The 72,089-nt window shown below is 34.4% G+C and overlaps 1 pseudogene; it reads left to right on the forward strand.

Moving 5' to 3' along the window:
* Nucleotides 1–71,693: 71,693 nt before the first annotated feature.
* The window catches only part of LOC149543897 (serine/threonine-protein kinase PEPKR2 pseudogene), a 1,351-nt pseudogene continuing 955 nt past the window's right edge, over nucleotides 71,694–72,089 (forward strand).

The following is a 72,089-nucleotide window of genomic DNA, read 5'->3' on the forward strand; positions in this document are numbered from 1 at the left end:
TGGCCCAAATACATGCTCCTATTTTTTCAGGATTTTCAAACGCATTGATAGTTGAACTATGAGAGTTGGAACCTTTATTTGAGCCAAATGGGTATCCAAAAATGTAAAGACATGAAATAGAAACTAAGTCTAAGTACATTTTTTTGGGTGACACAGGATTGCCCTTATACCTCTGGATGCTCCTGCATCACTTTCCCTATGAATCAAATTGTGACAAAAAAGTTAGTAAAATAATCAAAACAAGTCCAAAACCTTCACAAAAGTAAGATAATAATATGACATTTTGTAAAATTACAATTGCATTAATTTTTATATAGAAGGTTTACCTGCACTAGAGAAGTGGTGTGAGAAACATCCCTACCTCTATCATCCAATGGATCGGCCATGTCGCCCTATGACAAAGAATATATATAAAAACATCGGCCTAATGAAAGGAATGGTCCACTTAGCAAAAAAACTTATTATTAAAATGGTATATTGTATATTAGAGTTCTAATTGGAAGTAATTAGTTTAAATTTTACATATATAGTACTTACAAGTCCCATGATAGTAACTATCTTTGTATCTATGTGATTCAAATTGTAATCTATTAGCAACTCTTCCCCTAAACTTATTGATTTTATTATAGATACAAAAACATGATTTCCCTCATGCACCTCAAAAATTCAATTGGGTTGCTTATTAGTTGACCTAGGATGCGTACTATTTATAAAACTTGTAATGTTCCCTATTGTTTTTGGCCTTCCATCAATGTACACAGCAAGTCTTTTACTTTGATCATTTTCTTTCCATTATAGATAATGTTGGAATTACTTTAAAATAATTGAGAGAGGGGGTGAATCCATTATCCAAGGTCCAAATGTATAAATAAATTTTTTTCACAATTTATTGAACCCATAAAATATTTATACCCATGCATGCATTCATTGTGTATTTAGTAATACTTGTATGTTACTATCAAATCAATTTGCAAAAGTGTAAATCATGAAACACAACACATTCATCAACACCGATGCGGACACAACCCAAGAATAGAATGGAACCAATAGAAAGGGAAAATTATATTAACTGAGAAAATAAGCTAGTACAAATAGTATAGAGAAAATAAACTTCAAAACATGCCCTAAGGGCTTACAATAGCATAAATCTGGAGAATATTTCTCCTTTCAGCACCTCCTCTCAAACTCCACTCCGAATTTCCTTTTACAATGCCGAAAATCTCCTTAAATAGACCCCGGAGGGTTAAGGACTAGGAGTACATTCTAGAAAGTGCTAGTAGGCATCCACCAACGAAATAGAAGGTTTCGGAAGCTGCGTTAGAAGTCGGTGCAAATCTAGAAGAATCCAAAAATGGTAACCGAACTTCTGGGAGGCATAACTTTTGAACTGTAGCTCTGATTGACGAACCGTTTACATTTTCGAAAAGCTCTTGAAGAGCTCTATTGCCCTATGGACCAGCTTTGCTCGTCCCCCATTTTTCAAGCCTTTTTGAGGTCATTTAATGCCCCAAACCTGACTTTGAAGCATTCTTAGGAGGTCTCCAAAACTCAAAAAACTGCAGTAAATTTCAAACCGTGAGGCCTATTGACCTGATTCTTTTTTTGGAATGCTCTAAATCATGATTACATTCATCTGGCCAATTCACACCTTCTAGTTTACCAAAATGATGGCCCAAATACATGCTCCTATTTTTTTGGGATTTTCAAACGCACTAATAGTTGAACTATGAGAGTTGGAACCTTTATTTGAGCCAAATGGGTATCAAAAAATGTAAAGACATGAAACAGAAACTAAGTCTAAGTACATTTTTTTTTGGGTGACACAGGATTGCCCTTATACCTCTAGATGCTCCTGCATCAGACACCCAGGGTAGATTGAAAAGTGACCCTGTCACTTTATGGATTGTAGAGAAAATCCCAAATGGGAAACCTCAGCTGCTAAAATCCAAGTTGAGTCTTCAATCGGCCTTCCTTTCCATTTGACCAAATACTCTTCATACTGCTTGTTTCTGGTATTCCTACCCACACGATGATCTAGAATGTCTTCTATCTCCTCCTTCTTAGAAGCAGGAATTGGACATGGCTCTAAAACCAGCTCCTTATCTGCACCATCATCATGATACTCTGTTAAATCTGCAATGTTGAAAATGGGAGAAATGTGAATACCATCTCGTAGCTCCACCTCATATGCATTTCCTGAGTTATGTTTCTTCACAACTTTGTAGGGGCCAAATTTCTTCATTTTCAGCTTTTTGTAAGTACCAATTGGAAATCTTTCTTTTCGTAAGTGCACCATGACTAGATCCCCTACTTGGAATTCCTTATGTCTTCTCCTTTGATCAGCCCTAGCTTTATACTCTTGATTCATCTTGATAATGTGTGCTTGAACCTCCTCATGTAGATGCTTGATGTGTTCAGCAAATTCCTCAGCTTCAGCACTTGTCCTCTCCCCTTGTTCTATCTTCCTCAATTCTAGTGCAGTCCTTGGGCTATTCCCATATACAATTTGAAATGGTGATTTTCTAGTACTCCTATTTATAGAGTTATTATAAGAAAACTCTGCTTGTGGTAGAATCAAATCCCATCCCTTGGGCTTATCTCCAACTAAACATCTCAGCAAATTGCCCAGACTTCTATTTACCACTTCTGTTTGGCCATCAGTCTGTGGGTGATGCGTGGAACTAAATTTCAAGTCTGTTCTCAACTTCTTCCACAATGTCCTCTAGAAATACCCCACAAATTTAGTATCTCTGTCAGAAACTATACTCCTTGGAAGACCATGTAGTCTTACCACCTCTTTGAAAAACAAGTCTGCAATATGGACAACATCATGAGTTTTGTGGCATGGAATGAAATGTGCCATTTTGGAGAACCTATCAACCACCACGAATACTGAGTCGTTACCCCTTTGTGTCCTTGGCAATCCAAGAACAAAATCCATACTTATGTCCTCCCATGGCCTTGATGGAATAGGCAATGGCTGATATAGGCCAGTATTTTGACTAAACTCCTTGGCAACTTGACAAACCTGACAACTCTGTACAAACTTCTTCACATCCTGTGTAATTTGAGGCCAAAAATAATGTTCTCTAAGAATGGCAATGGTCTTATCCTGACCAAAATGTCCTGCCATCCCTCTACTATGTTTCTCCTTAATCAGATTTTCCCTCATGGAACTCCTTGGAATGCACAATTGACTACCTTTGAACAACATTCCATCCTGAATCAAATAGTCTAACCACTTGGTTCTATCTACAGCATGCTTCAGCAAAATCAGGATCCTCGGGGTACAAATTCTTGAGTTCATCAAACCCAACTACTTCAACTTGCATTGTTGTAAGCAACAACTGTCTCCTACTTAGTGCATCTGCAACCCTGTTAGATTTTCCACTTCTATGCTTCAACACAAATGTATAACTCTGCAAGAATTATACCCTCTTCATATGCCTCTGATTCAATTTACCTTGGCTATTTAGGTACTGTAATGCCTGATGATTAGTATACAAAACAAATTCCTTTGGCAATAAATAATACCTCCATTTCTTTAAGGCCTGAACTATTGCATAGAACTCTTGATCATAAACAGAATACTTCTTCTTTGCATCATTGAATTTTTCACTAAAATATGCAATAGGCTGACCTTATTGGCTTAATACATCCCCAATAGCACTAGCACTAGCATCACAATCCACATGGAATACTTTTCTAAAATTTGGAAGTGCCAACACAGGCTATTCAGTAACCTTCTTCTTTAGCAATTCAAAACTTCTCGCAGCTGCTGCAGTCCATTTGAACTCTTTTCTATCCCCTCTTATTGTATCAGTTAGGGGTGCACATATGCCACTGAAATTCTTAATAAACTTCCTGTAAAAACAAACCAGAGCATGAAATGATCTTACCTTAGTAGCAGACCTTGGAGTAGGCCATTCGAAGATGGCTTTTACCTTCTCTGGATCCATTTTGAGACCTTCAGGTGATATAACAAATCCCAAATAGACTAACTCCCTTTTTGCAAAGACACACTTCTTTAGATTAATTAACAATTTCTCTTCCCTTAGCCTTTCAAGGACACTACAAATATGCAGTAAATGTTCTTCCAAAGGCTTGCTAAAAATTAAAATATCATCCAAATAGATAATAACAAATTTTCCCAAGAACTTCTTAAGTACCTCATTCATGAGCCGCATGAAGGTGCTTGGGGTGTTCGTCAATCCAAAGGGCATGACCACCCACTCATAAAGACCCTCCTTGGTCTTGAAGGCTCTTTTCCACTCATCTCCTTCTCAAATCCATATCTGATGATAGCCACTCTTCAGATCTATCTTTGTGAAGTACTGAGCTCCACTCAAGCAGTCCATAAGATCATCGATCCTTGGTAAAGGAAATCGGTACTTGATGGTTATCCTATTTATAGCTCGAGAATCTGTACACATCCTCCACTTTCTATCCTTCTTTGGTGCAAGTACTGTAGGTACTGCAGATGGACTCAGGCTCTCTCAAATCAAGCCCTTCCTCAGCAACTCCTGAACCTGTCTATTTAGCTCCTCTATTTCAGTAGGAGTCATCCTGTGAGCAGCCTTGTTAGGAAAACTAGCTCCTGGAATCAGATCTATCTGATGACTGATTTGCCTTACTGGTGGCAATCCATCTGGAACATTAGCAGAGATAATATCTCCAAATTCCCCTAGTAAATCTAAAACTTCAAATGGTATTTCACTAGTACCTTCTTTATCTTTCCTAGGAATCAAAGCATAGCTCATATGCTTATGTTTCATGCCATCTAAAAACTTCCTTCCATCAACAAGACAAATCCTAGCACTGCTACATACCTTTTCACCTTCCTTTTTCATGGGCTTCAATTTGTGGCAAACTTCATCCTTTGTCAGAGAGTATGTGTTTGCATGTCCATCATGTACTGCATGTCTATCAAACTGCCATGGTCTACCCAATAATAGATGGGAAACATCCATCGAAATAACATCACAGAGAACTTTATCATAGTAACTCCCAATTTTGAATTTTACTAAACATTGTTCACTTACTAGGACCTTATGATCATCTTTTACCCAAGAAATCCGATAGGGCTGGGGATGTTTCTCCCTCTTGAGCTTCAGCTTAGAGACCATCTCTTCTGATACCAAGTTGTCAGTGCTACCACCATCAATGATCACATCACAACATTTATCCTCACACTTGCATCTGGTACAGAACAAACTCCTCCGCTGTCCTTGTTCATTTTCATCGCTTAGTAGGACTCTTTCATTTACCAAGGTCTCTCCTCTTTCTGCATCCTCTGAATGTGATGATTGTGCATCCTCATCCACATGAGCAACCCTAGCTTGGCCATCAGTTCTCCTATCTGTCCTTCCTTGTCATTGAGGGCATTCAAAGGCACGATGACCTTCTTCATTGCAATGGATATAGGTACCACGGAAGCCTCCTCTTCCTTGTCCACGTCCTCTACCTCTTCCTGTTTGATTTCCAAAGTCTTGATCATGGGAGCAGTTGAAACCCTCATTCCTCTGGTTTCTGCTAGTACCCACATCTTCATTTTTCTTTTGGGTTTCATTGCGGCCTCCAGATGATCTACCACTTCCCCTTCCTCCTTGACCGCGCCCTCTTTGTCTTCCTTCAAACCTTTTATTTAGCTTCTCTTCAACTTGCAAGGCAAACTGGTATGCCTCTTCAACGCTGGTCATTCTTACCAGACTTAATTCCTCTTTGATGCTAGGTCGCAACCCACTAATATAACGAGCAACCTTCTCCTTATTTGCTTCTGCATGCCCCACTCTAATCAAGAGTCAGTGAAACTCCTCTGTATATTCTTGGACTAATCTTCCTGCTTGCTTTAACCCATGCATCTTCTTAAACAGATCAAGCTCATAGTCCACAAGAATGAACTGCTTCTTCAATTTGTCCACCATACGATCCCATCTTGTGATCTTCTCCTTTCCTCTTCTAAGTCTTTCCAGTTGAACCTCTTGCCACCAAATTTTGGCATGGCTTTTCAGTTTGGCCTTTGTAAACTTAACCCTATCTGGGTCCCTTATATCCTCATACTCAAAGTATTCTTCCAGTTCATTGATCCAATCGATCAACTCATCTGGTTTTAGATTTCTTGAAAATATACCCACTTCAATTGTAGGTCTTTTCCCAAACTTAGTAATGGCCCTAAAAAGCCTTTCCTCTACAGGCTTTAGAACTTCCCTATCAACTTCCTCTTCTGGTCCCATTACTTCGTCTTCATTGTCATCCTCACTATTGTCACCTGCGGCAACATTTGCTCCTCTACGAAGCTCCTCTTGCAATGCTTGTACCTACCTCTGAAGGGCTCTAACCTCCCCAGGATCAATAGCTCTGGCCCTTCCACCACGCTCTCTTCATGGAGGCATCTTCTAACTCAAACCCACAACCACACAGTCCTGGTGCAAACTGCCTCATAGTCGGCGCTCTGTCTACACACTCAGGAAAACCCCACTCTGATACCACTTGATGGGGACACAACCCAAGAACAGAATGGAACCAACAAAAAGGGAACATTATATTAATTGAGAAAATAAGCTAGTACAAATAGTACAGAGAAAATAGACTTCAAAACATGCCCTAAGGGCTTACAATAGCATAAATCTGGAGAATATTTCTCCTTTTAGCACCTCCTCTCAAACTCCACTCCGAACTGCCTTTTACAATGCCGAAAATCTCCTTAAATAGACCTCGGAGGGTTAAGGACTAGGAGTACATTCTAGAAAGTGCTAGTAGGCATCCATCGACGAAATAGAAGGTTCTGGAAGTTGCGTTAGAAGTCGGTGCAAATCTAGAAGAATGCAAAAACGGTAACCAAACTTTCGGGAGGCATAACTTTTGGACCGTAGCTCCGATTGACGAACCGTTTACATTTTTGGAAAGCTCATTTAATGCCTTTTTGACCCATTTTTTGACCCTTTTTGAGGTCATTTAATGCCCCAAACCTGACTTTGAAGCATTCTTAGGAGGTCTCCAAAACCTAAAAAACTGCAATAACTTTCAAACCGTGGGGCCTATTGACCTAATTATTTTTCTAGAATGCTCTAAATCATGATTACATTCATCTGGCCAATTCACACCTTCTAGTTTACCGAAATAATGGCCCAAATAGATGCTCCTATTTTTTTGAGATTTTCAAACACATTGATAGTTGAACTATGAGAGTTGGAACCTTTATTTGAGCCAAATGGGTATCCAAAAATGTGAACACATGAAATAGAAACTAAGTCTAAGTACATTTTTTTTTTGGGTGACATAGGATTGCCCTTATACCTCTGGATGCTCTTGCATCAGACACACTTGAGACAATGATTTAGATGGACAGCCAATTTTGGAAAAAGCACTAGTAATATGCTACTCTTTTTCACTCTTTTGAAGTGATTCCCTATGAAAGGCCAACCCTATTAAAGTTTACAATACACACTATTAAATGTGAACCTGTTAAGAGATTTCAATCATCTTGTTAAAAGTGATTCTTGTTAGAGGACTTTAGGCCATTCAGTTGAAATGCCACCCTATTAAAAGATTTTTCAATGATTGTTAGGTCAAGCTTAATCCAAAGGATTTACCTTAGAATGGTACAATTTTTAGAGAGTAACAGTAGAGCTTTGATCTAATACAACTTACAACTTCACTTGCAAATTATAGATCTCTATCCAGTCCTCAATTCTACTTGGCTTTCATACTTTGCAACTTTGACAGCTTGTTCACCCTTCAAGCATTCATCTCCTTAAGCCTTCTTGCTTAACATGCCATTGTAGACTCTTCTCTTGGGTCACGTGATAAAGTAAAACTCTTAATTCCTTCTCCTTCTTAGGTTCTTACACATGACACCAACCTTTCTCTTTCTTTATGAATAGACATTCCTATAAATAGAAAATTAGAATACTTTCTTGCTCATTATCCATCATCCAAATTAGGGTTTTTGGATGAATTAGGTAGGATACAATGTATCTACCCCATATCTTGCCTTTTCTAGAAAATTCTCCTAGAATCCATTTGAATTTTCCTAAAAAATGATTTACATCATATTTTTTACCACTAGCTCATCAACCTTATCTTCCTCCTAGTTCACAATTTTCAAGAAAAAAAAGTTGTCAACTTAGATTCAATGAATTTTTGATCTTTATCATAATGTAGTAGCTCAACATTATCAATCATCTAATGCTCAATACATACTACATTGCTCAACATCAACTATAAAATCAATCGACATTAACTAAAGTTTACTAGTTCCTGACATCAACTAAACTTTACTCAGCATCAACTAACTTACTTGACATCCACTAGATTCTACTTTTACTCAGCTCCAACTGACTTTCTTCTTGGCTTGCACTAACTTTTCTTGGCACCTACTATCTGCTTAGTCAATCTTGGCAAACAAACTTTGTTTAACTTATTCTTCTAAAATTTCTAAGTGAAGCTAGCCATTTTCTAACCTTAAGTAGATAATCAATACATCATGTCATCATTGTGTTAACTGATCCTTGTACTTCATTTCATAATCATAACTCAACCTTTCCTCTAGGTTCTTTTGTTACATCTTATTGATCAAATCCTCTTCATCAATCAACTAAGTGATAGTACTTGAATCTTATAAGCAATTGTCTTACTAGAAAATAGTAGGTTTGACATCAATGATAAAAAAATGATTGAAATGCATAATCTTCTTCAGCAATATCCTTCTTAACAATCCCTTTTTCAATGATCTTTTCAATCAGATTTCAACAATCTCCCTCTTTGGCATTCATGAAAAACCAAACTGATCAACCAAGTCAATCAAATGATGAACATCATGGAAAACCAAACTAACTAGACTAGAATACTAAGGCAATACCAAAAAGAGAACTTGTATTGCTCCCTCTATAAACAAATTCCATCTTCTAATTAGGTTACAAAACTCGTTCTTAAAACTCCCTCTGAGTTCCTTCTTATATCTCCCTTTGGTGTGATCTTCTTGGCTCTCTATCAATGTCTACCTCTCTATTTTGACTTGATTCTTGATATCTTTCTCCCTCTCTGATCAGTAGATCAATTTAGGACTTTCTCCCACTTATCTCTTGCACTTGATTAGTAAAACTCTTCTTCTAATGATGATCAGTTTAAAATACTTTCTCCATCTTTGACAACAATGCCAAATACCTATACCAAAAACTTGTCATCCTTAAAATATGTAGATATAGGCTTTGTAGTTTCCTCTGTTTCTCCCTCTGTCACCTTGGTTGTGACTAATTTGAATTTTTTTAGCTCTGTGATTACTTTAGACAATTCCTAAAGTAAGATCCATTGCATCAATTTGTATTATATAAACATCAACTTGTTTGATGTAGGGCACTCCTTCTATTTCTTAAATAGCTTTTGATAGGGGTATCACCCCTAGTTTACCTCTTAGATACTCATGAGAATTGTTAGGTAATAGTTTTGTGAAGATATCAACAAATTTCTCTTTTGAGTTAACATATTCCATCTTCACCTCTTTGTCTTGAACTAATTCTCTTACGTAATGATACTTGATTGCAATGTTTTTTGTCTTTTTGTCCATCACTAGATTCTTTGATATATTGCTAGCACTTGTATTATCACAATATAGTATCACTAATTTTGTGATTTCTTCCTTCATTCCTTTGAGTAGCTTTTTGATCCATACAATGTTTATATAGTTTATAGCAGCAACAACGTATTCTTCTTCAGTAGTAGATTATGAAGTACAACTCTATTTCTTTCTTGTCCATCTAACTAGTCTTTTGCCTAACAAAAATACTCCTCCACTAGTTCTCTTTCTGTCATCAATGTTTCTAGCCCAATCAGCATCAATGTAGGCTCTTAATTCAAACCTTTCATTCTTCTTATAGTATAGACCAAACTCTTCTGTTCCATTCAAGTATCTCATTATCCTCTTCATAGCCATTAAGTGATTCTCCCTGGGATTTGCAGAGAATCTTGCTACTATCCCTATAGATAATGCAATATTAGATCTACTATGTACTACATATTGCAATTTTCCAATCATAGACATGTACAATGTTTGATTAACCTCAGTTGAATCATCGTTCTTTGACAACTTGTGTCCTGTCACCATAGGTGTACTTATTGGTTTGGAATCCTCTAGTCCAAATGTATTCAATATCTCTTTGACATATTTTGACTAAGTAATGTATATACCATACTTCATTTGATATTCTTGCATCCCACATAAAAAATAATTTCTCTAAACATAGATATTTCAAATTCTTGCTTCACCTAATTTGAAAAGTCCTTACATAAAGCATCTTGTCCTCCAAATATGATATCATTAATAAATATTTAGATAGAAAAATACCTATTCCTTTTTTTGTCTTTATGTATAGATTATTATTATCATCATTCCTTTCAAATCCAATCTTCACAAGAAAAGTATGAAGTCTCTCATACCATGCTCTTGGTGCTTGCTTCAATCCATATAAGGCTCTGTGCAGTCTACATACCATTTTCTTATTGTTATCATGAACAAATCCTTTTGGGTGTTCTATGTAGACTTAACTCTTCTAGTATGCCATTCAGAAATGTAGATTTAATATCCATCTAATAAACTTTGAAACCTTTGTATGTAGCATAAGCAAGTAGAGTTCTTACTCCTTCCATTCTTACAATAGAAGAAAATGCCTCTCCATGGTCAATTCCTTCTTCTTGTGCATAACCCTTGCAAACTAATCTTTCTTTGTTACTTGTGACTTCACCATTCTCATCTAACTTGGTGCCAATAACATTTTTGTGTTTTGGTCTAGGAACTAGACTCCATGTTTTGTTCTCTATCTATTCAATCTCTTCTTCCATGGCCTTGTACCAATCATCATCCTCTAATGCATCTTTTACTATTTTGGGCTCCTTGATGCTTAACAAACATGATTCACCTCTCAATATATTTCTCGTCATTGGCCTAGCATCTTTGTTTCCAATTATTTGATCAGTAGGATGATGCCTTTTGACATATTTAGATAATCTTGGCTCATCTCTTATTTCTACATTTTATCTTTCAGCTTTAGAGTCACTATATACATCTCTATTAGGTATCTTAGTATCTCTTTCATGTATACTAACCTTAGAATCAGAATGTTTATCTTCTTCACTTTGCAACTTGGAATCTGAATGTAGCTTAGTTCCTGAGCACAACTCAACATTCACAGGATGTGACTCGACAATCACTAATACTTGTTGTTGATTTGTAACTTGATTTACAAGATCCTCTTCAGCATGATTCCTTCATAAAAGTATAAAAAATACTTTTTATTCTTCTAGTTCTTACATAGGTTCAACCTCGTGTACTTCTGTAAATTCATCAAAGTTCACATTTGCACTTTCGACAATTATTTTAGTGTTAGTATTTAAACACTTATAAGCTTTGCTTCTTGTGGAGTATCCAAGGAATATACCTTCTTCACATTTTGCATCAAACTTTCCATTCTTCACATCTTTAAGAATGTAACACTTACTTCAAAACATGTTAAAGTATTTTACATTGGGTGCATATCCATACCATAGTTCAAAAGATGTTGAATGAGTATCTTTCTCGATTTGCACATGGTTCAAGGTATATACAATAGTACTTACAACTTCTCTCTTGTATTTCAAAGCAACATTCTTCTCCATCATAAGTGTTTTGGCATAGTCCATTATAGACATGTTTCTCCTTTTATCAATTCCATTTTGTGGAGGGGTCCTAGGTGCAGATGTTTGTCTTTTGATTCCTCTGTCATTATAGAACATCTCAAACTCATTTGAAGTGAATTATCCTCCTCTATCTGATCTTAGGCATTTTAGACTCTTACATATTTCTTTCCCAACTCTTTCCAAATACCACTCAAACATTTGAAAAACATTATATTTCTATTTTAGAACTATGACCGTCATCATTCTAGAGTAATCATCAACAAATAACATTATGTACTTATCTCCTCTATAGCTTTGCACTTCAATTGGTCCACATAAGTTAGTATGAACAATCTCAAGTATTTCTTTAAAGGTATAAGCTTTACTCTTAAAGCTTGAATTTGACATTTTTCCTAGTTGACATTGTTTACACATCATATTATTAGGTTTTTTCAACTTAGGCAATCAACTAACTCTCTTCATGTTGCTGATACTAACCAAGTTATCAAAATTAGCATGACATAATCTCTTGTGCCAATGCCATACATCATCAAATTTTGCAACAAGACAAGTAGAATCCTTTATATTTAGATAGAATAGATTACTTCTAAATTGATGACCTTTTCCAATCAGTTTTCCATTTGTGTCATATATCTTAGTAGTTTTGTTTTCAAATTTAACCTTACATCCCATATTATTCAATTGTGACAAACTTAACAAGTTATAATTTAGTCCTTCAACATTGTAAGCATTGTCACATGAAATCTTGTCTCTGAGTTTGATAGATCCATTTACTTTTATCAATCATGGTGCATCATTACTAAATCTTACACTATTTCCATCATAACAAGTTAAGGTAATGAACTTACTTAACTTACTTTTGTCTCTAGTCATGTGATGTGAGCATCCACTATCAATGATCCATCTATCATTCTTTTTCACACAAGTCACAAGTGCAGTTGCCTCATCTTCATCAGATTTATCTTTCATTGCAACATATACCACTTCATCATCATGTTCATCAGCAATGTAGCATGACTTCTTGTCTTTGTCTTTGTAATCTCTGTTGTCATCTTCTCTTATATTTTTATACTTGTTTCCTTCTCTTTATTTCTTCTTTTGTGTAAATATTGAAGCAATATGAACAACTTCATTGCAATTGAAACAAATGATAGGTAACTTACCTTTGAACTTGCCTTTACCTATATGAAATCTTTTTGCCAGTAGTGCTTCCAGTTGTTCAACATCTTCCTCATTTGTGTCATTGTCACTGGATGCATATTTTATATTTCTTTTCTTCTTCTTCTACTTCACCTCATCAGAATCCTTCAATAACAACTTAGCTTTGAAAGAAGACTCAAAACTCTTTGGTTTGTAATTGTCAAAGTTAGATAGCTCAAAAGCAATGAGTCTACCTACCAAACCTTCAAGAGTTAGATCATTTCCTGGAATACATCTCAACTCTTGGATTGCAAAAACTCTAATAACATAAATACAAAAATAATGTTCTCAAGACTTAACACAGTATTATTATTTATATGGCTAGTAGCTCCTCTTATTGCACTAACAACTTCTATAATCCTAGCAACATATTGAGCAATATTTTCACCTTCTTCCATTCTCATATCATCAAACTTACCTCTGAGGCTCTCAGATTTGGCTCTTTGAACATTTTTTTCTCCTCCATAGATGGTGTTCAAGGCATCCCACATTTTATTTACACTATCACAACCTTTGATATCATCAAATTAGGCATAGCTTAGGGTAGAGGTAATCTCCAATATCGCTTGATTGTGTTCCTTCTTCTTCTTTATATCTTCATTGATTAGGGCTTCAATTGGATCAACATGTTCCACTATAATGGTAGATTGTGCATGATCTCCAAGTCCTCCAAGGTGTAGCTTCATCAAAATTTTCCATGTAGGAAAGTTATCTCTGTTGAGCTTGGGTACTTCTCTTTTAGATATCTTGATCTTTGTGCTCCTAGTACCTTAAAACTAGTCCTCTTAAGTAGATGGCTCTAATACCAATTTTTGGAATTACTTCAGAATAACTAGAGGGGTGAATCAATTATCCAATGTCTAGATGTATAAATAAAACTTTTTGCACTTCAGTAAACCTATAAAATATTGATAATCATACATGCATTCATTGTGTATTTACTAAAACTTGTATGTTACTGTCAAATCAATTTGTAGAAGTGTAAAGCATGAAACACAACACATTCATCAACATACTTGATACAATGATTTATGTGGAAACTCAATTTGGAAAAAACCACTAGTAACATGCTACTCCTTTTCACTCTTCTGAAGTGATACCCTATGAAAGGCCAACCTTGTTAAAGGTTACAATACACACTATTAAATGTGACCCAATAAAGGGATTTCAATCACCCTATTAAAAGTGATCTTTGTTAAATGACTTTAGGCCATTCACTTGGAATTCCACCCTCTTAAAAGATTTTCTAATGACTGTTAGGTCAACCTTAATCCAAAGTATTTACCCTAGATTGATACAATTGTTAGAGAGTAACAATAGAGCTTTGATCTGATACAACTTATAATCTCACTTGCAGATTGTAGATGTCTATTTAGTCCTCATTTATTCTTGGCTTTCATGCTTTGTAGCTCTGACATCTTATTCACCCTTCAAGCATTCATCTCCTTAAGCCTTCTTGCTTAACATGTCATTGCAGACTCTTCTCTTAGGTCACCTGATGAAGCAAAACCCTTAATTCCTTCTCCTTCTTAGGTTCTCACACATGACACCAACCTCTCTCTTGCTTCATGACCAAACATTCCTATAAATAGGAAATTAGAATATTTTCTCACTCATCCATTGTCCAAATTAGGGTTTTTGGATGGATTAGGTAGGATACTATGTATCTACCCTATATCTTTCCTTTTCTAGAAACTTCTCCTAGAATCCATTTGAATTCACCTAAAAATGGTTTACATCAAATTTTGTGCCACTAGCTCATCAATCTTATCTTCCTCCTGGTTTACAAGTTTCAAGAAAATAAACTTTTCAGCCTAGATTTGGTGAATCTTTGATCTTTATCATAATGCAGCAGCTTGGCATTATCAACCTTCTCATACTTGGCACATACTCCATTGCTCGACATCAACTGTAAAATCACTCAGCATCAACTAAAGTTTACTAGTGCTTAGCATCAACTAAACTTTACTCAATATAAACTGACTTGCTCAACATCCACTAGATTCTACTTTTACTTGGCTCCAACTAACTTTCTACTCAGCTTGCACTAACTTTGCTCGACACCTACTATCTACTTGGTCAAGCTTGGTAGAAAAACTTTATTTAACTTATTCTTCTAAGCTTGCTAAGTAGCCAACCATTTTCTAACCTTAAGCAGATCATCAATACTTCATGTCATCATCATCTTAACTAATCCTTGTACTTCATTTCATAATCATAACTCAACCTTTCCTCTAGGTACTTTTGTTACATCTTATTGATCAAATCCTCCTCATCAATCAACTAAGTGATAGTACTTGAATCTTATAAGCAGTTGTCTTACTAGCAAATAGCGAGTTTGACATCAATGAAAAAACAATGATTGAAACACATAATCTTCTTCAACAATCTCTTTTTCAATGATCTTTTCAATCAGATTTCAATAGATAATTTGCTAACAGTGCATACCTATGCATACTTTTTTTTATTGAACTATTTGCATCCAATTTTTGTAATTGTAACAAGGTCCTATAGACTCCATCAGTCCAACAACTTTTTTATAACTAACATTTATGTTATTCATGGAAAATAGGCCCAAACCATGTAATGATGATGGAGCTATGTGACATATCCTCTTGTTAATGCAAAAATTAGTGTTATTTGGAGGCAATTCCTTGGGTACCCATTCTTTCTGAAGATGTGTGTACCTTAAAGGAATCTTGATGTCGCCCTTTGTGCCATCATCATAAGAACATGACCCCCTTGAGCAAGGAAAATTGCATGTATTTATTAAATTTTCTTCTAATCTTTTGCCCTCTAGGTTGTCTCTCTTTTGTAGATCTACTAAATGTCTCACTATCCTCTTCTATTCTAGCATTTACCTCACTTGAGGAAGACAAATCTAACATATCCCTATTTGGTGGTAGTTGGAGCCCATCAAATGAGAGATATAGTTGAAGGAGAAAAATGTTTTTCTATAAAGTGAGGCTAATATTCATGAAGTTTTCCTAAAGTTAATGTTGAAGGTAAAGAGAAAGCAAGCATGTAATAAATTAATACCTCTCAATCTATGTCACTGTGTACAATCCTTGTTAAAGGGGTATAGTTTCCTACATATGTAAATAATTTTTCTTAATTTAGTTATATATTACATGATACTTATGCTACAAATTACATAGAGCATAACATGAATAATATGCATACATCACAAAAAGCATAACATTGTATATTTTTTAATTGGTTAGCTCTACAAAAAAACATATTATAAGTAATTAGAACCCAATACATTTCCATTGATCATGTCATTGATAATCTTCTTCATCCATCTCATCATCATGAACACTGTCATTATTGCCATCATCATCCAAATCATCAAAATGACCATCATCAACATCATGATCATCATTATGACCATCATCATCATCATCATCATCATCATCATCATCATCATCATCATCAATGCCATCACCATCATCATGAACATCTTCACCACCACCATCATCACGATCTCCTTCATCTTCACCATGATCAGTATCATCATCTCCTCCATCTTCCTCGTCATCATCATCTACTTCATCTTCCAGTTCTTCGATATCTTCTTTAGTGGTCTTCCTCTTGGATCTTATCTAACAAAAAATGACCAACCCAATTTATGTGGAATGCCAAAGTAAAATACTTTCTCATATTGGCTTGGAAGAACATAAGGCTCATTTCCAGCTAGCTAAAATGACCTTGTATTAATCATTGTAAATCCATTATCATGTTCAATAATAGTTCTATTAGGATCATTTTGATTTAGTAGTAGCCTGTACCATTTGACACCAAGTAGAACTTGTTTGAAGGAATTAAAGTTGCACTCAATTATATCATCCAAAATGACATAGTATTTGTTTTCAAATTTTTGAGGATGCATGTCGTTTCTAGACAAAATATTGGTGGCCTCAAACACTATCGTTATCCCAGAATCACAAGTTTTCTTAGTCTCGTCCATCTTTTTATGCAAAATTTATAGCCATTGTAGTACATAGCTCTATGGTACTTGACCTATTATTTTTCAAACATGAAAAATTATGCATCTATACTTGAGTTGATATTAAACAAATGGATCATGATAGATTAACTTATACGTACCTTTCCACCTCTTAAACCATTTTTTAGATCAATTACCATTGGCATAACATTGGAATCTTGATTACGATGAGCTTCATTAACCAATGAAGCAACATCATCCCATGCTAATTAGAGACCATTTTTTTGAGATCATTCAATCCATACCATCATCCAATTAAGATTTTTTGCAATATACAAATGAAGTGCATCCCACTCATGAGCAACTATATAAAATAAATAGACCAATTAGAAACAAATTCTATTGATGATGGATAAGAATTAATTAACTACAATAAAATCTTATAATTACCTCTCACTTTCCTCAATCTACCTTTCCCCATCAAGTACTCCCCTTCAAATCTATTCATGAAGTTGGGATCCCAAATGTGATCTACCTGAATTTTGATGCAAACTTGGGAAGATATTCACTACTGTAAACCATGGTCTAGTAGACCATATATCCCTCAACCATGGAACCTTCAAGATGTGCTCTCTATCAAACCAAGCCCTTCAAAAATTTCAAGTGCCTCTCAATCATCCACATTGACCTAGTTGGTATAGGTCCACACAATTCAATCTCCTAAACTAGATGTATGAGGCAGTGTTCTTGTGCACTGAAAAAAGTTGAACGTAGACACTTTTGCATCTTACACAAAAGTTAAGAAATTTTTTTCTTCCATTTTTTTATATCTCTTTTATCAATTTATTTAGATGAAAACCACCTAGAATATATTCATCATGTAAAAATATATTAATGAGACTAAGAACACTTCTAACCTCGTGTATTTCCCAAGATCATATATAATGTGTTTGACACTCATGTTTTTTAAGATGTGTGGAAGAGATAGAGGTAAAACATACTAGAATAATGATAAAATGATCTTTTCAATATATTATAAAATAAAAAAATCAAAAGTACATGATATTTTACAATTTTTTTGTAAATAGAGACGAACATGACTTACCTTGACGAAGGTATGCCAATCATGCATTTTCAACCCTGACCCAAAATCATATTTCTTTAATATGAGACTACTTATGTTTACAACAAATCCTATGGGAAATCTAGTTTTTTTTATGGCTTCATATATGGCATCACTTTGTTGTTGCAGTAATAACCAAGGAATGATGCTTGTATTAATCTAGTTTCCATTACTATTTGATTCAACAAAAAAATTCAATACATGATTGGATTCATCAATATGATTGTAAATTTTGACTAATTTTTATTTGTCACACCTTCCATTCAATATTTTCCGTAGTGTCTCTTTACTTTCTTTCCAATATTCATTTCATGAAACAAATGCATGATTAGGAGGTGCTCATAGTATGACAACCTACTAAATTTTCTAGGATATCTTTTAAGTCCTTTTGGAAGTTTCTCATAGATGCCTTGACAACCTTCACAAACATCAATTATATCTTTAGTAAACAAAAGACAATATCCAAATTTAAATTTCATATGAAAACCTGCATCAGATTGAATGATAGTACCTTGACAATTCATTCTATTGTATTCCAACATCCACATATGAGGTGTCATTTTTCATGGCTTTGATGTTGTCTCTTCTTTCCCATTGAAAAGATGTTTTTTGGTAATTTGATACTTATGATTTTTGTGGAGAAAGTGTCTATGCTCATTGAACACCTATTTTCCTAAACCTTTTGAATGGCAAGATTTCATCCTTGGACCACAAATTAGACATGAAAATTTTCCCTTTGTTTGAAGACCTACAAGATTGTGTATAATTGGATGACATGTGTACTATAAGATTCATATTTACAATTATCACATGCAATGTAAACATAAAACGTAAAATATGTGCTAACAGTTTTACATACCACAAAAATGTGTTAGTCCAGGGGCATCATGTATTGTCCATACAAGCATTGCATGGAATTGAATTTTATTTTCACCAATTGGTCTAGAGATGTTGTACATAGTGTACCCATTCCATAACTCTAGCAACTCATCAATCAAGGGCTCAATATATACATTCAAATCCTTCACTTGGTACTTACCTACTTGAATGAACATAAACAAAACATAATTATTACAACCATTTTGATACTATGTTTATAAATTGATTTAGATTACTATTAAATGGAAAAATACCTGGTACAATCATTGCCAATATTATGTGCTCCCTCTTTACAGACATCCAAGGAGGAATGTTATTGTTAATAACAAAAACAAGCTAAACCGAGTAAACATATCTCATCTCTCCAAATGGATTGACATTGTCTGCTACCAATGAAAGCTTCAAATTATAAAGTTCTTCTTTAAATACTAGCCTCCTATCTTCTATGTCCTTAAATGTAGAACCATCCACAGGCATTCACATAATGTCATCTTGACTTCTATTGCGTGCATGGTAATCCATAAATTGTGCCAAGCCAGTACACCTAAATAATTATTGAAAACATGGAATAATGGAAATGTACTAAAGAACCTTGTGAGGCACCATTTTCATTATTTGATCTAATTGATATCTACTAATGTGACAATCAAGGCATTATGTTGCAAATTCATGTTATTTATGATATATAATATGATAATTGGGACATGCATGTGGGCGAATGCACCTAGTTGAGGTGCCAAAAAGTGGACACTTTTTTTCTTCAAAATTTCCAATAGCACGCACGCATTATGGCCTGAGCATAGGCTTGTTGAGCCTGGGTCATAGCATGTGTGTGCTATGGAAAAATGGAATTATCATTAGTGTGTGTGCACTAAAGTGCGTATGCACTATGGATAAATGGAATTCTCAATATAGCACTTGCGCACTATAGTGTGTGCGCACTATTGGAAATCATACCATTCTCTCCCTCCCCCCTCTCTCTCCATTTCTCCCTCCCTCTCTCCCTACCCCATCTTGTCTCTCTATCTATATATCTCTTTGCATCCTATCCCATACTCTTTCCCTCTCTCTCTCTCTCTCTCTCTCTCTCTCTCTCTCTCTCTCTCTCTCTCTCTCCCTCCCTCCTTCTTCCTCTATCATCCAGTACTATATGTCCCTCTCTCTCTCTCTCTCTCTCTCTTTATATACATCCTATCCCACATACTCTTTGAACCCCCATCTCTCTCTACCTCATCTCCTCTCTCTTTCTTTGCATCCTATATTGTACTCTTTTTCTCATCCCCCCTTCTCTCTCTCTACCGTATCCTCTTTATCTTTCATTGCATCCTATCTCATACTCTTTCCCTCATCCACCCTTCTCTCTCTCTCTCTCTCTCTCTCTCTCTCTCTCTCTCTCTCTCTCTCTCTCCCTCTCTCTCTCTCTCTCTCCCTCTCCCTCTCTCTCTCTCCCTTCCTCTCTCACCCCCTAATCTATGTCCCTTTCTCTCTTTCTATACATCTTATCCCCTATATGCTTTGAACCCCCATCCTCTATTCCCTATCAGTATCTCCCTCTGTCTCTCCTATCTGCTACTCCCTCTCTCTCCCTCCCTGTATTATTTCCCTCCTCTCTCTCTCTCTACCCCCCTCTCCCTCTCTCTCCCTCCCTCCCTCCCTCCCTCCCTCCCTCTCCCTCTCCCTTTCTCTCCCCCCTCTCCCTCTCTCTCTCCCCTCCCTCCTTCTCCCTCTGTCTATCATCCAGTACTTTATGCCATTCTCTCTCTTTATATGCATCCTATTTCATGTGCACTTTGGACCACCATTCCTCTCTCTCTCTCTCTCTCTCCCCCCTTCTCTCTCTCACCTCTCTATCTCTATATCCCAATTCCAATCCCACCCTCTCACATCCTCTATTGTGTGTCCCTCTCTCTCTTTCTATGCATTGTATACCATGTACCCTTTGATCCCCCATCATATTCTCTCTCTCTCTCTCTATCTCTCTCTCTCTCTCTCTCTCCCATCCCCTACTCTATGTCCCTCTCTCTTTCTATGCATCCTATCTCACGTACGCTTTGAACTCCAATCCCCTACTCTCTCTCTCTCTCTCCCTCTCTCCATTTCTCTCTCCCTCTCTCCCTACCTCATCCTCTATCCCTTTCTCCCATCCTCTCTCTTTCTTTGCATCCTATCTCATACTCTCTCTCTCTCTCTATGTCCCTCTCTCTCTTTCTATGCATCCTATCCCATGTACTCTTTGAACCCCCATCCTCTACTCCCTATCAATATCCCCCCCCCTCTCTCCTTGCCTCTCCTACCTCTCTATCTCTCTATACCAATCCCAATCCCACCCTCTCAAATCCCCTTTTCTCTCTCTCTCTCTCTCTCTCTCTCTCTCTCCGTCCCTCCGTCCCTCCCTGCCCTCTCTATCTCCCCCTCCCTCTCCCTCTCTCCCCCTCCCTCTGCCATCTCTCTATCTCCCTATTCCAATCCAAATCCCACCCTCTCACATCCCCTACTGTCTGTCCCTCTCTCTCTTTCTATGCATCATATCCCATGTACCCTTCGATCCCTCATCCTCTACTCCCTATCAATCCCTCTCTCTCTCACTCTCATCCCCTACTTTGTGTCCCTCTCTCTCTTTCTATGCATCCTATTACATGTTCTCTTTGAACCCCCATCCTCTACTGCCTATCAATATCTCTCTCTCTCTCTCTCTCTCTCTCTCTCTCTCTCTCTCTCTCTCTCCTCCTTCCCTCCCTCCCTTTCCATACTCCTCTCTCCATTTCTCCCTCCATCTCTCCCTACCCCATCCTCTCTCTCTCTCTCTCTCTCTCTCTCTCGCTCTCTCTTTCTCTCTCTCTCTCTCTCTCTCTGCCCCCTACTCTCTCTATCTGTATTTATCTTTTTCTCTCTACTCTCTCTCTATCTATATTTATCTCTCTCTCTCTCTATATATATATATATATATCCTATTCTATGATCTTTCCCCATTCCCTTATCTCTTTTTATTCTTCTATTCACTCTACATCATATCCCCTACTCTCTCTTGATCTTCTACTCTCTTTCTCACTCTTTACCCTCTCTCCCTCTCTACCTCTCTCCTTATCCATCCTCTCTATTAAAATTGAAGGCTTAAATAGTGTGTACACATGATAGCATGCATGCGCTATAGTGTGTATGCACTATTTAAGCCTTCAATTTAATTAAGGTTTAAATAGAACACACACACTATAGCTTGTACATGTTATTTAAGCCTTGAATTTAAAAATTCTTTAAATAGTGCACATGCACTATAGCATTTACACACTATTGCATGCACACACTATCTAAAGCATTGGATACCACCAAGCCTAAGGCTTGCATTTTCCTTGGGGATCCAACCCAAAGGTTTGGAGGCTCTAAACTAGTTTGAGATGTGTTTTGCAGCAAGCATACAAAAAGTGCTTGTTTTTTCTTTTGTTCTCTCCTTCAAGTTTCCCTGTGGTTGAGAATTGATAAAATCAAGTTACATGGTATTATAGATCTCTATGTTAGCTATATAACCATATAATTTATTCCAAGCCTTTAAATTATAATTTCTTTTGAATGTATGTCCATTTTCTCTCAAAAACCAACATGTACTAATTGGGGTGTATATTTTAGCTCGTTCATCATATTTTGCAAAAAATTAGTTTTTTAGAAACTAGACTCCATTATACACACTTGGAACAAAAAAAAGTTTTTATTTTGGATTTTTTAAAATAATTTCTAGGGGGAGCACATAGATATTTCACACTTTTGGGATGTTTCCACTTACAAAATTCATTAAAAATAAAATACACATTATAGAATTACCCAAAAATTTTGGGATAAACTACACAGTATTAGGTTACTTTTGACTAAAGCGATTACAAAATTTAAAAATAAAATTTTAAAATTTAGGGGGGCCACACTTTGCACTATGTTATGTTTTTTCTAAAAAATACTACCTCTTTCGATGGCCCCCTTTTTTGAGGGCCTAAAACTAAACCATTTTGAAAAAAAATAGTGGTTTGGAAACTAGATTCAAAGGATTACTACTATTCTTTTTGTCATATCTTAAAATTTTGAGCATAACTATCTTCAAACGCTTGTTGAAGTTTAGAAATTTCTAATTTTAGGAAAAAAGTGGCCACTTATACCGTCCTTTTGGCACCACAACTTGGTACACTTACCCATGTATCATTTGATACTCCATTCCAATATCTTTTAATAATCATCGATAATTCTTGGTAAAAGTGAGGTAGAATGTTTGATGGTGGTAACAAAAACTCACCTATCAACCTATGGAAAATCATTGTAATAAATATAAAGAACATTAATGGTACGCTAACATAGAAGATGAAAAAAATGACACTATAACTTAGCATACGTGAGATTGCTACATTGGATATACCATTCATAACCTTAAATTTTACTAGCAATAATACAATGGAGAGAAGAATTTTTTGGGAGTCTTGTTACAAGGGCTCGTATGCCTTTTCAATTACAAGTATATCAATATCCTCTTCATCATCATTATTAGATGCACAACTATCATCATCTTCATTAGCTGTGCTAGTAAAATCTTCTTCAATCTTGTTCTCTAGAACATTATCAATTGCACCAACCAACATCTTCAATTGTGTTCTCTACCTTAGGATCATCTTCTTCCATTGGAGTATTACCTTCTACTTTGATATTCACACCTCCATGTTCCACTAGTTCAAAATCAACATTCACCAAAGGCCGAAAATCCTTTCCCCCTTCAATGTGATCATGTTGCATACAATGTCTCTGAGCTGATGTGATTAGAATTCTTTGATTCTTTAAACCCTAGCATTTTTTGCAAGAACAATAACATTTTCCATCACTGTTTCTTTTGAATTGAGACCACAATCTAGCAATTGTTGCCTTGTTTTATTCTAGGTTTATATTATTAGGCATGGACTTTCTTCACAAGGAAATATTCAGGCTATAAAATTATATCAAATATACACACACAATAATTAGTAGTATCTTGTACATATAATTGATAATAATAAAATAATTAAATATTACTATCTCTTTAGTAATGATGACATCTAAAAAATTGTAGTTCATTAAATCTTTATCTTTAAAGGGAGAAGTAATGAAATAAAAAGAAGTTGAATTTTGATCCTTAACCAAAATATCATCATAAATCAAGCACATATTAGGAGAAGAGTTAAGATCAATCCCACTATCACCATAATTCATCAGAGGGATGACAAGATGTTGCATGAGTTGTGGGATTGTTACAAAGAGAGCATTTCTTAGGTGATAAAGAATAATATAAGCATGAGGGATAGTCATGTGTCCATGCTTTATTGAAGAAGTGTTCATGACAAATTTCATAAGTTAAAAGATCAAGAGAATGTGAAAATAGTATACTACAGTCTAAAAAACAATAAGAGGTTGATAATGAAGAATGTTTAGAAATGTCACCTAATTATTTCTTTAGAAACTACTTAACAATTGATTAAAAAATAAGTCCCAAAAGTAATACTCTAACCTCAAGAAAACCAAATATATTTGAAAAAATATATATTAGGGAAATTCTAGAGAGCTAAGGTGTTTGAAGGATGAAATGTCAATGAAACCTCTCTATTCTTGAGGTAACAGTTTTAAACTTTGAAATCCTTGGTGATCAAAGCAACACTCAAGAACTCACAAATAGAGATAGCAAAGCTTGTAAGAACATTTGTATTCACCTGATAGAGAAGTTTGCAATTTTAAAAAGGTGAATAAATCATCTTCACACTTAATAATCTGCAACCAATCCATCAAAGAATATTGTTTTTTAATTTTTAAAACTTATAGTGATGATAAAGTGAAGCTACAAATTGTTACATAGTGTGGTCTTTCTGAAACTCCAATTAAAGAAATAAAATCTGAAGAAATCTTGTGCCAAGATGATCATACGACTAAAGTACCACATTTATATGAATCATCATCAATTTGGACAACACTCTTCTCTGCCAAGAGAAAATTATACACTAGTTTTTGTCTTCTATCAAGTAAGAGAAACCCTCTATGTATAACCTAGCTTCTAATTTAATCCAAGCTAAAAATGGGATTCTAGTTGGAGATTCTCTATTTCAGTCCTTTGAATTTATTATTGCTAAAAATGAAGTTGAAAATTATGAAAATCTAAATAAAAAATTAAGTAGAATGTTTGGTGTATTTAATTTGATGCCAGTTTGGGTGATCATTTGGGTGTGAAGACAGATAGAATACCTAATATATTTAAAAGTGCTCCACCGAGGATATCAAGGATCGCTAGTAAGGAGTGTATGATGCCAATAAGTTTTATATATATATATATATATATATATATATATATATATATATATATATATATATATATATATATATATATATAACTAAGACAAACTAAAAAATATTTTTGTACCCTTATAGTTATAGGCCTCATGTCACAAATTTATACACAATCTTTAAATGATAATGCTTATACCAATATATTCATGTTATTGGAGGTTAATGCTTAGTTAGCTATTGTCATCATCCAATCTAAATTTTATTGTTATGTATTAGAAATTTGAGTTACTACACTAACTATAATCCCACGTGATTTTGTTTCCCCTATTCTTGGATTTAACATGTGTTGGTTTAGCTATTGTCCACAATAGCATTGGTTTAATTATGGGCTTCATGCATTTTTTTCTCCATACCCCTTTACTGGTTACTTTACCTTCTTATAAGCTCATACTTCCATTGTTTAGTACATACATCATTCTAAATTTGATTAGTTCAAGAAAATTAAGGCATCACATAGGTGTAATTTACAATATAGGTAACAATTAATTCCAAAAAAAGAACATGTATGATGTCTAATAGTTGTCATATTCTATAAAATATCATACATTATTAAGTCAAGAACTTCTTAATAACAATCTCCATGATTTTTAAGGCCATAAGGGCATTGAACCAAGGAATAAGTGAGAATTCAGTTTTTACAGTAGGTTTGACATATTCCAGCCAAAATCTATGAAATTTCCACATGCCAATAAATTTTCTAAAAAATCTACACAATTGAATCATCATAGCAATATCACAACAATTTAATGTATTTCAATATGTCTAACTACAACTTATTTTAACTAACAAAGACTTAAACTAAGACCCTCCATTTACTCCTAAAGTGTTATAACTAACCTCCCTTTAATTAGTCCATTCTCAATCCAAATGTAATTCATAACATAAATTTCAAGAAAATATTGAAAGACAATGAACCATTAAAACATGCTTTAGAAATTAGCCCCTAGAAAGTTTTATGAAAATCCTATTGAATTCCATCCTAATCCTTGAGTTTGAAGTGTTCTTAAGCATGGTATCTTGCTTGGGGGAGTTCATAATCTCTAACATGTCTTATATCAGATAAGCTCTAAATTTGCCAAAGAAGATAAGGTGGAGGAAGATTGAAACATGCCATGGGTGAAGGGAAAAAAATACATCTATGGAAATTGTACAGATGATTTTCAGACTTAAATGGAACATTAACATTAATTGGGTAAAGATAGAATGGAACATTAACAAGTTCCTCCCTTTGTAAATGCAGCAACAACCTAAAATGGTGGGCATTCAAATATGCATACCTTCCCTCACATGCTATATAGAAAATAAAAAATTGAACCACGTGCTTCCAATGTTTGAGTAGTGAATCTAATTTGGTCCATTGGCCTTTGATGATAGTGATAGCCTCATTTTGTTCATAAAAATTCTCACAAAGAGGTTGGAGAGGCTTTATTTTTGTTGAGATTTATGGAACATAGTTTTTATCGGTAAGGAGCAATTGAAAGACTTTGGCTATGGTGTCCACAATGATAGAAACTGCTAATCCTCATACAATGGTTCAACACTTGGATAGAGACATATTTTCTATGATTTATTGGGTAATTCACCCATCAAAACCCCTCATTCGTTTAAAATATGTGTCTCTATGATGTTGTTTGATTACTTTATAAACCTCTTCATACTTAGGGTTCCTTAGTTCTTCCATTGTTGTGGGATCAAAAGAAACATGTTATTCACTCAAATATGTTAGTGGAGATTTGTAGGCCATTGTGCATCAGGGTATTTTCTAATTCTTTCCCTCCAAAATTTTGACAAAATTATACCAACAAATAGCTCATATGCAACTATTTGTCAATTCCAATCGAAACATCTCAAGACAATGAAATGTTCTTAGCAAAGTATCAACTTATCTTGGGTTGTTCAAAAAAGACTTACCTTCAACGATGTTGTAAAACTCTTCCTGAAGCCTACCTCTTGCATACCCACACTTTTCCACATGAACAAATGAAGTTTTATTTATTTATTTATTTATTTTATATCCCTGATAATGTTGAAATTTTGACACTAAACTTAACTATCATTGAAATTTTGACGTTATCAAGATCATTTAAAAAAAAAATGAATTTGACAAGCCAAATTGGCTTGCCATCAAAAATTTAGGTTGAAAATGACTCCCAAATGTACTAGTGTTGGTCTTTTATTATAAGTATCACGTTTCTAAAATATAGATGTTAACTTTTTAACTTTATTATATGTATAAATTATTTTTCTCTATTTTAATTAGGCGAATAAATTGAAGTCTTATATATGGATTTGTATGTTAATTTTATAAAATATATTTTAACACCCACTCCGTCCCTATCGGCAAAATTATTTGAATGACATATTTTACACCTAATTATCAGCAAATAATCCCACAATATTTATAATTAAAAAAAAAATTATAAATTATAAAATTTATTTACAAATGAAAAATAAGAATCGAAAATGACCCCCAAATGTACTAGTGTTGGTCTTTTATTATAAGTATCACGTTTCTAAAATATAGATGTTAACTTTTTAACTTTATAATACGTATAAATTATTTTTCTCTATTTTAATTAGGCAAATCAATTGAATTTGTATGTTAATTTTATAAAATATATTTTAACACCCACTCCATCCTTATCCCCAAAATTATCTGAATGATATATTTTACCCCTCATTATTAGCAAACAATCCCACAATATTTATAAGTTAAAAAATAAATTATAAATTATAAAATTTATTTACAAATGAAAAATAAGAAGGTTATAATATAAATATTTTATAAAAGTATTAATTTAATATACATTATTATTTCTTATATTTTTAGCCAAAGAAAAGGTTCATTATTATTATGTAATTTATTATTATTTATTAATCTTGTGTAGAGTTGAACCCAAGACCTCTTCAATAAGATACTCATAATTTACTATTATGTTGTAGGCTCTTGCCTATATGTATATCATATTTAATTAGCATATCATTTATATTTATGTTTATACTTATGTTGAGCAATTAATGTAGTATAATATTGATAATTGTCTTCTAATATCAAATTTTATTAAATACCTCTTTTGATTTTCATTATTTAAATTTTTATATTAAATAATAAAATTTCAAAAATAAAATATTATAAAACTAAACTAATCTCACATAAAAAATGTTCATTAAATATAATTATAAAAATATTTTTAAAATTCATATATTTAATACATTAAATAAATATTAAATTAAATTAAAACTAAAGATAAGTACTAAGCCACTAAATGACCACAAATTGAAGAATCACCTTGTGGGCATCACCTAGATTCAATGAGTGCTAAGTATTCAATTTATTCTCATGAGAGATAGATTCATGATGAATCACTATTCATAAACACAGGTCAATGAGTTTGACTCAAAATCACTATTAAATCCTAATAGCAATATCACAAATAGAATGCATAAGAAGATATGTTACTTTTCTATATCCTACTGTACTCTATCAATACGAAAAAGAAACAAAACCTAAAATATAGGGCTTTATATAACATCCAAAAAGGCAATTCTTAAATTTTTATTAGGGCCTTTGCATGTCGTCCAAAAAAATCATAACGAAATAATAGAAATTTCCCACCTCAATACACACTAAATATAAATAAAAGTATCCGTTTCAAGCTATCAAGAGTTCAACCAACCTTTATAGAATTAATTCCCTGATTTGAGAGAAACAATTGCATGCCCATTTTTCCGCCAATCTTGTTATTATTAATATTAATTCATTTCGGACTTCATTTCGTGTTTGTAATTGACGAGAATTTTGAAACCCAAGAGAAAGTGAAGGTAATGAAATTTGTGAAGAGTTGAAGCGAAAAGTTCTGTTGAAGATCATCTTTATATATAATCAGACTATAGCTGAAGCAGAGGTAAATTTCTTTCCTTTGTTTCTCTGGATATTTTATGGTTCGTTTACTTGCTTCAATCCATACAAGACTTTCTTTAATCTGCAAACCATATCCTTCTCTTCTATAAAAGGAAAACCTTTTGGTTGCTCAATGTAAACTTCTTCTTCAAGTTCTCCATTCAAGAATGCTGATTTAACATCCATCTGATATACCTTGAAATTTGTATTTGTTGCATATACCAAGAACATTCTAACTGCTTGCATTCTTGTTATAGGTGCATATGTTTCCTCATAGTCAATTCCTTCTTGCTAAGAGTAGCCATTGCATACCAGTCTTGCTTTATTTCTTATTACTTCTCCTTTGTTCATTCATTTTATTTTTGAATACCCATTTTGTACCAATCACATGTTTGTCCTTAGGTCTAGGGAATAGTTCCCATGTGTCATTCTTTATTATCTATTGAATTTCTTCTTCCATTGCTTTCATCTAATGATTATCCTTGATTGCTTCATCTGCACTTCTGGTTCTACTTGAGATATTAGGCATAGTTCTTCATTGATTCTGCTTCTTGTCATTATTCCTTTTTCTTTACTTGCTATTATCTGATCAGAAAGATAATTTCTTATCACATTCTTATTTGGGGTAAGAGTTGCTACTTCAATTCTTACTTTAGGTACGCTACTATGTTCTTCTCTTACTTCTTTAATTTGCACATTATTATGCAAGGCATTTTTAGTCTTGAGAAATAATTCATTACATCTATTGGTCATCCCAGAATAATCATCTCCATCAGGGTTATAATCCACCATCTTTTCTTTAGTGCTAAACTTTTCATCTATTCTCACATTTGTGCACTCTACTATAGTTTTTGTTCTATAGTTGAAACATTTGTAAGCTTTACTTTTTAATGAATAGCCAAGAAACATACATTCATCACTCCTTGGATCAAACTTACCAATATCATCATCTCTTTTGATATAGCATTTGCTTCCAAATATTCAAAAATATTTGACAGATGGTGAGTATCTGAACCATAACTCATAAGGTGTTTTCTCCATACCTTTTCTGATTTGTACTCTATTTAGAGTGTATACTATTGTATTGACTGCTTCTCTCCAAAAAATATTTGGTACATCATTTTCAAATAACATAGCTCTTGTTGCTTCAGTAATTGATCTATTTCTTCTTTTAGCAATCTCATTCTACTCATGTGATGTGGTGAAGGTAGTTGTTTCTTGATTCTATGATCTTCACAGTAGATATTAAAGTCTCTAGAAGTGAATTATCCTCCTCTATAAGATCTTAAGCTCTTTATTTTAACTCTAGATTCATTTTCTACTTTTTTCTTGAATATCTTGAATTTCTCAAATGTCTTTAATTTTTCTTTAGGAAAAGCTACCCACATCATTCTGGTAAAATCATCAATAGAAATCATTAAATACCTTTCTCCATAGAATCCTCTTGTTCTTGCAGGACCACTCAAATTTGTATGAACCAATTCTAGCTTTTGTGTAGTAGCAAATTGCTTTCTAGGAAATGAAACTTTCTTCTGCTTAGCCAAGATACATTCCTTACAAATAATTTAAATGGGCTTAGTGATCTTAGGTAAATCTCTCACAGCAAGTGTATTACTGGCTTTCACAATGTTATCAAATTTTATGTGACAAAATCTTTTGTGCCATAACCAATTGTTGTCAACTTTAGCTACTAAACATGTAATTTTAGTGGCGTTTAACTAAAATACATTACCTCTAGTTCTTGTTCCAGTACCAAGCAATTTTCCTTCCTTGTCCTTGATGATGCATGTGTCATTACCAAACTGTAATTGGTAAACTTTGTCCATAAGTTGTCCAACACTTGACAAGTTATGTTTTAGTCCATCAATAAAATAAACATCATCAGTATTTCTTTTACCATCAAGTGTGATAGATCCAATTCCTATAATATGGTAAGCTGCATTGTTCCCTACTCTGAAAATTCCTCCATCATGGCTTCTAAATTTGACAAATTTACTCATAGCACTAGTCATGTGATGTGAACATCCACTATCACTGATCCAATCTTTCCTTTCAACTTGTGAAATCAGGGTGCTTTCTTCTTTTATTTCTCTATCAAGATCATCCTCCTTTATAGCTATGAATCCTAATTCATCTTCACTTTTTTTCTAATAAGATTCTTCTTCTTCTTCTTCTTCATATGCATATAAACAATTTCTAGGTCTTCTAGATTTGAATCTTCCCTTATACTTCCTTTCTCTTTTAGGAAACTTAAATGCATAATGACCATATTCATTACATGTCCAACATTTAAAGATATTCTTACCAGCCTTTTCTCTTTCCACAAGAACATCCACTCCTTCTCGGATCTTTTCCTCCATAAACTTGTTGTTGCTAGCAATGTATTCTTGCGCTTTTGTGTTCCTTGCTAGACTAGGTTTAATATTAAATGCAATAAATGTTGTCTCAACTTTTGTTAATTCTCTGGATTGTTTAAGATTGAATTCTTCAAATTCCAATCTATCAAGCAATGTTTCTTTGGCAAAATTAGTTGTACAATGTAACATTAACCGAATCATTTGTGTTATTGTCTTGAAAGGTGGTGTCAAACTTTTCAAGATCTTTCATATTAATTCATCATTAGATTTCTTTCCACCAAGAGATGTGATTCCTGCAACAATCTCAGATATTCTACCATAGCTTCTTACGAATTCTTCTTCCATCATTTTAGCATCTTTGAATGTGAAATACAGATTTTGTAATCTAACTCTTTTTTGCATGTGTATCACCCTCATTATTAGCTTCTAAGGTTTTCCAAATTTCATGAGATGTTTTGAGTTGTTTTACCTTACTATACTCACTTTTAGGTAGAGCTAATAATATTTCTTCTCTTGCCCTTATGTTGCACATAAATACTTCTCTTTGTTCCTCAGTACACCTTTCAAAATTACCTTCTTCCGCAATGTTTTTAGATGCCTTGGTTACAAGCCAATATCCTAGACCCATGCACAAGAGATGAGTCTTCATTTTATCCTTCTAGTTTTCGTAATTTGTGCCATCAAATATTGAACTTTTCTTTCTGAACATGTTCGCCATGGATCTCCCAAATTTGTTAAACTTTTTCTTCAAGAACCTAATGCTCTAGTACCAGTTGTTAGAAATAATGGTTTGCCAATATAATTGGTGGGGTGAATCAGTTATATGATAATTTAAAACATTTATTCTTTTGAGAAATCTTGACCATCCAACCAAATTAACCATCAACCATAAAGAGATGCGCATAAACAATTACACTAGATATGTTGACTAGGGAAACCCTTGATCAGAGGGAAAACCTTAGTGGGAATGATGCCCACAAAATGATGTACTAATATGGATATTCCTTGTTAGAGGATGGACCCTGTTAGGAGTCTATTAAAACATTTAGTACAAAGAGTCCCTTCTAGAAGACTTTGAATCCCTATTCAGAGATTCCAACACTATTAGGAGTTGTGGAAGGTAGTTGAACCCACTGTCTAAATAGCTTCAGGATCAGATCAATGAACCCACTATCAAATTGACCTCGGTACTATTCCTTTCATAATAGCATATATGTAATAGGATTTTACTTCTTCCTCTATCCAGTATGTTGGACTCCTTCACCTTCAGATCATGCAATTAGAACTGGAACTCTATGATTAGTAATAGTAACCCTTAAGGTCACTTACAGGCATTAGTATGTCACTCTTCTCTGTTGCTTAGTAATTTGCAAGTCTTCTCTTTTTCCTTGTTATCTAAAACATGAAAAACATCTTTCCTTTATACCATACTTAATTAATAGATCCTTGAGTCAACTTCATACTTCATCATCATATGTTAATTAAATAAAATACACATTTAATTAATGTTGTCAGCTCATAGTTATACACAAACTTTCACACGTACAAATTTCGTACATGTGCACTCTCTGACATGATCAATAGTTAGTAAACTATCTCAAGTTCATTGTGAAACCCTTCACTATGATTGTAATGAGCTTTAGAAATCATGCAATAGAAACTGCTTTCCTAATACTCTATTTCTATATGGTTCTCTATAAATCAATCATATCTTCTGTACATTGTTGATTCAAGTTTAGTGCACTTGCCCATGTAAAAAATACACAATGTAGTATGTGTTGGTAACTTAACATCATCAAATATGTAATATAATATTCTCAATACAAAAATTACAGTTTTCTGCTCTATCAGTCTTTTCCAAACTTATTACTATGCTATCATCAATGACAAGCACAATTATAAATACATCATATCAATGTTCTACAATGCTCCCCCATAGCATCAGCACTTATGCTAACATCAAATGCTTGACTGAATTTAGATGTTCAAAGATGACAAAGCTAGAAGTAAGGAAATGATAAATCAATTTAGCCACCAGTATTAGAAAAAGGGTTAACATCTTGCAAGGCTAGATCCAAGGGGATGCCACTTTTAATAGCAACAAGATAAGAGGGAAGCACAAGCCCACACACTTTCTCTAACATAGCATAGGTACTCTTTTGAGTAACACAAAGGTTATATTTAGATCATAAACTCTCCCAAATAGATAACATTAGATTCACCAAGATATTTTTGAAGGAGTAGATACGTCTACTATCCCAACCTTTGGCTAAACACCCTTGCATAATGCTAAGGGTTTCTCCCCAATTTTTAAGCTCTACAAAATAAACAAGTCCCCATTAATAGAATTATTTTTGGAGATAAGGTCATTGGTTTTGACAAATTATCTCATTGATTCCCAATACTTCCAAATTGACACAAGAGCCTTCCACTTTCATAGAGAATCTACCTAAGAGGATATCCCCAAGATCTAAGTTCTTCCAATAAGAGGCTTTAGCAGGATGACCCTTGCTAATATTATTAATGATTAGTATTTTCCAAGGCTCATCTCCTTTAGTTTCTTCAGTGATTCATTTTACAGCTAGAGCCACACCTTGTAATTTGACATCCTTAAGACCAAGACCTCCCATCACTCTATTCATGGTACATCATTGCCACTTAACAACATGGGCTTTCCTTAGATGATATGGATTTAGTTAAACATCCAAGTAGATTCATAGTAGATAGTATAAGAGGAGAGGATTTTCTAACATACTTGCAATCCACTTGCTAAGGAAAGGTACCTCACATTCCACTTGGTAAATTTTTTATCAATATTTCTTTTTACCCATCTCCACATATTTTATCGATTAGGGTCAACTAAAAATGCAATCCCTAGATACATTACTATGTTCTTGGGGCTTTCCTAGGAAAATCAATATTGACTATTCCAAGTTGGGGGATCACTTTTCCAATCTAGCATGATGGATTTTGGAATAGAAATTATACTATAAGAAGCTAAACAAAAAAAGATCTAATTTTGACATTAAATTCTTAATATCACTTTCTTCCATCACTAGGTTAATAGCAATATTATTCACAAAGTAACTATTGATGACATCATCACCATTCCAAAAAAATCATACCTTTCACATAAGGTGACAAGCCACTATCTCTTAAAATATAACCCAATGCATCTACTAGAAATAAAAATAGGGCAAGGGCTAAGGAGAATCCCTACTTGAGAGACCTAGATAGAAAAAAAAAATGAGACCTTTAACCATTGATTTCCACACATGCATTGGAGTCCTTGAACAATTTATGAACCATAATATAGTAGAACTATGGGAACCCTATTTGTTTATGCATCATTTTTATAAATCCCCATTCAATTCTATAATATGATTTTTCATAATCAAGGAGAAGCATGCTTGCCTTTTGATTGGTCTCCTTCACCCAATCCAAATCCTACTAGTAGGTAACTAAATTTTCAAGAATGCATCTTCCTTTTACATAGAGAGTTTGGGTTTTAGAGATAATCTTGGGTAGTATGCTCTCAAGCCTAGAGGCTAATATTTATGCAAGGACTTTATAAGACACATTTAGAAGCATTATGGGCCTCCAATTTTTTATCAACATTTTGTGCCCTTCTTTTGGAATGAGTTTAATCATACTCACATTAATGCTTCCTCCCAATGTTTCGTTGGTAAATGCATCATTATATACTTTTTGTAGTTCCTTGCTAATCCAATCAATATTATGTTTATAGAATTCAATAGAAATCCCATATGGGCTAGGGGCCTTGTCATTATTTGTAGAGTTTCTTAATTTCACCTTCTGGTATTATTTGATATAGTTCTATAGTGGATACAAGATCCAACTTCTTAGAGATGAGTTTAGACACTTTCTCTTTCAAAATTTCACTAGTATCTCCAATATCCTCAGAAGTGAACAATATATTATAGTACTATGCAAATTTCTAAAGGATTCCCTCTTGATCATGGATATCCTTGTCATCATTATGTATCTAATCAATTCTAACTCTTTCTTCCTTTGCCATGAACATGTTAAAGAAGTACATGGATCCTCTATCACCCATGGTAACCTAATTGAGTCTAGCTCTAGTTTTGGCACCCTATATTATTCTATGCTAAAGTCTTCTTAATGCATGTCTAATTACTATTTTTTTAAATTGGTAAACGGCCAAGGCCATGATAATATATTATTATTAATAAAATAATTACAGTAGCATTCCACTGTTCAAACAGGCACTAGTAGGAAAGAACAAGGAAAGAAAACCTCCAGTCTAGCCTAGGACTTTTGTCCTTTATTATTACATCATAAAAGGGGCATACCCCATTCAAAAAATCCAAATAATACAATATAGTGTAAAAAATTGTTTACATCGGCATTAAAGTACAACTCTCTTTTGAGGCCACCACATTCTCTTGGTAAGAGTTTCACCTCAAACATGCATAAAGACCAAATGCAATAATCCCTATCTAGCTATCTTGCATTAAATTGGTTAATAATGGATAATATAAAGTCTGAGATAGTATTTTACCTAAAACTGAGTCAAGAATGATAAAAACCTTGATAAATTGCAAAGACAAAGGCATCAATAGATATGTACATTATCTCCTATATATATCATCTAAATAAAAATAGGAATTATTTATAAGGACATGGATGAATTAAAACCTATATATATCCTAAAAAAGAAGCCAAAAAACTACAATTACTAATTACAACTGAAATACAACCACTAACTATACCCAAAATAAATATACAATGTCCATAACCTTTACTCATAATCAAATCAACACCACAAAACCACTGATCAAATAATTAAATAATAATCTAGATAGATGTAACATCTAGAATACCGATTACATGTCTAATTATTGTTATTTCCTCAGTAAGATTTTCATTTTTTGTTCTACACAAGACTTTTTTTCTAGCATTAGAATCTTATTCTAAAAATTTTATTTCTTCTTTCCTACCATCCATAGCTCATTTTTTTCGTATTGTTTGGAATAGTTTCCTCCAAGATCTAATCTTGTTCTTCTAGCATTGAATAACATCCCTTTTATACCCAAGTTTATTATTGGACCAATTGATGATTTTTATTACTTGACCAACATCAGCATCCTCTAAGATGGAGATGTTAAGGAAAAATGCATCATTCTTACCTTCGCATTTAGGAGGATCCCATATATCAAATACTATGGCAAAAATTGGGTGGTGATCAGACATAGAATATGGGGTAATCATAATAGGAATATCATGGGATCCCAACTCAACTCTAAAAATGTCTTTATTTTCATAGATTATGTCCATCCTACAAAATATTCTCTTCCCACCACTCTTGAAGTTGGACCATGTAAACCAAATTCCTATGTGCTCACCTTTAGAGATTTAAGAGGATCAAAAAGTCTAAGTTTGTAAATCATTCCATTCCTATAGAAATATTCATTCCCTTTCTAATTAAACTTGTTACCTCCCAATTTATCAAAGACTACTGTAACCATGTTAAAATCACCTCCCATTATCCAAGGTATATTAGGAAGATCACTCGACCAGTTCCAAAGATTGATCCTATCTTTATAATCACTTGGACCATATAAATTGAAAATCCCGAATTCCTTGCCATCATTATGAAGTTTAATCCAGATTGCATCATTGCAAGGTGAGGTTCCCCATTCTAGAATATTCTTTCTCTAATTAGGACCAACTAAAATGGAGGATCCTCCCTTACCTTTTGGATGAGTGGTGGAGAATGAATCAACATCTCTCTAAATGCATTTGAGGCTAATGTCAAGCCCACAACCAATTGCTTTCACTTCTTCCATCATTATTATGTCAATACCTCTATTAGCATTTGAGAATGTTTTGATAACATATTTTCTATCAATGGATTCAAAGCCTCTCACATTCCAAGAAGCTAGTTGGATCTACATTATTTATTTCTATTAGTAGTGGTCTCTTATGGGGGCCTTAAACCCTTTAAAACAACTAGGAAGTTGGGATTTCTCTTTTTACTCTCCTTAGGGATATTAGTGGAACCTTGAGGCCTCCCTCTCTTCCTTGATGATTTCTCCAAGCCACCTCCTTAGTCTTGGTTCTCATCACACTTTAATGGGACAATGCCTTTCCTAAGTACCATCTCCATTTTATGAGCTTTAAAGGAAAATGTTTCACCCTCTTTGAGGGGTATCTCATCAATGACCATACCTTCCTCTTTATTGTCATTAACAAACAAATTGATGATATCATCACCACTAGCTAGGGAGGGAACAATAGGAGAGAAACTTTTATCCACTAGTGGATGATCCTCCAATGGTTGTAAGGTAGACTTAGCAAGGATGAGAATCACTTGTAAGTCAGAGATTTTATCTATCCCTTCAAAATTATCTGTGAGTTCTAAAAGGTTATTACTACTAATCTTGTTATGCTCCAAAATGCCTAAGGTATTTACATCCACTTCTTCTAGGGGAATGTCCATCTTTTCAACTACAATATCTCTCACACTATTTATTCATTTGAGAGTGCAGGCGAAGGTATCCTCTTACTTGATGCTACTACAAATGACAGACTTTGGTGTAGACCTAGTTTAAGAGAGACTCCTAATCTTCTAAAGAGAAATTTGTTGGTCATTAACAACCATGTGCTTAGGTTTGGTTTGGATTTTTTCCAGGCCAAATTCAATAGTATCAATGTCTAGAAGCTCGGTAATAATTGGGGGCTAAGGCTCTACAATAAAATCACTCTCCTTATCTTTATGCCAAAATATTTCTTGAAGAGCATTGAGATCATTCTAGAATTTTTTGATTAGAAGTTAGAGAGAGAAAATTGTAACACAAGTTGGGCATCTATAGATTTCTTCTCAAAATGACCCACCTTAAGATTGGATTTGATAACAGGGAAATATCTTCTCCAATGTTCGTCCTTGCACAAGAAACACATGTTAAACTCTCCAAGGAAGGTGATAGGATACGAGAGATTGATTGTCAATGGAAAAGGTTAAAACATTAAGATTTTTCACTCTAGGATTAATAGAAATGAGTATGTAAGCATCCATGTGTAGAAAAATTATGTTAGAGTGATCAATTATAATTACATATCCAACAGGGGTAAGGACATGCTGTACGAAATTCCAAAGGAAGGGTGGTATTTTCCTCACCATAATCCATCTAGGACATGAAAGAGCCACAATTTATTCAAGAAACACATTAGGAAACAGAAAAAATTTCCTAAAAATAGTATGCCCTATCTTCCAATATTGACTATCTACCACATCTTTTTTTATACTTGGGGTTGCAGAAAAAAACCAAAAACAACCCTTTTTTAATAAGTCTAAAATATGAAAATTTAAAGCCAAATTTCTTGACCCAAATATTTTAAGTCTAGTCATTCATGTATTTCCTATAAGGGAGATTGTTAATTTCTTAAGAAACCAAAAATATCGGTAAATCCATAAGCCTGCCTTTCTCTAAATTAATGACTAGTTGCTTGGAAATATTTGGTTTGATAATCATGGTTTTGGCATTACAAATCTTATCTCTAGGGTAAGTGCACCAAGTTGTGGTGCCAAAAGGGGGGTATAAGTGGACACCTTTTTTCTAAAATCAGCAATTTCTAAACTTCAACAAGAATTTGAAGATAGTTACACTCAAAATATTAAGATATGACAAAAACGACAGTAGTAGTCCTTTGATTCTAGTTTCTAAACTACTAATTTCTTTTCAAAATGGTTTAGTTTTAGGTCCTCAAAAAAGGGGGCCACAGAAAGTGGTATTGTTTATTCCAAAAAAACATTACATAGTACAAAGTGTGCTCCACCTAAAATTTTAACTTTTTAAAAAAAATTCTTTAATCACTATGGTCAAAAGTTACTTAACGCTATGTAGTTTATCCTAGATTTTTAAAGTAATTTTTTAATGTTTTTTTTTTTTCGAATTTTTTAACTAGACACATCCCAAAAATGTGAAATATCTATGAGCTCCCCTAGAAATGATTGAAAACTAATATAAAATCTAAAATTCTTTTTTTCAAAGTGTGTAGAATGGAGTCTAGTTTCTAAAAAACTAAAGTTGTTGCAAAATTTGATGGAGCTAAAATCTACAACCCAATTAGTACATGGTGCTTTTTAATAAAAAATGGACATATGTTCAAAAGAAATTATAGATGAAAGACTTGAAATAGTTCAAATTAAAAATAAATTATATGGTTATATAGCTAAAATAGAGACCAACAATGTCATGTAACCTGATCTTATTGACGCCCAACCATGAGGAATCTTAAAGGAGAGCACACAAGAAAAATCAATCATTTTTTGTATGTTTGCAGTAAAACATGTCTTAGACCTTTTTATAGACTCCAAACCTTTGGGTTGGATCTCCAAGGCAAAACCAAGCCTTAGGCTTGGTTTAATGCAAAGCTTTGAATAGCGTGTATGCTCTATAGTGTGTGTGACCTATAGCGTGCATGCACTATTTATAGCTTTTTGAATTTGGGTCTCAATAGCACGTGTGTACTATAGTGTGTATGCACTATTGAGACCTAAATATTACATAGAGAAGGAAGAAGAGATGCAAAGCAAGAGCAAAAGAGAGGGGGGGATGGCTATGTGTGTGTGAGAGAGAGAGAGATAGAGAGAAAGTAGGGGATGGGAAAGGGGAGAGAGAGAGAGTAGGGGGGGGGGGGAGAGAGAGAGAGAGAGAGAGAGAGAGAGAGAGAGAGAGAGAGAGAGAGTAGGGGATGGGAGAGAGTGTGATAGAGAGTAGGGGGATGGGAGAGAGAGTGAGAGTAGGGGATGGGAGAGAGAGTAGAGAGGGGGAGAGAGAGTGAGAGGGAGAGATAGTAGGTAGTGGGAGAGGGAGTGGGAGAGGGAGTGAGAGAGGGAGAGAGAGGGGGGATGGCAACTCTTATGCCTTGTACAAAATCAATCTCACCTCTAGAAATAGTTCTACTTGTCAATGTTTGATAGCTTTGGTCAGATAAACCTATATATAATTTATATATATGTGTGTGTGTGTGTGTGTGTGTGTGTGTGTGTGTGTGTGTGTGTGTGTGTGTGTGTGTGTGTGTGTGTGTGTGTGTGTGTGTGTGTGTGTGTGTGTGTTCTTTATATTGAGATATGAGGTAATTGTTATATGAGAAAATTATATATATATATATGATATTAAATTTGTTATTATTATTAATTATCTGATTAAAGAATAGACATGTCCCATGAAGGTATATGTATATTCATGGCCTATTCTCTCTATATATAAATCTAAGATAATGCTACATTTGAAACACACATACCTTGAATAAGCAATGCCATTACATTTGCATCATCGACCTTTGGAATTTAACATGGTATCAAAGCCAAACTACAAATGTAAACAACTATTTGAATAATGGAAGCTTGTAAACATGGCGTGAAATTAGGTCAAAATAGAGATGAGTATGGTGACAGATTTGGAACAATATCTAAACACACATGCAAAACATGGAGGGAATTATATACTAAGTAGATAGAATAGGAACAATGGAAGAACAAAATGAAGTCCTAGTCATAGAAATGATGATCAACTAGCATCTTTTATCAAACATTTCCATTCCCTTCTCAGCGTATGTTGACAAAATGGATTGGTGGGCAAATTATGGCAAAAATCAACAGTGATTCAACAATAGCTATTCATCATGGGGTAGACAGATCCTATGCTAAGGAGATGTAACATGGCCAATACTAAATGCTCGTAGCTTGCAAATTTTGTTAGATAAGAGAACAACTATAGTTTTTACTGATGAATATGGACTAGTGAAACTTATGTTGTTTAATTGCTAATGAAGTCAAAGTACCATCATCTCTAATCAATCCCCCATGTTTTTGAGACACCCCCACATGGAAATTTGGTCATTAACAGGCAAGAAGTTGATCTACTTCCTTCAATAAAAGGATTAATATTGCACCTTCTTCAAATGTACTACTTCAAGAAGCACACATGGGATGGAAGCCTACTTTTCATTAAGCACAACTATGGAAAAGGTCTTCCCAAATCTACAAACCAAAACCCTTTCCGTGTTACTCCAATTTCAACTTCTATAATTGAATGATAGGGCTTATCCTATGCTACTATCCTTAGCATCAATTACTCTATCTTAAGACAAAGTTGAAAAAGCTATTGAATTCATCACACAAATTAAACAAATACAAAAATATATGCAAACCATTCTATAGAACATAACTACCAAGTATAGGTAGCACCACAAGCTTGACCACTGCATTATGAGCCCTATAACATCACCAGGTAAGTAGAATTAGAAATAACCTTTGAGCAAATCTTCCTGCCTAGCTTGTTATGCACCTCATTTTTAATTCAAAACTCTCACGTCATTACTAGCCACCTCTATTGAAATCTACAATGCTACAAAGGCTCTATTTTTAATTGAATGCAATCCTCTATGTGCCACCCCAACCAATAGTAACTAGATCATCAACAATCAACATCTAAGTTTTCCAACAAGAGACACCCTCTTCCTAATGATGGAAGCACAAGTCCCTTCCAAAGGAAAGGGGTAGAAAAAAGTGCAAATTGCTTAGAAATCTCCACATCTCATTCTACAATTGGACACAATGGGTATTAATGCTTCTTAAGGGTTTGGGGGACTCAAGGTTACATAACTCTATCTATACTAAGATAAGCCCTTTGTTGCTCTATCAACAACATAATCATCACCTACATAACACATCAGAGAAACACAACAATGTAAGTCTTCTAAAAATTTGCCACACATGTCCAGTGGCACCTTTCCTGACATCTTTGCTAACTACAAATAGTTGTAGTGAGATATCTGGCCCTTCCATTCTCTAGGAGCCAGTTTAGTGGTAGATTAGGGGACTAGATTAGGCACCAATGTGTACAACATCTCAAATTGTACCTCTTGGATAATAATACTATGCATTGCAGTTAAAGTTTAACATCTAACTTATTTTGTTATTTGTTTTCCCCTCATCTTCTCTAGCCTAGTATGGTTCTCAACCTCTATCATTCATAATTACGGTTCTACTAACATTTAGTCCACTCAATGTGCATATCCTACAGGCACTATCCTTGATCCCAAATAAAATAGGGGTATGAAAAATTCGCAGTATCTGTTCAAATGTTTGAAGAGTTATTCCCCATGCAATAACTTTGGTGCAGTAATGTTTTTTAGATACAATTTAATTGATGATTTTGGTTGCAAAAAATTGGAAAATTATTGCATGAGGCTTGAATGTCATGTGGAGAGATTAAGAAACCTAAACTAAGCACTATTCCCATGCAAGTGGGTGCACAATAATTTCTCAGTGGGTGGTGCTGAAAATAAAATTAGCTGGATGCATTAAAGGGTCCTAATGAAACATTAAAATTCTATCTGACAACTGCAATGTCCTAGATCCCATATTCATTAAAAATTACCACACATAAAGCTTCCATTTGAGGAGGTTGGGCAAGGTCAGTGGATGTTCTAAGTAGAAAGAGATCCTATAGACCACATAGGTCTACAGAAAAAACCAAGATCCACATATAATATGCAATGTTGCAAGGGGATGGGGGTATTTGGGGTACTTAGGGTATATCGATGGGTATAGGTATGGGTACAACTATTTTTTATAATAGGGGATGGGGTTACTTGGGTATGTCAAACTTTATTTTTAATTATACTTTTATATTTATAGAAAACTTGAATTTATGAATCATGACAATGATTTTTCAAATCAAGAACAGTGATAAAGTTTGCAAATGTAATGTATTTTTTTCAGTTTTAGATTTGTTATATGTTTGTAATAATAATTTATGATAAATATTAGATGCATAACATAGAAGGTAGGCTTTAAACATTAACAAGAATATCATTAATCATATGACAATGACATATTGCAAATGATAAATTTCTGGCTTTAACACTAATAAAGTTTATTGCTAATCAGTATTGTATCAAAAATTCAAATTGATTACATATTGAATTAAGCTTGATAAACAAATCATAGAGAAGGAAAACTTTAAACATGAACAAGATCATAAATCATATGACAATGACATATTGGAAATGATAAACTTATGCTTAAACAACGATAAAGTTTATTGTTAATCAATATTCTATCAAAGTTTTGAACTAATTAGGTATTGAATTTAGCTTGATAAGAAATGAGCTGATACACAAACAAAAAACCAAAAAAAAAATCCAAAATCTCAATCAAGGTCCTTAGCTATGCTGCTCTCCACTGAGTACCGGGTACTTGGGTACATGGGTATGAGTACCAAGGGTGTGGGTACAAGTACCCATGCAACCTCATAATATATTATGATAACCAATAATGTCATACATGAATGAACATATAATATATTATGATAACCAATAATGTCATACTGAAGGAACATATAATATATTATTTTAACAAGTAATGTCATACATGAAGGAACATATAATATATTATGATAACCAATAATGTCATACATGAAACAACATATAATATAAAATGATAACCACTAATGTCATACATCAACAAACACATAATATATTATGATAACCAATAATGTTGTACCTACACTAGAGAAGGGGTGTGAGCAACATCCCTACCTCTATCATCCAATGGATCAACCATGTCGCCCTATGACAAAGAATATATATAAAAACATCGGCCTAATGAAAGGAATGGTCCACTTAGCAAAAAAACATATTATTAAAATGGTATATTGTATATTAGAGTTCTAATTGGAAGTAATTAGTTTAAAATTTTACATATATAGTACTTACAAGTTCCATGATAGTAACTTTCTTTGTATCTATGTGATTCAAATTGTAATCTATTAGCAACTCTTCCCCTAAATTTATTGATTTTATTATAGGTACAAAAACATGATTTCCCTCATGCACCTTGAAAATGCAATTGGGTTGCTTATTAGTTGACCTAGGATGCATACTATTTATAAAACTTGCATTGTTCCCTATTGTCTTTGGCCTTCCATCAATGTACACAGCAAGTCTTTTACTTTGATCATTTTCTTTCCATTACAGATAATGTTAGAATTACTTTAGAATAATTGAGAGAGGGGGTGAATTAGTTATCCAAGGTCCAGATGTATAAATAAAAACTTTTCACAACTTAGTGAACCCATTAAATATTCATACCCATGCATGCATTTATTGTGTATTTACTAAAACTTGTATGTTACTATCAAATCAATTTGCAAAAGTGTAAAGCATGAAACACACCACATTCATCAACACACTTGACACAATGGTTTATGTGGACACCCAATTTGGGAAAAACCACCAGTAATATGCTACTCCTTTTCACTCTTCTGAAGTGATGCCCTGTGAAAGGCCAACCCTATTAAAGTTTACAATACACACTATTAAATGTGACCCAGTTAAGAGATTTCAATCATCCTGTCAAAAGCGAGCCTTGTTAGAAGATTTTAGATCATTCACTTGAAATGCCACCCTGTTAAAGGGTTTTCCAATGACTGTTAGGTCAACCTTAATCCAAAGGATTTACCCTAGAATGGTATAATTGTTAGAAAGTAACAATAGATCTTTGATCTGATACAACTTACAACTTCACTTGAAAATTATAGATCTCTATCCAGTCCTCAATTCTACTTGGCTTTCATACTTTGCAACTTTGATAGCTTTTTCACCCTTCAAGCATTCATCTCCTTAAGCCTTCTTGTTTAACATGCCATTGTAGACTCTTCTCTTGGGTCACATGATGAAGTAAAACTCGTAATTCCTTCTCCTTCTTACGTTCTTGTACATGACACCAACCTTTCTCTTGCTTTATGACTAGACATTCCTATAAATAGAAAATTAGAATATTTTCTCACTTATTATCCATCGTCCAAATTAGGGTTTTTGGATGGATTAGGTAGGACACAATGTATCTGCCCCATATCTTGCCTTTTCAAGAAAATTCTCCTAGAATCCATTTGAATTTTCCTAAAAAAAATTTACATCATATTTTGTTACACCAACTCATCAATCTTATCTTCCTCCTAGTTCACAATTTTTAAGAAAAAAAACTTGTCAGCTTAGATTTAATGAATTTTTTATCAAGTTATCATAATGCAGTAGCTTGACATTATTAATCATCTGATGTTCAGCACATACTGCATTGCTCAACATCAACTATAAAATCACTCGACATCAACTAAAGTTTACTAGTTTCTGACATCAACTAAAATTTACTCAGCATCAACTGAAATACTTGACATCCACCAGATTCTACTTTTACTTGTCTCCAACTGACTTTCTTCTTGGCTTGCACTAACTTTTCTTAGCACCTATTATCTACTCGGTCAAGCTTGGCAGACAAACTTTGTTTAACTTATTCTTCTAAACTTTCTAAGTGTAGCTAGCCATTTTTTAACCTTCAGTAGATCATCAATACATCAGGTCATCATTGTGTTAACTGATCCTTGTACTTCATTTCATAATCATAACTCAACCTTTCCTCTAGGTGCTTTTGTTACATCTTATTGATCAAATCCTCTTCATCAATCAACTAAGTGATAGTACTTGAATCTTATAAGCAATTGTCTTACTAGAAAATAGCATGTTTGACATCAATGATAAAATAATGATTCAAACACATAATCTTCTTCAACAATCTCCTTCTTAACAATCCATTTTTCAATGATCTTTTCAATCAGATTTCAACAATCTCCCTCTTTGGCATTGATGGAAAACCAAATCGATCAACCAAGTCAATCAAATGATGAACATAATGGAAAACCAAAATAGCTAGACTAAAATACTAAGGAAATACCAAAAAGAGAACTTGTATTGCTTCGTCTATAAACAAATTCCATCTTCTAAGTAGGTTACAAAACTCTTTCTTAAAACTCCCTCTGAGTGCCTTCTTGTATCTCCCTCTGGTGTGATCTTCTTGGCTTTCTAATCAATTTCTCCCTCTTTGTTTTGACTTGATTCTTGATATCTTTCTCCGTCTCTGATCAGTAGACAATTTAGGAATTTCTCCCACTTATCTCTTGCACTTGATTAGTAAAACTCTTCTTTTGATGATGTTCAGTTTAAAATACTTTCTTCGTCTTTGACAACAATACCAAATACCTATACCAAAAACTTGTCATCCTTAAAATATGTAGATATAAGCTTTGTATTTTCCTCTATTTCTCCCTCTATCACCTTGGTTGTGACTAATTTGATTTTTTTTAGCTCTGTGATTACTTTAGACAATTCCTAAAGTAATCTATCCACTGCATCAATTTTTATTATATAAACATCAACTTGTTTGATGTAGGGAACTCCTATTTTTTAAATAGCCTTTGATAGGGGTATCACCCCTAGTTTACCTCTTAGATACTCATGAGCATCCTTAGGTAATAGGTTTGTGAAGATATCAACAATTTTCTCCTTTGAGTTAATATATTTCATCTTCACCTCTTTGTCTTGAACTAATTCTCTTACATAATGATACTTGATTGCAAATTTTTTTGTCTTTGTGTCCATCACTAGTTTCTTTGATATATTGATAGCACTTGTATTATCACAATATAGTATCACTGATTCTATTATTTCTTCCTTCATTCCTTTGAGTAGCTTTCTGATCCATACAATGTTTGTATAGTTTATAGTAGTAGCAACATATTCTTCTTTAGCAGTAGATTATGAAGTACAACTCTATTTCTTGCTTGTCCATGTAACTAGTATTTTTCCTAAGAAAAATTTTCCTCCACTAGTTCTCTTTTTGTCATCAATGTTTCCAACCCAGTCTGCATCAGTGTAGGCTCTTAAGTCAAACCTTTCATTCTTCTTATAGTATAGACCAAACTCTTCTGTTCCATTCAAATATCTCATTATTCTCTTCATAGCCATTAAGTAATTCTCCCTGGGATTTGCAAAGAATCTTGCTACTATCCCTACAGATAATGCAATATTAGGTCTACTATGTACTACATATTGTAATTTTCCAATCATAGACCTATATAATGTTTGATTCACCTCAGCTGAATCATCATTCTTTGACAACTTGTGTCTTGTCACCATAGGTGTACTTATTGGTTTGGAATCCTCTAATCCAAATGTATTCAATGTCTCTTTGATATATTTTGACTAAGTGATGTATATACCATACTTCATCTGATATACTTGCAATCCCACATAAAAATTGATTTCTCTAAACATAGACATTTCAAATTCTTGCTTCATCTAATTTGCAAAGTCCTTACATAAAGCATCTTGTCCTTCAAATATGATATCATTAATAAATATTTGGATAGCAAAATACCTTTGCCTTTTTTTGTCTTTATGTATCAATTATTATTATCATCATTCCTTTCAAATCAAATCTTCACAAGATAAGTATGAAGTCTCTCATACCATGCTCTTGGTGCTTGCTTCAATCCATATAGGGCTTTGTGCAGTCTACATACCATTTTCTTATTGTTATCATCAAAAAAACCTTTTGGGTGTTCTATGTAGACTTCCTCTTCTAGTATGCCATTCAAAAATGTAGATTTAATATCTATCTAATAAACTTTGAAACCTTTGTATGTAGCATAAGCAAGTAGAGTTCTTATTCCTTCCATTCTTACAACAGAAGCAAATGCCTCTCCATGGTCAATTCCTTCTTCTTGTGCATAACCCTTGCAAAATAATCTTTCTTTGTTACTTGTGACTTCACCTTTCTCATCTAACTTGTTTCTAAATACCCACTTGGTGCCAATCACATTTTTGTCTTCTGGTCTAGGAACTAGACTCCATGTTTTGTTCTCTATCTGTTCAATCTATTCTTCCATGGCCTTGTACCAATCATCATCCTCTAATGCATCTTTTACTATTTTGGGCTCCTTCATGCTTAACAAACATGATTCACCTCTCAATCTATTTCTTGTCATTGGCCTAGCATCTTTGTTTCCAATTATTTGATCAGTAGGATGATGCCTTTAGACATATTTAGATAATCTTGGCTCATCTCTTATTGCTACATTTTTTCTTTCAACTTTAGAGTCACTATATACATTTCTATTAGGTATCTCAGCATCTCTTTCATGTGTACTAATCTCAGAATCAGAATGTGTATCTTCTTCATTTTGCAACTTGGTATCTGAATGTAGCTTAGTTCCTGAACACAACTCAACATTCAAAGGATGTGACTCGACAGTCACTAATACTTGTTGTTGATTTGTAACTTGATTTACAACATCTTCTTCAGTAGGATTCCTTCATAAAAGTATACAAATGATTTGTATTCTTCTAGTTCTTACATAGGTTCAACCTCATTTACTTTTGTAAACTCATCAACATTTACATATGCACTTTTTACAATTTTGTTAGTGTTAGTATTTAAACACTTATAAGCTTTGCTTCTTGTGGAGTATCTAAGGAATATACCTTCTTCACATTTTGCATCAAACTTTTGATTTCTAACATCTTTAAGAATGTAACACTTACTTCCAAATACCTTAAAGTATTTTACATTGGGTGCATATCCATACCATAGTTCAAAAGATGTTGAATGAGTATCTTTCTTGATTTACACATGGTTCAAGGTATATACAACAATACTTACATCTTCTCTCTTGTATTTCAAAGAAACATTCTTCTCCATCATAAGTGTTCTGGCATAGTCCATTATAGACATGTTTCTCCTTTTAGCAAATCCATTTTGTGGAGGGGCCCTAGGTGCAGATGTTTGTCTTTTGATTCCTCTGTCATTATAGAACATCTCAAACTCATTTGAAGTGAATTATCCTCCTTTATTTAATCTCAGGAATTTTAGACTCTTACCTGTCTCTTTACCAACTCTTACCAAATACCACTTAAACATTTGAAAAACATTATATTTCTATTACAGAAACATGATTGTTATCATTCTAGAGTAATCATCAACAAATAGCATTATGCATTTATCTCCTCTATAGCTTTGCACTTCAATTGGTGCACATAAGTCAGTATAAACAATCTCTAGTATTTCTTTAGAGGTATAAGCTTTACTCTTAAAGCTTGACTTTGACATTTTGCCTAGTTGACATTGTTTACACATCATATTATTAGGTTTCTTCAACTTAGGAAATCTTCTAACTCTCTTCATGTTGCTGATACTAACAGAGTTATCAAAATTAGCAAGACATAATCTCTTGTGCCAAAGCCATACATCATCAAATTTTGCAACAAGACAAGTAGCATCCTTTATATCGAGATAGAATAGATTATTTCTAGTGTGATGACCTTTTTGAATCAGTTTTCCATTTGTTTCATATATCTTAGTAGTTTTGTTTCCAAATTCAACCATGCATCCCAGATTATTCAATTGTGACACACTTAACAAGTTATAATTTAGTCCTTCAACATAGTAAGCATTGTTACATGAAATCTTGTCTATGAGTTTGATAGATCCATTTACTTTTATCAAGCATGGTGCATCATTACTAAATCTTACACTATTTCCATCATAACAAGTTAAGGTAATGAACTTACTTTTGCCTCTAGTCATGTGATGTGAGCATCCACTATCAATGATCCATCTATCATTCTTTTTCACACAAGTCACAAGTGCAGTTGCCTCATCTTCATTAGATTTATCCTTCATTGCGACATATACCACTTCATCATGTTCATCAGAAATGTAGCATGATTTCTTGTCTTTGTCTTTGTAATCTCTGTTGTCATCTTCTGTTCTATTTTTATACTTGTTTCCTTCTCTTTATTTCTTATTTTGTGTACATCTTGTAGCAATATGACCAACTTCATTGCAGTTGAAACAAATGATGGGTAACTTACCTTTGAACTTGCCTTTACCTATATGAAATCTTTTTTCTAGTAGTGCTTCCAATTGTTCAACATCTTCCTCATTAGTATTGCAAAAACTCTAATAACATAAATAGGAAATAATGTTCTCAAGACTTTACTTAACACAGTATTATCATTTATATGGCTGGTAGCTCCTCTTATTGCACTAACAACTTCTTTAATCCTAGCAACATATTGAGCAATATTTTCACCTTCTTCCATTCTCATATCATCAAACTTACCTTTGAGGCTCTCAGATTGGGCTCTTTGAACATTTTTTTCTCCTCCATAGATGGTGTTCAAGGCATCCCACATTTTCTTTACACTCTCATAGCCTTTGATATCATCAAATTTGGCATAGCTTAGGGCAGAGGTAATCTCCAATATCGCCTAATTGTGTTCCTTCTTCTTCTTTATATCTTTAAGTATTAGGGCTTTAGTTGGATCAACATGTTCCACTGTAATGGTAGATTGTGCATGATCTCCAAGTCCTTCAAGGTATAGCTTCATCAAAGTTTTCCATGTAGGAAAGTTATCTCTGTTGAGGTTGGGTACTTCTCTTTCAGACATCTCGATCTTTGTGCTCCTAGTACCTTAAAACTAGTCCTCTTAAGTAGATGGCTCTAATACCAATTTTTGGAATTACTTTAGAATAGCTAGAGGGGTGAATCAAATATCCAATGTCTAGATGTATAAATAAAACTTTTCGCACTTCAGTAAACCCATAAAATATTCATAATCATACATGCATTCATTGTGTATTTACTAAAACTTGTATGTTACTGTCAAATCAATTTGTAGAAGTGTAAAGCATGAAACACAACACATTCATCATCACACTTGATACAATGATTTATGTGGAAACTCAATTTGGAAAAAACCACCAGTAACATGCTACTCCATTTCACTCTTTTGAAGTGATACCCTATGAAAGGCCAACCCTATTAAAGGTTACAATACACACTATTAAATGTTACCCAATTAAGGGATTTCAATCACCCTATTAAAAGTGAGTCTTGTTAAAGGACTTTAGGCCATTCACTTGGAATGCCACCCTATTAAAGGATTTTCTAATGACTGTTAGGTCAACCTTAATCCAAAGGATTTACCCTAGACTGATACAATTGTTAGAGAGTAACAATAGAGCTTTGATCTGATACAAATTACAATTTCACTTGTAGATTATAGATTTCTATTTAGTCCTCAATTATGCTTGGCTTTCATGCTTTGTAGCTCTGACATCTTATTCACGCTTCAAGCCTTCATCTCCTTAAGCCTTATTGCTTAACATGTCATTGCAGACTCTTGTCTTGGGTCACTTGATGAAGAAAAACCCTTAATTCCTTCTCCTTCTTAGGTTCTCACACATGACACAAACCTCTCTCTTGCTTCATGACCAAACATTCCTATAAATAAGAAATTAGAATATTTTCTCACTCATTATCCATTGTCCAAATTAGGGTTTTTGGATGGATTAAGTAGGATACAATGTATCTACCCTATATCTTGCCTTTGTCTAGAAACTTCTCCTAGAATCCATTTGAATTCACCTAAAAATGGTTTACATCAAATTTTGTGCCACTAGCTCATCAATCTTATCTTCCTCCTAGTTTAAAAGTTTCAAGAAAACAAATTTGTCAACTTAGATTTGGTGAATCTTTGATCTTTATCATAATGCAGCAGCTCACCATTATCAACCTTCTGATACTTAAAACATACTCCATTGCTCGACATCAACTGTAAAATCACTCAGCATCAACTAAAGTTTACTTGTGCTTAGCATCAACTAAACTTTACTCAATATAAACTAACTTGCTCAACATCCACTAGATTCTACTTTTACTTGGCTCCAACTAACTTTCTGCTTAGCTTGCACTAACTTTGCTCAGCACCTACTATCTACTTGGTCAAGCTTGGTAGACAAACTTTATTTAACTTATTCTTCTAGGCTTTCCAAGTGTAGCCAACCATTTTCTAACCTTAAGAAGATCATCAATACATCATGTTGTCACTGTCTTAACTAATCCTTGTACTTCATTTCATAATCATAACTCAACCTTTCCTCTAGGTGCTTTTGTTACATCTTATTGATCAAATCCTCCTCATCAATCAACTAAGTGATAGTACTTGAATCTTATAAGAAATTATCTTACCAGAAAGTAGAAAGTTTGACATCAGTGACAAAATAATGACTAAAACAGATAATCTTCTTCAACAATCTCTTTTTCAATGATCTTTTCACTCAGATTTCAATAGATAATTTGCTAACAGTGCATACCTATGCATACTTTTTTATATTGAACTATTTGCATCCAATTTTTGTAATTGTAACAAGGTCTTATAGACTCGAAAAATTCAACAACTTTTTTATAACTATCCTTTATGTCATCCATGGAAAATAGGCCCAAACCATGTAATGATGTTGGAGTTGTGTGACATATCCTCTTGTTAATGCAAAAATTAGTGTTATTTGGAGGCAATTCCTTGGGTACCCATTCTTTCTCAAGATGTGTGTGCCTTAACAAAATCTTGATGTCACCCTTTGTCTCATCATCATAAGAACATGACCCCCTTGAGCAAGGAAAATTGCATGCATTTATTGAATTTTCTTCTAATCTTTTGCCCTCTAGGTTGTCTCTCTTTTGTAGACCTACTACATGTCTCACTATCCTCTTCTATTCCAGCATTTACCTCACTTGAGGAAGAAAAATCTAATATATACCTATTTGGTGGTACCTAGAGCCCATCAAATGAGAGATATAGTTGAAGGAGCAAAATAGTTTTCTATAAAGTGAGGCTAATATTCATGAAGTTTTCCTAAAGTTAATGTTGAAGGTAAAGAGAAAGAAAACATGTAATAAATTAATACCTGCCGATCTATGTCACTTTGTACAATCCTCGTTAAAGGCGTATAGTTTCCTGCATATGTAAATAATTTGTCTTAAGTTAGTTATAGATTACATGATACTTATGCTAAAAATTACATAGAGCATAACATGAATAATATGCACACATCGCAAAAAGCATAACATTGTATATTTTTTAATTGGTTAGGTCTACAAAAAAACATATTATAAGTAATTAGAACCCAAAACATTTCCATTGATCATGTCATTGATAATCTTATTCATCCATCTCATCATCATGAACACCATCATTATTGCCATCATCATCCAAATCATCAAAATGACCATCATCAACATCATGGTCATCACTATGACCATCATCATCATCATTGTCATTGTTGTCGTTATCATCACCACCATCACCATCACCACCACCACCACCACCACCATCATCATCATCGTCATCATCATCTTCAATGTCATCACCATCATCATGAACATCTTCACCACCATCATCGTCATCATCTCCTTTATCTTCACCATCATTAGTATCATCATCTCTTCCATCTTCCTCATCATCATCATCTACTTCATCTTCAACTTCTTAAGTTTATGTGGAATGCCAAAGTAAAATACTTTCTCACATTGGCTTTGAAGAACATAAGGCTCATTTCCAGCTAGCTAAAATGACCTTTTAGTAATCATTGTAAATCCATTATGATGTTCAATAATAGTTCTATTAGGATCATTTTGATTCAGTAGTAGCATGTACCATTTGACACCAAGTAGAACTTGTTTGAAGGAATTAAAGTTGCGCTTGATTATATCATCCAAAATGACATAGTATTTGTTTTAAAATTGTTGAGGATGCATGTCATTTCTAGACAAAATATTGGTAGCCTCAAACACTGTCGTTATCCCAGAATCATAAGTTCTCTTAGTCTTGTCCACCTTTTTATACAAAATTTATAGCCATTGTAGTATATAGCTCTATGGTACTTGACCTATTATTTTTCAAACATGAAAAAATTATGCATCCATCCTTGAGTTGATATTAAACAAATGGGTCATGATAGATTAACTTATACATACGTTTCCATCTCTTAAATCATTTTCTGGATCAATTACCATTGGCATAACATTGGATTCTCAATTATGATGAGCTTCATTGACCACTGAAGCAAAATCATCCCATGTTAATTAGAGACCATTTTGTTGAGATTATTCAATCCATACCATCATCAAATCAAGATTTTTTGCAATATACAAATGAAGTGCATCCCACTCATGAGAAACTATATAAAATAAATAGACCAATTAGAAACAACTTATATCGATGAAGGATAAGAATTAATTAACTATAATAAATTCTTATAATTACCTCTCACTTTCCTCAATCTACCTTTCCCCATCAAGTACTCCCCTTCAAATCTATTCACGAAGTTGGGATCCCAAATGTGATCTACATGGATTTTGATAAAAACTTGGGAAGATATTCACTAATGTAAACCATGGTCTAGTAGACCATCTATCCCTCGACCATGGAACCTTCAAGATGTGCTCTCTATCAAACCAAGCCCTTCAAAAATTGCAAGTGCCTCTTAATCATCCACATTGACCTAGTTGGTACAGGTCCACACAATTCAATCTCCTAAACTAGATGTATGAGACAGTGTTCTTGTGCATTGAAAAAAGTTGAAGGTAGACACTTTTGCATCTTACACAAAAGTTAAGGAATTTTTTTCTTCCATTTCTTTATGTCTTTTTTATCAATTCATTTAGATGAAAACCAGCTAGAATATATTCATCATGTAAAAATATATTAATGAGACTAAGAACACTTCTAACCTAATGTATTTTCCAAGATCATATATAATGTGTTTGAAAGTCATTTTTTTGAAGATGTGTGGAAGAGATAGAGGTAAAACGTACTACAATAATGATAAAATGATCTTTTCAATATATTATAAAATAAAAAAACCAAAAGTACATGATGTTTTACAATTTTTTTGTAAATAGAGAAGAACATGACTTACCTTAATGAAGGTATGCCAATCATGCATTTTCAACCCTGACCCAAAATCACATTTCTCTGATATGAGATTACTTATGTTTACAAAAAATCCTAGGGGAAATCTAGTTTTCTTTATGGCTTCATATATGGCATCACTTTTTTGTTGCATTAATAACCAAGGAATGATTCTTGTATTAATCTAGTTTCCATTGCTATTTGATTCAACAAAAATGTTCAATGCATGATTGGATTCATCAATATCATTGTAAATTTTGACCAATTTTTATTTGTCACACCTTCCATTCAATATTTTCCATAGTGTCTCTATTACATTCTTTCCAATATGATTGTCATGAAACAAATGCATGACTAGGAGGTGCTCATAGTATGACAACCTACTGAATTGTCTAGGATATCTTTTAAGTCCTTTTGGAAGTTTCTCATTGATGCCTTGATCACCTTCACAAACATCAATTATATCTTTAGTAAAAAAAAAGAAAATATCAAAATTTAAATTTCATACGAAAACCTGCATCAGATGGAATGATAGTATCTTGACGATTCATTCTATTGTATTCCAACTTCCACATATGAGGTGTAATTCTTCATGGATTTGATGTTGTCTCTTCTTTCCCATTGAAAAGATGTTTTTTGTTAATTTGATACTTATGATTTTTGTGGAGAAAGTGTCTATGCTCATTGAACACCTATTTTCCTAAACCTTTTGAATGGAAAGATTTCATCTTTGGACCAAAAATTAGACATGAAAATTTTCCCTTTGTCTGAATACCTACAAGATCGTGTATAATTGGATGACATGTGAACTATAAGATTCATATTTACATTTATCACATGCAATGTAAACATACAACAAAAAATATGTGTTAACAGTTTTACATACCACAAAAATGTGTTATTCTAGGGGCATCATGTATTGTTCATACAAGCATTGCATGGAGTTGAATTTTCCTTTCACCAATTGGTCTAGACATGTCGTACATATTGTACCCATTCCATAACTCTAACAACTCATCAATCAAGGGCTCAATATATACATTCAAATCCTTCACTTGGTACTTACCTACTTGAATGAACATAAAAAAAACATAATTATTACAACCATTTCGATACTATGTTTATAAATTGATTTAGATTACTATTAAATGGAAAAATACCTAGTACAATCATTGCCAATATTATGTGCTCCCTCTTTATAGACATCCAAGGAGGAATGTTATTGTTAATAACAAAAATAGGTCAAATCGAGTAAACATATCTCATCTCTCTAAATGGATTGATATTGTCTGCTACCAATTCAAATTACAAAGTTCTTCTTTAAATACTAGCCTACTATCTTCTATGTCCTTAAATGTAGAACCATCTACAAACATTCACATAATGTCATCTTGACTTCTATTGCATGCATGGTAATCCATAAATTGTGCCAAGCTAGTACACCTAAATAATTATTGCAGAGATGGAATAATGGAAATGTACTGAAGAACCTTGTGAGGCACCTTTTTTCATTATTTGATCTAATTGATATCTACTAATGTGATAATCAGGGCATTATGTTGCAAATTCATTTTGTCTATGATATATAATATGATAATTGGGACATGTATGTGGGTGAATGTACCAAGTTGAGGTGCCAAAAAGATGACACTTTTCTTCTTCAAAATTTCCAATAGCACGCACACATTATGGCCTGAGCATAGGCTTGTTGAGCCCAGGCCATAGCGTGTGTGTGCTATGGAAAAATGGAATTCTCAATAGTGCGTGCTCACTAAAGTGCATACACACTATGGATAAATGGAATTCTCAATAGCACTTGCACACTATAGTGTGTGTGCACTATTGGTAATCATACCATTCTCTCCCTCCCCCTTCTCTCTCCATTTCTCCCTCCCACTCTCCTTACCTCATCTTTTCTCTCTATCTATCTATCTCTTTAAATCCTATCCCATACTCTTTCCCTCCTCTCTCCCTCTCCCTCTCCCTCTCTCTCTCTCTCTCTCTCTCTCTCTCTCTCTCTCTCTCTCTCTCTCTCCCCCCTTCTTCCTCTATCATCCACTATTATATGTCCCTCTCTCTCTCTCTCTCTCTCCTTATATACATCCTATCCCACATACTCTTTGAACCCCCATTTCTCTCTCTCTCTCTCTCTCTCTCTATATATATATATATATATATATCTCCATTCCTCTCTCTACCCCATCCTCTCTCTCTCTCCCCCTTCCTTTCTCACCCCCTAATCTATGTCCCTCTCTCTCTTTCTATACATCATATCCCCTATACTCTTTGAACCCCCATCCTCTACTCCCTATCAATATCTCCCTCTCTCTCTCTCTCTCTCTCTCTCTCTCTCTCTCTCTCTCTCTCTCCTATATGCTACTCCCTCTCTCTCCCTCTCCCTCCCTCTATTCTTTCCCTCCTCTCTCTCTCTCCCCCTCTCCCTCTCTCTCCCTCCCCCTCCCTCCCTCCCTCCCTCCCTCCCTCCCTCTCCCTCTCCCTCTCTATCTCCCTCTCTCTCCCCCCTCTCCCTCTCTCTCTCCCCCTCCCTCCCTCTCCCTCTATCATCCAATACTTTATGCCATTCTCTCTCTCTCTCTCTCTCTCTCTCTCTCTCTCTCTCTCTCTCTCTCTCTTTATATGCATCCTATTTCATGTACACTTTGAACCACCATTCCTCTCTCTCTCTCTCTCTCTCTCCCCCCCCCTCTCCCTCTCTCACCTCTCTATCTCTATATCCCAATTCCAATCCCACCCTCTCACATCCCCTATTGTGTGTCCCTCTCTCTCTTTCTATGCATTGTATCCCATGTACCCTTTGATTCCCCCATCCTCTCTCTCTCTCTCTCTCTCTCTCTCTCTCTCTCTCTCTCTCCCTCCCTCCCCCTCTCCCATCCCCTAATCTATGTCCCTCTCTCTTTGTATGAATCTTATGTCACATACACTTTGAACTCCCATCCCCTACTCTCTCTCTCTCTCTCTCTCTCTCTCTCTCTCCATTTCTCCCTCCCTCTCTCCCTACCTCATCCTATATCTCTTTCTCCCATCCTCTCTCTTTCTTTGCATCCTATCTCTTACTCTTTCCCTCATCCTCTCTCTCTCTCTCTCTCTCTCTCTCTCTCTCTCTCTCATCCTCTCTCTTTCTTTGCATCCTATCTCATACTCTCTCTCTCTCTCTCTCTCTCTCTCTCTCTCTCTCTCTATGTCCCTCTCTCTCTTTCTATGCATCCTATCCCATGTACTCTTTGAACCCCCATCCTCTACTTGCTATCAATCTTCCCCCCCCCCTCTCTCTCTCCCTCACTCTCCTGCCTCTCTATCTCTCTATACCAATCCCAATCCCACCCTCTCACATTCCCTTTTGTGTATCCCTCTCTCTCTTTCTATGCATTGTATCCCATGTACCCTTTGATTCTCTCTCTCTCTCTCTCTCTCTCTCTCTCTCTCTACAACCTTCCCTCCCTACCTCCCTCCCTCCTACTCCCTCCCTCCCTCCCCCCCTCTCTCTATCTCCCCCTCCCTCTCCCTCTCTCCCCTTCCCTCCCTCATCTCTCTATCTCCCTATTCCAATCCAAATCGCACCCTCTCACATCACCTACTGTGTGTCCCTCTCTCTCTTTCTATGCATTCTATCCCATGTACCCTTTGATCCCTCATCCTCTACTCCCTATCAATCCCCCCCCCCTCTCTCTCTCACTCCCATCCCCTACTCTGTGTTCCTCTCTCTTTTATGCATCCTATTCCATGTTCTCTTTGAACCCCCAACCTCTACCGCCTATCAATCTCTCTCTCTCTCTCTCTCTCTCTCTCTCTCTCTCTCTCTCTCTCTCTCTCTCCCTCCCTCCCTCATTCCCTCCCTCCTCCCTTTCCATACCCCTCTCTCTATTTATCCCTCCCTCTCTCCCTACCCCATCCTCTCTCTCTCTCTCCCATCTTCTCCCTCCCTCTCTCTCTCTCTCCCTCCCTCCCCTACTCTCTCTATGTCTATTTATCTTTCTCTCTCTACTCTCTCTCTATCTCTATTTATCTCTCTTTCTCTCTCTCTACATCCTATTCTGTGATCTTTCCCCATTCCCTTATCTCTTTTTATTCTTCTATGTCACTCTACATCATATCCCCTACTCTCTCCCCATCTTCTACTCTCTCTCTCTCTCTCTCTCTCTCTCTCTCTCTCCTCGCTCCCTCTCTACCTCTCTCCTTATTCATCCTCTCTATTAAAATTAAAGGCTTAAATAGTGCATACACACTATAGCATGTGCACGCTATAGTGTGTATGCACTATTTAAGCCTTCAATTTAATTAAGGTTTAAATAGAACACACACACTATAGCCTATACATGCTATTTAAGCCTTGAATTTAAAAATTCTTTAAATAGTGCACATGCAATATAGCGTGTACACACTATTGCATGCACACACTATCTAAAGCATTGGATACCACCAAGCCTAAGGCTTGGATTTTCCTTGGGGATCCAACCCAAAGGTTTGGAGGCTCTAAAACTGGTCTAAGATGTGTTTTGTAGCAAGCATACAAAAAGTTCTTATTTTTTCTTTTGTGCTCTCCTTCAAGTTTCCCTGTGGTTGAGAATTGATAAAATCAAGTTAAATGGTATTATAGATCTCTATGTTAGCTATATAACCATATAATTTACTCCAAGCCTTTCAATTATAATTTCTTTTGAATGTATGTCCATTTTCTCTCAAAAAGCAACATGTACTAATTGGGGTGTATATTTTAGCTTGTTCATCAAATTTTGCAAAAAAATAGTTTTTTAGAAACTAGACTCCATTATACACACTTGGAAAAAAAAGGTTTTTATTTTGGATTTTTAAAAATAATTTCTAGGGGGAGCACATAGATATTTCACACTTTTGGGATGATTCCACTTTAAAAATTCATTAAAAATGAAATACACATTATAGAATTACCCAAAAATTTTGGGATAAACTACACAATATTAGGTAACTTTTTCCTAGAGCAATTACAAAATTTCAAAATAAAAGTTTAAATTTTAGGGGGGCCACACTTTGCACTATGTTATGTTTTTTTCTAAAAAATAGCACCTCTTTTGGGGGCCCCCTTTTTTGAGGGCCTAAAACTAAACCATTTTGAAAAAAAATAGTGGTTTGGAAACTAGATTCAAAGGATTACTACTTTTCTTTTTGTCATATCTTAAAATTTTGAGCATAACTATCTTCAAACGCTTCTTGAAGTTTAGAAATTTCTAATTTTACAAAAAAAGTGGCCACTTATACCCTCCTTTTGGCACCACAACTTGGTACACTTACCCATGTATCATTTGATACTCCATTCCAAAATCTAGTTTTTTTTATGGCTTCATATATGGCATCACTTTTTTGTTGCATTAATAACCAAGGAATGATTCTTGTATTAATCTAGTTTCCATTGCTATTTGATTCAACAAAAAAGTTCAATGCATGATTGGATTCATCAATATCATTGTAAATTTTGACCAATTTTTATTTGTCACACCTTCCATTCAATATTTTCCATAGTGTCTCTATTACATTCTTTCCAATATGCGTATCATTAAACAAATGCATGACTAGGAGGTGCTCATAGTATGATAGCCTACTAAATTGTCAAGGATATCTTTTAAGTCCTTTTGGAAGTTTCTCATTGATGCCTTGATGACCTTCACAAACATCAATTATATCTTTAGTAAACAAAAGAAAATATCCAAATTTAAATTTCATACGAAAACTTGCATCAGATGGAAGGATAGTATCTTGACGATTCATTCTATTGTATTCCACCTTCCACATATGAGGTGTCATTCTTCATGGCTTTGATGTTGTCTCTTCTTTCCCATTGAAAAGATGTTTTTTGGTAATTTGATACTTATGATTTTTGTGGAGAAAGTGTCTATGCTCATTGAACACCTATTTTCCTAAACCTTTTGAATGGAAAGATTTCATCTTTGGACCAAAAATTAGACATGAAAATTTTCCCTTTGTCTGAATACCTACAAGATCGTGTATAATTGGATGACATGTGAACTATAAGATTCATATTTACAATTATCACATGCAACGTAAACATACACCAAAAAATATGTGTTAACAGTTTTACATACCACAAAAATGTGTTAGTCCAGGGGCATCATGTATTGTCCATACAAGCATTGCATGGAATTGAATTTGCCTTTCACCAATTGGTCTAGACATGTCATACATAGTGTACCCCTTCCATAACTCCAACAACTCATCAATCAAGGGCTCAATATATACATTCAAATCCTTCACTTGGTACTTACCTACTTGAATGAACATAAACAAAACATAATTATTACAACCATTTCGATACTATGTTTATAAATTGATTTAGATTACTCTTAAATGGAAAAATACCTAGTACAATCATTGCCAATATTATGTGCTCCCTCTTTACAGACATCCAAGGAGGAATGTTATTGTTAATAAAAAAAATAGGTCAAACCGAGTAAACATATCTCATCTCTCCAAATGGATTGACATTTTCTGCTACCAATTCAAATTACAAAGTTCTTCTTTAAATACTAGCCTCCTATCTTCTATGTCCTTAAATGTAGAACCATCTACAAACATTCACATAATGTCATCTTGACTTCTATTGCATGCATGGTAATCCATAAATTGGGCCAAGCTAGTACACCTAAATAATTATTGCAGAGATGGAATAATGGAAATGTACTGAAGAACCTTGTGAGGCACCTTTTTCATTATTTGATCTAATTGATATCTACTAATGTGACAATCAGGGCATTATGTTGCAAATTCATTTTTTTTATGATATATAATATGGTAATTGGGACATGCATGTGGGTGAATGCACCAAGTTGAGGTGCCAAAAAGATGACACTTTTTTTCTTCAAAATTTCCAATAGCACGCACACATTATGGCCTGAGCATAGGCTTGTTGAGCCCAGGCCATAGCGTGTGTGTGCTATGGAAAAATGGAATTCTCAATAGTGTGTGTGCACTGAAGTGCGTACACACTATGGATAAATGGAATTCTCAATAGCACTTGCACACTATAGTGTGTGCGCACTATTAGAAATCATACCATTCTCTCCCTCCCCCTTCTCTCTCCTTATATACATCCTATCCCACATACTCTTTGAACCCCCATTTCTCTCTCTCTCTCACTCTCTCTCTCTCTCTCTATATATATATATATATATCTCCATTCCTCTCTCTACCCCATCCTCTCTCTCTCTCTCTCTCTCTCTCTCTCTCTCTCCCTCTCTCTCTCCCCCTTCCTTTCTCACCCCCTAATCTATGTCCCTCTCTCTCTTTCTATAAATCATATCCCCTATACTCTTTGAACCCCCATCCTCTACTCCCTATCAATATCTCCCTCTCTCTCTCTCTCTCCTATCTGCTACTCCCTCTCTCTCTCCCTCTCCCTCCCTCTATTCTTTCCCTCGTCTCTCTCTCTCCCCCTCTCCCTCTCTCCCCCTCTCCCTCTCTCTCCCTCCCCCTCCCTCCCTCCCTCCCTCCCTCCCTCCCTCTCCCTCTCCCTCTCTCTCTCCCTCTCTCTCCCCCCTCTCCCTCTCTCTCTCCCCCTCCCTCCCTCTCCCTCTATCATCCAATACTTTATTCCATTCTCTCTCTCTTTATATGCATCCTATTTCATGTACACTTTGAACCACCATTCCCCTCTCTCTCTCTCTCTCTCTCTCTCTCTCTCTCTCTCTCTCTCTCTCCCCCCCCCTCTCCCTCTCTCACCTCTCTATCTCTACATCCCAATTCCAATCCCACCCTCTCACATCCCCTATTGTGTGTCCCTCTCTCTCTTTCTATGCATTGTATCCCATGTACCCTTTGATTCCCCCATCCTCTCTCTCTCTCTCTCTCTCTCTCTCTCTCTCTCTCTCTCTCTCTCTCTCTCTCTCCCACCCTCCCTCCCTCCCTCCCCCTCTCCCATCCCCTACTCTATGTCCCTCTCTCTTTGTATGAATCCTATCTCACGTACGCTTTGAACTCCCATCCGCTACTCCCTCTCTCTCTCTCTCTCCATTTCTCCCTCCCTCTCTCCCTACCTCATCCTATGTCTCTTTCTCCCATCCTCTCTTTTTCTTTGCATCCTATCTCATACTCTTTCCCTCATCCTCTCTCTCTCTCTGTCTCTCTCTTTGTCTCTCTCTCTCTCTCTCTCCCCCATCCTCTCTCTTTCTTTGCATCCTCTCTCATACTCTCTCTCTCTCTATGTCCCTCTCTCTTTCTATGCATCCTATCCCATGTACTCTTTGAACCCCCATCCTCTACTCGCTCTCAATCTTCCCCCCCCCCCCTCTCTCTACCTCACTCTCTTGCCTCTCTATCTCTCTATACCAATCCCAATCCCACCCTCTCACATCCCCTTTTGTGTGTCCCTCTCTCTCTTTCTATGCATTGTATCCCATGTACCCTTTGATTCTCTCTCTCTCTCTCTCTCTCTCTCTCTCTCTCTCTCTCTCTCTCTCCCCCCCCCCCCACCCCCTCCCTCCCTCCCTCCCTCCCTCCCTCTCTCCTACTCCCTCTCTCCCTCCTCCCCTCTCTCTATCTCCCCATCCCTCTCCCTCTCTCCCCTTCCCTCTCTCATCTCTCTATCTCCCTATTCCAATCCAAATCCCACCCTCTCACATCACCTACTATGTATCCCTCTATCTCTTTCTATGCATTGTATTCCATGTACCCTTTGATCACTCATCCTCTAATCCCTATCAATCCCCCCCCCTCTCTCTCTCTCACTCCCATCCCCTACTCTGTGTCCCTCTCTCTTTTATGCATCCTATTCCATGTTCTCTTTGAACCCCCATCCTCTACCGCCTATCAATCTCACCATCTCTCTCTCTCTCTCTCTCTCTCTCTCTCTCTCTCTCTCTCTCTCTCTCTCTCTCTCTCTCTCTCTCTCTCTCTCTCCCTCCCTCCCTCCCTCCTCCCTTTCCATACCCCTCTCTCCATTTATCCCTCCCTCTCTCCCTACCACATCCTCTCTCTCTCTCTCTCTCCCCTACTCTCTCTATGTCTATTTATATTTCTCTCTCTACTCTCTCTCTCTATCTCTATTTATCTCTCTTTCTCTCTCTCTACATCATATTCTATGATCTTTCCCCATTCCCTTATCTCTTTTTATTCTTCTATGTCACTCTACATCATATCCCCTACTCTCTCCCCATCTTCTACTCTCTCTCTCTCACTCTTTACCCTCGCTCCCTCTCTACCTCTCTCCTTATCCATCCTCTCTATTAAAATTAAAGGCTTAAATAGTGCATACACACTATAACATGTGCACGCTATAGTGTGTATGCACTATTTAAGCTTTCAATTTAATTAAGGTTTAAATAGAATACACACACTATAGCCTATACACACTATTTAAGCCTTGAATTTAAAAATTCTTTAAATATTGCACATGCAATATAGCGTGTACACACTATTGCATGCACACACTATCTAAAGCATTGGATACCACCAAGTGTAAGGCTTGGATTTTCCTTGGGGATCCAACCCAAAGGTTTGGAGGCTCTAAAACTGGTCTGAGATGTGTTTTGCAGCAAGCACACAAAAAGTGCTTATTTTTTCTTTTGTGCTCTCCTTCAAGTTTCCATGTGGTTGAGAATTGATAAAATCAAGTTAAATGGTATTATAGATCTCTATGTTAGCTATATAACCATATAATTTATTCCAAGCCTTTCAATTATAATTTCTTTTGAATGTATGTCCATTTTTTCTCAAAAACCAACATGTACTAATTAGGGTGTATATTTTAGCTCGTTCATCGAATTTTGCAAAAAAAATAGTTTTTTAGAAACTAGACTCCATTATACACACTTGGAAATAAATAAGTTTTTATTTTGGATTTTTTAAAATAATTTCTAGGGGGAGCACATAGATATTTCACACTTTTGGGATGTTTCCACGTACAGAATTCATTAAAAATGAAATACACATTATAGAATTACCCAAAAATTTTGGGATAAACTACACAATATTAGGTAACTTTTGCCTAGAGCGATTACAAATTCTCAAAATAAAATTTTAAATTTTAGGGGGGCCACACTTTGCACTATGTTATGTTTTTTTCTAAAAAATAGTACCTCTTTCGATGGTCCCCTTTTTTGAGGGCCTAAAACTAAACCATTTTGAAAAAAAATAGTGGTTTGGAAGCTAGATTCAAAGGATTACTACTTTTCTTTTTGTCATATCTTAAAATTTTGAGCATAACTATCTTCAAATGCTTGTTGAAGTTTAGAAATTTCTAATTTTAGAAAATTAGTGGCCACTTATACCCTCCTTTTGGTACCACAACATGGTACACTTACCCATGTATCATTTGATACTCCATTCCAATATCTTTTAATAATAAACGATAATTCTTGGTAAAAGTGAGGTAGAATGTTTGATGGTGGTAACAAACACTCACCTATCAACCTATGGAAAATAATTGTAATAAATATAAAGAACATTAATGGTACGCTAACATAGAAGATGAAAAAATGACACTATACCTTAGCATACGTGACATTGCTACATTGGATATACCATTCATAACCTTAAATTTTACTAGCAATAATACAATGGAGAGAAGCATTGTTTGGGAGCCTTGTTACAAGGACTCGTATGCCTTTTCAATTATAGGTATATTAAGATTCTCTTCATCATCATTATTAGAAGCACAACTATCATCACCTTCATTAGCTGTGCTAGTAAAATCTTCTTCAATCTTGTTCTCTGGCACATTATCAGTTGCACCAACCAACATCTTCAATTGTGTTCTCTACCCCAGGATCATCTTCTTCCATTGGAGTATTACCTTCTACTTTGATATTCACACCTCCATGTTCCACTAGTTGAAAATCAACATTCACCAAAGGACAAAATTCCTTTCCCCCTTCAATGTGATCATGTTGCATACAATGTCTCTGAGCTAATGTGATTAGAATTCTTTGATTCTTTAAACCCTTGCATTTTTTGCAAGAACAATAACATTTTTCATCACTGTTTCTTTTGAATTGAGACCACAATCTAGCAATTGTTGCCTTTTTTTATTCTAGGTATATATTATTAGGCATGGACTTTCTTCACAAGGAAATATTCAGGCTATAAAATTATATCAAATATAAGCATACAATAATTAATAGTATCTTGTACATATAATTGATAATAATAAAATAATTAAATATTACTATCTCTTTAGTAATGATGGCATCTAAAAAAATTGTAGTTCATTAAATCTTTATCTTTAAAGGGAGAAGTAATGAAATAAAAAGAAGTTGAATTTTGATCCTTAACCAAAATATCATCATAAATCAAGCACATATTAGGAGAAGAGTTAAGATCATAATTCATCAAGGGGATGACAAGATGTTGCATGAGTTGTGGGATTGTTACAAAGAGAGCATTTCTTAGGCGATAAAGAATAATATAAGCATGGGGGATGGTCATGTGTCCATGCTTTATTGAAGAAGTGTTCATGATAGATTTCATAAGTTAAAAGATCGAAGAGAATGTGAAAATAGTATACTACAATCTCAACAACAATAAGAGGTTGATAATGAAAAATGCCTAGAAACATCACCTAATTATGTCTCTAGAAACTGCTTAACAATTGATTAAAAAATAAGTCCAAAAAGTAACACTCTAACCTCAAGAAAACCAAATATATTTGAAAAAAAAATTTATTAGGGAAATGCTAGAGAGCTCAGGTGTTTGGAGGATGAAATGTCAATGAAACCCCTCTATTCCTAAGGTAAAAGTTTTAAACTTTGAAATCCTTGATGATCAAAGCAACACTCAAGAACTCACAAATAGAGATAGCAAAGCTTGTAAGAATATTTTTATTCACTTGATAGAAAAATTTGCAATTTTAAAAAGGTGAATAAGTCATCTTCACACTTAATAATCTGCAACCAGTCCATCAAAGAATATTATTCTTTAATTATTAAAACTAATAGTGATGATAAAGTGAAGCTACAAATTGGTACATATTGTGCTCTTTCTGAAACTTCAATTAAAGAAATAAAATTTGAAGAAATCTTGTGCCAAGAAAGTACCACATTTATATGAATCATCATCAATTTGGACAATGCTCTTCTCTGCCAAGAGAAAATTATACACTAGTTTTTGTCTTCTATCAAGTAAGAGAAACCCTCTATGTATAACCCAACTACTAATTTAATCGAAGCTAAAAATGGGATTCTAGTTGGAGATTCTCTATTTTAGTCCTTTGAATTTATTATTGCTAAAAATGAAGTTAAAAATTATGAAAATCTAAATATAAAATTAAGTAGAATGCTTGGTGTATTTAATTTGATGCTAGTTTGGGTAATCATTTGGGTGTGAAGATAGAATAGAATAGCTGATATTTTTAAAAGTGCTCCACTGAGGATATCAAGGATTGCTAGTAAGAAGTGTATGATGCCAATAAGTTTTATACCTATATATATAAGACAAACTAAAACATATTTTTGTACCCTTACAGTTACAAGCCTAATGTCATATATTTATACACAATCTTTAAATGATAATTCTTATACCAATATATTCATGCTATTGGAGGTTAATGCTTAGTCAACTATTGTCATCATTCAATCTAAATTTTAGTGTTATGTATTAGCAATTCGAGTTACTACGCTAACTATAATCCCACGTGATTTTGTTTCCCCTATTCTTGGATTTAGCATGTGTTGGTTTAGCTATTGTCCACAATAGCATTGGTTTAATTATGGGCTTCATGCATTTTTTTCTCCATACCCCTTTACTGGTTACTTTACCTTCTTATAAGCTCATGCTTCCATTGTTTAGTACATACATCATTCTAAATTTGATTAGTTCAAGAAAATTAAGGCATACACATAGGTGTAATGTACAATATAGGCAACAATTAATTCCAAAAAAAGAACATGTATGATGTCTAATTGTTATCCTATGTTGTAAATTATCATACATTATTAAGTCAAGAACTTCTTAATAAAAATCTCCATGATTTTTAAGGCCATAAGGGCACTGATCCAAGGAATAAGTGAGAATTCAATTTTTACAGTAGGTTTGACATATTCCAGCCAAAATCTATGAAATTTCTGCATGCCAATAAATTTGACTAAAAAAACTACACAATTGAATCATCATAGCAATATCACAATGATTTAATGTATTTCTATATGTCTAACTACAACTTATTTTAACTAACAAAGACTTAAACTAAGACCCTCCATTTACTCCTAAAGTGTTATAACTAACCTCCCTTTAATTAGTTCATTCTCAATCCAAATGTAATTCCTAACATAAATTTCAAGAAAATATTGAAAGACAATGAACCATTAAAACATGCTTTAGAAATTAGCCCCTAGAAAGTTTTATGAAAATCCTATTGAATTCCATCCTAATCCTTGAGTTTGAAGTGTTCTTAAGCATGGTATCTTGCTTGGGAGAGTCCATAATCTCTAACATGTCTTATATCAGATAAGCTCTAAATTTGCCAAAGAAGATAAGGTGGAGGAAGATTGAAACATGCCATGGGTGAAGGGGAAAAAATACATCTATAGAAACTATATAGATGATTTTTAGAGTTAAATGGAACATTAACATTAACTAGGTAAAGGTAGAACGGAATATTAAAAAGTTCCCCCCTTTGTAAATGTAGCAACAACCTAAAATGGTGGGCATTCAAATATGCATACCTTCTGTCACATGCTATATAGAAAATAAAAAATTGAACCACGTGCTTCCAATATTTGGGTAGTGAATCTAATTTGGTCCCTTAGCCTTTGATGATAGTGATGGCCTCATTTTGTTCATAAAAATTCTCGCAAAGAGGTTGGAGAGCGACTATTTTTGTTGATATTTATGGAACATAGTTTTCACCGGTAAGGAGCAATCAAAAGACTTTGGCTATGGTGTCCACAGTGATAGAAACTGCTAATCCTCATACAATGGTTTGACACTTGGATAGAGACATATTTTCTATGATTCATTGGGTAATTCGCACATCAAAACCCCTCATTCGTTTAAAATATGTGTCTCTATGATGTTGTTTGGTTACTTTATAAACCTCTTCATACTTAGGGTTCCTTAGTTCTTCCATTGTTGTGGGATCAAAAGAAACATGTTATTCACTCAAATATGTTAGTGGAGATTTGTAGGCCATTGTGCATCAATGTATTTTCTAATTCTTTCCCTCCAAATTTTTAACAAAATGACACCAACAAATAGCTCATATGCAACTATTTTTCAATTCCAATCGAAACATCTCAAGACAATGAAATGCTGCTAGCAAAGTATCAACTTATCTTGGGTTGTTCAAAAAAGACTTACCTTCAACGATGTTGTAAAACTCTTCCTGAAGCCTACCTCCTGTGTACCTGCACTTTGCCACATGAACAAATGAAGTTTTACTTTTTTATTTTATTTTTATATCCCTGACAATGTTGAAATGTTGACACTAAACTTAACTATCATTGAGATTTTGACGTTATCAAGATCATTGCCATCAAAAATTTAGGTTGAAAATGACCCCCAAATGTACTAGTGTTGGTCTTTTATTATAAGTATCATGTTTCTAAAATATAGATGTTAACTTTTTAACTTTATAATACGTATAAATTATTTTTCTCTATTTTAATTAGGTGAATCAATTGAAGTCTTACATATGGATTTTTATGTTAATTTTAAAAAAATTAAAAATTATAAAATTTATTTACAAATGAAAAATAAGAATCGAAAATGACCCCCAAATGTACTAGTGTTGGTCTTTTATTATAAGCATCATGTTTCTAAAATATAGATGTTAACTTTTTAACTTTATAATAAGTATAAATTATTTTTCTCTATTTTAATTAGGCAAATCAATTGAATTTGTATGTTAATTTTATAAAATATATTTTAACACCCACTCCATCCTTATCCCCAAAATTATTTGAATGATATATTTTACCCCTCATTATCAACAAACAATCCCACAATATTTATAAGTTAAAAAACTAAATTATAAATTATAAAATTTATTTACAAATGAAAAATAGAAAGATTATAATATAAATATTTTATAAAAGTGTTAATTTTATAAAGGTTATAATATAAATATTTTATAATATAATATTTTATTTTATTAAATTTTAATAGCAATATCACAAATAGAATGCATAAGAAGATATGGTACTTTTCTATATCCTACTGTACTCTATAATACGAAAAAGAAACAAAACCTAAAATGTAGGGCTTTATATAACATCCAAAAGGGCAATTCAAAAATCATAACGAAATAATAGAAATTTCCCGCCTCAATTATAAATAATAATGCCCTGATTCATTTCGAACTTCATTTCGTGTTTGTAATTGAAGGTAATGAAATTTGTGAAGAGTTGAAGCCAAGAATTTCCTTCCTTCGTTTCTTTGGATCTTTTCTGGTTCGTTTACTTTTGAATTAGTGTTTTTGTTTATCTTTTATTTGAAGATTAACGACAGAGCGAAAATAGGGTTTCAAGTTGGATTTAGGGTTTGGGTTTTGGATTTTGGATTGTAATTTCAAATTAATGAAGATTAATTACAGAGCAAAAATAGGGTTTCGGATTTTGGACTTTATATTATAATAGAAAATTCTTGAAGAAATTTTTTTTGAATTTGATGTCGTTAGATTTAATTTTGCTTAGAGCAAGTGCGACTGCGGATTCAAAAGTCTATTCAAAATCGTGTGGATTCAAAATCAAGTAGTGAATCTTTTATTGGAGTCTTTTATTCTGCGCATCTTTTTTCTCGCTTGTTTTTTATGGTCTATCTCGGAGTCAAATCTGGGGTCTCCTGGACACTATGCTCGACATCGGTGCTCTGTCACATGAGCTATAGCCCCTTTGTTGTTGTTGTTGTTCAGATCTTTCCCAATCTGAAATACATTTTTTTGATTTATATTTCATTTTTTTAGAAAGTATGGTGCAGACTAACTTATGAAGATCAGTCTTCCGTTGCTGATTTGATTCGTTCTTCTGTTGTTCATCATTTGTTGCTGGAATGGGTTTGTTTTTTTCACACTTTTTTCTGGATTCTTGATACTGTGATTTGATAATATGATCAAAGAGAGGTGTTGATGAGGGTTAGAAATATATTAACGCTTTGAAGGGTAATTTGTTTTGGGGCCATCACAGCATTCTAATGGCATTATACTAGGATTGGATTAATGCATTATATGTGTTTTTAGAGTAATGACATGCAAGTGTTCTGAGAGGAATGGTATATAGAGTATTGTATAATTATTTTCAGAGTTTTATCAAATTATCTCGTGTTTAGCTGGTTGTCACAATTTCTGAATATATTGTTACAAATAATTTGGTCTGTGTGTTTCTAACATTCAATAAGACTAAAATTAAGGCTATGATATTTGAAGGGGACTAGTTTTCTTAACCATTGACGCATTCTAATGGTATCCACAGGAGGTTGTGATTACTGCACTATCATTTGAGATAGAATGATTTAGATACGATTGTGTATACATTGTTGGATTGTTTTAGGAAGTTTTCGTTACTCTTAAATTTATTGATACAGATGAATTAGGCTGTGTTTGTAACATCCAAAATAATTGGATCAACTTTCTTTTACAAATTGAAATTCATCATCATTTTTGTGATTTCTGGCAGGCAATCCGAGGTCCAAGCAAAGATGACTCCTGTAAAGAAGAGGAGAACAAACATTGAATCAGACCATGTGATTTGCTCATGTGATGATGGTGCATCAATCTCATCCTCTGCCTCCCTTTTCTCACTTAAACATTTGAACTCTCCACAATATCACCAACCACCTGTTGTTATTGTTTCTACTCCAAGAAGAGGTATCTGCTTGAAGGATACAACTCCAAGAGGCATAAAGAGAAAATTTGGTTGCATAGAGGAAACCACTCAAATCATTAGGGATCATAAAATTGAATTTGATTATTACATTGGTCCAATTTTGGGTAGAGGAAAATACGGAGTTGTAAAGCTGTGCAAGAACAGAGTCACACAAGAAATGATGGCATGCAAGACTATGCCCAAAGATTGTCCACAAAATGTATACAAA

The sequence above is a fragment of the Cupressus sempervirens genome, chromosome 8, assembly GCF_028749045.1.
Source record: "Cupressus sempervirens isolate cs-2001-9-10 chromosome 8, ASM2874904v1, whole genome shotgun sequence".
Lineage (NCBI taxonomy): Eukaryota > Viridiplantae > Streptophyta > Pinopsida > Cupressales > Cupressaceae > Cupressus > Cupressus sempervirens.